The sequence below is a fragment of the Apaloderma vittatum genome, unplaced genomic scaffold (genome assembly GCF_000703405.1).
Source record: "Apaloderma vittatum isolate BGI_N311 unplaced genomic scaffold, ASM70340v1 scaffold3948, whole genome shotgun sequence".
NCBI classification, from domain to species: Eukaryota; Metazoa; Chordata; class Aves; order Trogoniformes; family Trogonidae; genus Apaloderma; species Apaloderma vittatum.
The window spans coordinates 1-68,104 of NW_009732261.1; the positions used below are offsets into that span (position 1 = coordinate 1).

The following is a 68,104-nucleotide window of genomic DNA, read 5'->3' on the forward strand; positions in this document are numbered from 1 at the left end:
TTGCTGCAGGAGAAGGGGGGGCAGGTGAGGAAAAGGGGAATTAGGCAATGTCCTACAGAAAAAACAAACCAAACCAAACAAAAAATTGGAAGACCTCCCCAAACCCTACAAAGGTCGTGCTGCTGTGGCTAAATCCTGATGGGCGGAGTGAAGTGCTTGAAGAACTGCGCACCTGACGGCGAGAGGGTGGGTGCTGAGGGCACGGCAAGACAGGTGGCAGGCGCTCAGGAGACACCTCGTGAAAATCAGATCACTGCCTTCCCGGGAGGTCCCTACGTTTTGCCTGGCGAATTCCCTTTTTTTTTCGGGCTCTAGTTTTGTTGTCTATTTGGATGTAATGATAATTACTCATTTATGCGTTCCCTCTTTTCAGGGGATTCTGGAAGCGCCTCTGTGATGTGCGGGGCTCTGCCGCTGTGGCGCGGTCACTGCACTGGCCAAAAGCACCGAGCGATGCTCCTGATGAGCAGTGTGGATAGGGAATGGTCACATCAGCCTCCTATAGCATACGTTGTTTATTCCCTTGCCGTCAGAGTCTCACTACTCAGACTTATCCAGATTGCCACAAAAACATGGGGAGTGTCGCTGACGGAGTGTCACCTTTCAGGCAGAGCCGAGCTCTCTGCCTTGAACATACAACTCATGGTCGAGGACCTCAGAGACAGAGAAACAGCTGCTAAGAATTCAAGGACCACTACTGACACTGTCCTCTTTTGTTCCATCTGCTGGTGGGTCTCTGTGACCTGTCCTTTCTTAAAGGTCCTTTCTTAGAGCAGTATGCACCAGGCTGCATATTCAAAGCACAACAAAAATGCAAACTATACCCTTTCCATGTCAAAACCCTTCACTGAACACATACTTTTGCCTTGAGGAAGAGGACAAGAGAATGAATCACATGTGACAGATGTCAGTCACATCACTTAATGCCTCACTGGAAGGCACTGGGATACTACTGTGATGTGGGCAATGTAAGAGGCAGAACAGAATAAACCTGGAAGAGGAATTGAGACAGAAAGATCAAACCTAGCCAAGCTGGAATGTCAGCGGGTCACTGGAGTGCAGAGCCTCTGCATTAGAAAACGGTCCTGGGTATACACAGTAACTGTGGACAGTTCTGTGTTAGCTGACAGAAGTCAGGGAATGAGTGAAGGTTTTCATTTAAATTAAATGCACTTTGGGGCAGTATTTTAGGAAAAATTCAAAAGGGCCAGAAGACAAAAGACCTCCGCTACCCCAGCTCTGCCAACATGTCCCTACCACGCTGACAACATGTTCCTTCTTTCCTTTCTGTTTCTGCCTCCCCAAACACCTTTCTAAGGCTGCTGGTGATTTTGTGCTGCCAGAGTCACTGGAAGAAACCCTTTAGTGCAACTCAGGGAATTACCTGTTGGAAATTTTCTCAGAGCCCACATAGAGGACGCTCCTCATGAGTCCAGCGCGAGTGCCCAGAAATGCCATCTCAACATCTGCCTCAGTCTCCCTGTGGAACAGAAACACACAAGAAGAAGCAAATAGTTCTCAGAAGAACAGCTATCTCCTTGCCCCAGAGTAAGAACCTTTCAAACTAGTAGCCATACCTGGAGACATGTTCCTAAGTCCCTTTGCAATATAACTCTCTTTTTACCAAGAGTGACACCAGTTCCCACCTCCTAAAAGCAAGAGGTTGTTTCTAGCTAACAGTTGGCAGGCTTAGACCTCTGCCTAGATTCACACCTTTAAAGTTTGCTCATTTAATTTTCTTCTAAGTAAACCATAAGCTCCTCTTCTCCTGCTGATATTAGATACTACAAGCTAAAGGTGCCTCTCTGGAAACAGTAAAATAGTTGTTTACTGAAGCTAGCCTGCCTACTCCCTTCCTGAGGCTTAATCTGAAGGCATCACCAACAGAGACAAAGTCAAATTCCCTATTCTTTGCTGCCCGTGAGGGAGCAAATTCTGTGCCACCTAGGATGGAATGTCTGCCACCGTCATATAAGAAGTCAAGACAACCCATGCTGCTGCCATTCAAAAGGATAACTGATGCATGCAGAAATAACTCATAATATCTTTAAACTGAAATGTTCTCAGGTGCCCCAAGACACCAAAATCTATCCACTATAGAGGCAAATACAGTGCATCTGAGTTAGGTGCTACAAAGAACTGATGCTGAACACCCCTTGCAATGACTCATCTAGATCACTGCTGTCCTCCAGTGGACTTTAGACAAACTCACCAAACTAAAGGCTCCCCTGGGGAGGCTCAACCTGCAGGAGTCCAATCCTGAGAGACACTTTTGGAGTTACTTTTAAAGCTATTGATCTGTTTCCATCAGCTTTTTGAGCTATTTCTAAAGTTCCTGATACGCTGTGCAAGGATCTGTGACTGTCTGAGGCACTGCATAAGCCCATAGCATTAAGATGCATCTTCAATGGCATTTTACTCATATTTATTTCTCATAGACTTACGTGGACATATTGAGGGCCAGTGTTGTCCAGTAGGCCTCCATAGGTGCAGTGACCACTGCATCAAACAGCACTTCCTGGACCAACTCCTCATCACCTAAGAAGAGAGAACAAGAATTAGGAGAGGTTTTAGAGAGTTCCTTATTACTGATCATCTGCCTGACCCAGGGCAGCGAAGGCACATGTCGCAAAAAGAGGCCTCCCCTTACAGGGCTATGAACAGATCCTAGCACCCCACCACAGAGAGCACAAGAGCAGACATTATATCTAAGACTGTCAGATTGGTTCCCCTGCAAACTCAATGGAAGGGTTTACATTTGAAATTGTGGGCAAGAAAGAGGCTTTCAAATAAAGTTATTCGTCAGGCCTTCCCTCTGACCTTCTTGATTGAACAAGCTGTCCATAACCATTCCTTCAAATCTCTGCTTTGAAGATTTCTTCCAGGTGCTCTGTAAAAGGACACCAATCCCACTCAAGAAGCTCCTTCAAAGCGTCTGGTGACTTCTTCACGGCTTCTACTCTGTCCTTGTGTTCATTGGCTTCTCTTTTTCCTCTCTGCCCTTCGTGTAAATCTCACAAAACACTGTCCTGTCGTAGTTCCCAACAGGTGCTCGAGGCAGCCTAGTCCAGCCTGGATTGGGACTGAGAGCTGTTTAGGGAGATTCAAATATGCTGTGTGCTAAACGGCATACTCTAAGATCTCATTTATCTGACCTGCTTCATTTCTGTGTTGCCCTGCCTGCTTTCATTTCAGGCTGTGAGAATGTGGTGACTACAGTATTGCAGATACTCCCTTTCTGTTCTAGATGGAGCCACCACCCCCGTTCAAGCCTTTCACTTTTCGGTATTTCTGTGCTGAGACCTTCAATAAAGCCGAGTTATGTGACAGCTTTGAAATGGAAAAAAGCCCTTTGGTGGAGACAAGAAAGTGGATCCTCAGCTCACTTCCTCATGTGAATTAAACTGGGCTTGAGTTCAGTCCTGCCTGTGTGAGCAGGTGCCACAGGAGCTCAGTCTGACACAGTCAGTTTGTCACAGTCCCCTCTACCCCATGAAGGGTACAGGAAAACCCCAGTAGAACCTTTTTGGTGCCTGGGACTCACATTCCAGGTCAGCTTCCTCTCCGGTGAGGAAACGGATCACAGCCTCCAGCTGGCTGAGCTTCCGGTGGTCTGGATCGATGTCGGTGATGCAGTAAATCCTGGTGGGGAGGGAAGAAGAAGCCCACAAGGTCAGAGAGAAACCACCATCAAGCAAGTGCTGCTGGCAAATAGTAACTGCAAACAAAAATTCAGTGGGAAAGCTTGGGCTGCAGAGATTTTGCCGCTACTGCATGCTGTGCCCACTCAAAATCTAGTGGCATGACTGTAAGTCAAACCCTACCAATAAAGCAGATGCCAATTAATCTGACTGCTGTGCTTAGTAGGACTGCTGTTAAATTCTCCAGCACATGTAGCAGTCCCAAGTCCTTCCAGCAGTTATCTCTGTTACATGTTTAAAATGTGTACCTGTGTCTATATAAACAATGTGATGGAGAGACCTGGAAAGCAGAGGGTCACACACTGTGTGAGTAAACCTGGATTGGAAGCAGATAAACCGAGAGGCAGAGAAACAAGATGTGAGACAAATAATGAGCTTGCAGTGTGATTCGGTGGCCAAAAAAGCTGTCTGAAAGGGACATAGCTGTAGGAACCTCGGAACACAGTTCGGGGAAAAGTGAGAGAATGTGTTCCAAATGTATCATAAAAGAAACCAGTCTTCTAACCCTGCTTCCAGTTTGGACCATTTCATTCTCAGGACAATGGAGAGGAAGGGGTTATAAGAGAGAATTACAACTTGCAAAGGGGCTGAAAGGAGTGATTTATGAGAGAAGTCTAAGAGAAATGAATATGTAAAGTGTGGTAAGTTGACACCCCAAGTTAGGAGTAGAAGAAGGAGAAGTCACTGCTTGTGTCTTAAATGCGCTGCCTGTGAAACTTGACAGTGTAATGAGAGGTGTGAAGGGCTGCAGGGCTTCTTGAATATAGTTATTTTGGCTTTGATACAGGCTGGGTTCATGTGCCTGGGTGTAACTGAATGTTGGGTTCATGAAAATCCCAAACCTCACAGCAATAAATGGAAAGTGCCATGCCTCACCCTGTTTCATATCCAAACAAAGCAAACCCATAAATTATGCTTGCTGTTGAAAAAGGAGTCATAAATCACTTCCATGTTCACTAGAAATTAGGTCTAGGATCAGTTCAGAAGAATGCCAACCAAAAATAAGCTAGGATTTAAAAAAGCATTTCAATCTCTCACTAAGCTTGCAACAAAATTTCTTGACGGGTGTGACATGCTGTAGGTTTTGTAGCTCAATTCTAAGCAACCGGAGGAGGAACAAAGTAAGTCTGAGCACAGAAGACTGAGGATAAATTTTAGGAGATGTTTCTTAACAGAAGGATGTGCCAAGCCTTCATGGGATCTCCCAAAAGAAGAGGAGAAATTGAATCATAGAATCATAGAATGTTCAGGGTTGGAAGGGACCTCTAGAGATCATCTAGTCCAACCCCCCTGCCAGAGCAGGATCCCCTAGGACAGCCACAAAGGAACACATCCAGGTGGGTTTTGAAAGTCTCCAGAGAAGGAGACTCCACAACCTCTCTGGGCAGCCTGTGCCAGTGCTCTGTCACCTTCACAGTAAAAAAGTTTCTCCTTATGTTGAGGTGGCACTTCCTATGTTCTAGTTTGTACCTGTTATTTCTTGTCCTATTACTGGGCACCACTGAAAAGAGACTGGCCCCTTCCTCTTGATACCTACCCCTCAGATATTTATACACACTAATAAGATCCCCTCTCAGCCTCTCTTCTCAAGACTAAATAGCCCCAGTTCTCTCAGTCTGGTGACAACCAAGTCTTTGCAGGTACAGCCCTTGAACAACGCTGCTTGTTCAGCAGCCACAGAGGGAGGTGAACTCAAGTCGAATCACTGGGATTTTTGCCAAAATCTTGTGACAAAGTCCCCTGTCATTGACAGGATTTCCTCCACTTACCATTCATTCGCTAAAGACAAGTCTGGCTGAAGCAGGTCATGCAAACCTGAAACCAGATAATGCGCAGAGTATTCAGTTAGGTAACAGGCAGATACAGGCTGCGAAGGAGAAGCAAAAACAGTGAAGCTCAGAGCAGCTACCTTATCGCTTAGGATAGGCTGGCTGTTTCAGATAAACCTACCTTCTTCCACTGAAGTGTTCCCCAGCAGAATGTACTCCCCATGTCCCCTGGACAGCACAACACCCAGGCTGCAGGCATAAAGGAAAACAGAGGCTTTGTCAGCAAGAAGAGGTGTAATCCCTAAACATGACACTGCGTTCTCTGTGGCTACAACCCTTAAAGACATTAACTCCCTCCACAGCTATTAAAGAGAAGAACATCATCAAAAGAGGATTAAGTGAGATCTGATTTCAGCATGAGAGGCCAAGGAACCTGTCTGTAGAGCTATGAGGTGTTTCTGGTGACTTTTTTGGCCAGCGTTGTAGGTTCTGGTCAACAATAACATTTCTTAGAGTCATGCAACAGAACATAAAACATATTCAGTGGAAATGAAAAGTGAAGATGTCTCATTTCTCTGAAATTAAACAACATGCTTTACCTAAGGTATAGCTTTTGGACTCTGAACTTCAGATAAATCATAATGTTCTTTTAAGTTGACCCCAAACAATGTTTTAATGGCTGCAGGAACAAAGAAGTGAGTTATTTGTTCTGCTTTACTCATGAGTCATAGCCAGTTTTATGAAGAGGTGAACTTTTTCTCCCTGATGGCAGACTTCTGATAAACGATATTGGTGTCATGTGAGTCCTTGCTCACCTGAAGGGTGTGCCGCTGATATCCGTGAAGAAATAGTCATTGGTGAGAAAGAGAACGCGCCTCTGGAATAAGAGCATGAATAAGAAAGTGAGAGACCATTTGACAGACTAAGAGCACAGTGACAAGGGAGACTTGGGATATATGTCCCTAAGGACAAGCAAAAGCAGTTACTATTACCAACACTTCACACCCTGCTAGGACTGGCTGGAGGCAGGGATGAATGTGCAGTATTCAGCATATTCAGCAACTTCTAACTTTCAGGATCCAGGCAGCCACTTTATCTTTCCATCTAGGGCTTCAGTTAAACCTTTCTTTTCTCCAGGGCTCCTGCACAGGCTGCAGGAAGGGGTGGGGGGATGCTGCCCTCCCTCTTGCCCCCTCCGAGCCAGTACGCTGGGGCCCTGCTGCTCTTTTTACTGTACAGAGCAGCCTTGATGGCTTTGCACATCATCATCTCAAGCGGGGTGTGTGTGTGTGTGTGGGGAACAGGTAGAAGGGAGAGGTGGGGTTGGAGGAGAGGCAGGATGGCAAACCTACCCACTGTGTGAGTGTGCAGCCAGGGCCAAGTCTCCCCAGTCCTATGGGAAATGCTGAGATTCCTGACATTTGCTTTCATGCCAAACTGGGACAAAACATTAACATATTCCTATTTTGCTAAAAAAACCTATATAATAATTTACATTTTCAAATTGAAAAAAGTGCTGATTCAAATCCAAGCCATTTTGATTCACATGAAAATATTTTTTTCATCCTGACATTTCAACTGAAGACTTTTCAGATTATTGAAAGCTGCTTCAGAACTTCAGCTGTTTGCCAGACTGGCCTTTTCCTGTAGGAAAGTGTTGATTTCAGTGGAGCTCTTTTCCAAAGGAGAAAAGTTTTTGGAAAGTTTCTATCCAACTCTTATGCCAGCATATGAACCCTAATATGTTTAAAATCCCAGCCCCAGTCTGAAAACGAGGTGAGAGGATGTGTGTGGGAGACAGCGAGTGAACACAGAAAACTCAGTGTTCCGCAGGGAATGTCGCTCCTGCTCTAACCTGCTTAAGATGCGAAGCAGTGGAAGCGGAGTGAGGAGCAAAGGACAAGCCAGCACCAGCACCACAGTGTGCCCCAAGTTTGGGCTGAAGGGGACGGGGGTTATCGTTAAGTGAGGAGGTGTCAGGTGGCTCAACTCCACCACTCCCCTTTCTCTTCATGCACAGCAATTGTGTACTGCTGAGCAACAGGGTCTGAGTCTCTTGCTGAGCTGAGATGTTCCAGTAGTGCTGTGATACGCCCAAGGAACATGGCATGGTGGTGTTTTGGTGGCTACAGGGAAGGTACAAGAGGTAATAAGCCTCCACTTCCTTGCCAGTCTGCTCTGATGGCAGAGGCAGGGAGGCATGCGGAAGAAGGGGACCTAGGGGTGTAGGCTTGTCCCTGTGGGAAAGGATGGAGCTGAAAATGGCCTGGGGGTGCCACTATTCTGAGACACTTGTTCTGCTCATCTTTTGTTCCTCTGACCTGTCCCTCTTACAGACATGCAGCCTCTTAGCACTTGCACCTTGCGGAGGGGACAGCAAACCTGTCTTTGGGCAGGGGAAGGGGATGGCTGGCCAGCCCTCTCCATGACAGCTGGAGGTGTCACCTCTTATCCATGGGAAGGAAGAGGGGCAGAGGCACCCTTGAGACAAGTGGAGCTGAGGATGATCCAGCAGGACTTTGCCACATAGTGCGGAGCAAGGGAGAAGACAAGAGTGTGGGTGTGTTCGCACAGTAATAGGATGTCTGACTATCAGCACCTGGGGTCTGGGAACACGTGTATTTCCAGTCTTGGTATTGCCATGGTACTAGGCAGCCAGTCCTGGCTAATGCCATTATCAGTGTCTTGCCAGAGCTCCTACCCATGTCCTCACTCTTTTACTTTCACAGTTATAACCCTTTCGTGCCCTAGCTGCCAGCACATCTCTCTCACAGCTGCCCTTTGTCTTTGGTCCTTACTTTTCTCTCTCACTCTGCTCTCAATACCTTCCTGAGATCACCCCAGGGAATCAAGTTTACGTGGCCAACAGAGTAGTTTCTGTCCCCTTCATCCAACCCTTCTCTCCACCCTCTGTCTGCCTCATTCTCTTCGTTGGAAGGCTGTCAGCACTTTCTTTGTTACAATCACTGCTCTGCTTCTTCAGCTAGCAGAGTACAAGTGGGAATTGCCAAGTTTCACTTCTGCTTCCCTCTCCATGTGTATTCTGATAATAGTGAACCTGTCGCATACTCCACATCAGCCTCCTACTATGCTTCATAAGGCTTGCAAAGCTGCAGAATAAAACAGGTAAAATCCCTTACCAAGGCTACTTTTTGTTATCTTTTTAAATTCTTTTTCCCTGGGTGGAGGAGCAGAAAGATATCCCTAAAATATTGAACTAAAAGGTGTATTTGGATGACTCAGAACAAACATTATTGAGGGTGCATAGAGACAGAGAAAGAGGTTAAACCAGAGAAATAAGCAATCCAGACTTAAAAAGAATAATCTTGCTGGAAAACTCTGATTGCTTTTCTAACAGAACAACAAAGATAATGAATGAAGGGAATGAAGGACATGCAATATATCTGGGCTTATATAAAGTACTTGCAACAGCTTCTCATGAAATTTTATTCTAAAGAATCAATTAAAGTGGGCTTAAATAAAATGTGGAATGAGAAACAGCTGCAGTACTGTAAACAAAAAGAAATGGTAAACAACAGGGCATCAAGGGAAAAAGATCTAATGAGAGGAACAGACAGACTATTTTAGGAGCCCTTTATGTGCAGTGATCTGTAAGACAAAATAAAACAGCATTTCTCTGCATACAGAGAAAAAGTCCCAACAGCCCTAAAAATGAGAAAGCCTAGACAAAAAGAAGGATTGAGATTCACATGGATAAAATGGCAACTGGAAAAAACAGCTGAGAAACAGGGAAAACAAGGCAGCCATTCCAGAGGAGCTGTGGAAGGAAGAAAGAATTGAAGGGACAGCAAAAAGGAGGTTTGGAGCTATTTGTTTAGAAATATCGTATTGCAGAGGATAGATGCTCTCTAACAGAGCAACAGGGAAACAGTACTCAAATAATTCAGTGAAGCCCTAGTACTCGCATACAAGATATGATACAAGAGATGAAGGGAACAAAAATAGTTGCCAAACAGCTTGGACTGAGAAGTAAGTACTTCAAGTGCAGATGTTGGCAACGCCCAGGAGAGGAAGGGCAAAGCCATTTACAGGCACCTGATAGCTGCAAATACCAAGAATAAAGAGAATTTAGTTAAAAGATCTAGCAGTACAACTGTTCAGAGGAAATGGAGAGGTGTCTTCATTCGGAAATGGCACCATTTCAGCAGTGATTCTGACAGTTGGTTTATTGGAAATGGTGCTGTGTCTTAGCATGGGAGCAGTTCAGCCAGCCTGATTGCTGAAAAAAGTGCTCTCTATAAAAGATGGAAAATTTTCCTGAAATATGGAAGATTTCTGGGCAGTGTAACTTGCAGGACTCTGGAATACTTCCTAACAGGAAATAAAGAAGGCCAAACTCTTTAGGAGAATTAAATAAACCTGAATGAAAAAGTAGCAGTGAATGTAAAAGCACAAGACAATTTTGCACTGACTCCAAGTGAAGATGTATAACCCTACATTGAAGCTGGTAGGGAATGTTCAAAAGTCTCCATTTCACCAGGACTTTTCATAAAATGTGTGTAAATATTTGCATAGAAATTTAATCCTGCTCCTGGATAAACGAAATCTTATTCTGACAGAGTGAGAGACAAAGCTTTAACAAGCGGTTTTGGGTAGTGAAAGAGAGTTGCAAAATTGTCTCTAAACCTCTTTCTGTCTAGGTCAGCTCAGCATAGCCATCCCCATTCTAAACTCTGAGGATCTCTGATTCATTTCACAATCTATAAACAATGGACAACATGGCTTTTGGCTTTGACTGGACAACGTAGTGGAGCATTTTCAATACCTTTGTAAGAGCAGAATGTCACTAGGTGTAAAGAGCACTTCTAATGATGCTCTATTTTATGTCTCTAGCACGTGTGTTATATATGCGGTGAAACAATAAAATCCTCGCACTCAGAAATGCTGAGCATTAAAACCACATCCTTCGTGGTTCTTCAGCATCCATTTCGCATCCCCTCTCTCATGTGACCTGAACAAAAGGATAGTTTCTTACCCCTTTATCCACAGGGACCTTCACATCCATAGAGAGGTAGCCTGTTTCCCCATTGATCATGGCAGTTCTCAGCTGCAGAGGTGAACAAGATTAGCATTAGTATCTCCAGGCAGGGCAGGAATTAATAGAGCCACTTGTCATTAACGTGCAGGGGCTGGCAGAAAAGAGTAACTTTTGGTTCCCACAGTTCTTTCTTGTGTCTTTTAAACTGAAAACCCGTTCTCAGGGGACAGGATCCTTGTTCAATCAGGCTGATAAGTGACAGAGAATAATAATGGCTTATGCTGAAAGCTTGTTGATATGTCTTTTTAGCAAAAGGAAAGGATCTGGAAGCTATGAAGTTGCCAGTCCAAGTTTCAAACTTCACCATTTGGCAGCCAGAAAGTCATTAGCACAGTGCTCTGAGAGCCTGAAGGAGGAGACACCTGACAAACCCTCTAACTCCCCCAGACTGATTCCAAAGCTCCTGGACAGTTTTAGAATTGATTTATAAATTGTAGGCTGTATTAAGCACCACTTCTGAGGTGCAGCAAAGCAGCTGTTTAACACAGCAAAGCGTGACTGTATGATAGCTGAGTAGGCAACAAGAAGACCACTTTATTGAGTCCAGGTTCCAAAGGCAAAATGTAATTTTCACAGTGACTCCCAGCCTCTTACAAGAAAGAATCAGGGAGTTTTTCCACAAGTGCAGAGGCTTTGACTTTATGTCCAGCCTGCCAGAACATATCAACTTCTTGCTTCAGCCTGGATAGAAAAAAAGGTGGGAAGTAACTTATTCATTCACAGAAATTGCTTCCTTACTTCCAGAGACAGGCCTCGATTCAGGTGCTGGCCAGTCCCAACTGCCTTTGCTTTACAGGACCACAGTTTTATTTATTATGGCTGTTTGATGTGGGTTATTTACAGACCTAGAATATAAAGCTTGTGTTTCTCAAGGCCCACATCTTGGAAATGAAAACACTGACTGCTACTATTACTCCTTTTTGGCTGAGAGCGTTTGACCTCCTGCCAGAGCCACAGCATACACTCTGTTCTGGTCTGACAACCTGCAGCATTTTCTATGGGTTCTGGGTTTAGCTCAGATATCATTACTTCACCCATATCTTCTTGACTGTGAGGCATCTCTCATTACCCCAGAAGGCAGTGAAGAAGCGGATCAGTGGATATCTGAGATCTCCTTCAATCTCCTCAGCTCCAGCTAGCTTCCATGCAGGCTACTTGTCCTGTGCCCAGCACCCAGGTGAACAATGACTGTAGGTTGATGCCCCAGTCCTGGCTTGCTGTTTCTTCCTCAGTAGCTTTTCCTGCGTTGAGAAGTCAATTACAGTCGTAGTGTCTGCAAGCCCCCCTAACACTCTGTCCCTTTTAGGCAGGACACTTTTGGCAACAGCTGGCCTCAACTTTGAAAAAATATTTAGGCAGAGTTTGGGGGCAGGTGTGGTCTGGTGAATGCTCATTCTTTGCGCTCCAAGCAGCCAGGTCTCCCATTCCAGGGCAACAAGACTGTGCTGTCCCCCGTCACTGGCAACAAGCACTCGTATTGACTCGTTTTCCCTGTCTGCTTGTGCAGTTTCAAACCAGCACAGACACACAGTTTACCTGAGGCGTCTCACAACATGTCGATGTTTTGCCACTTGGTTTCAACATCTTTGCAGCCCTTTTTCTTCGGTGGTTCAGTCGAGGCCGAAGAAAATCGGTTTGGGTGACAGCAACCAGACTGCTGGGGAGAATCTCTCAACGCTTCCATTTCCCTTCAGGCTGAGAATATCCCTGTGTTGCTTTACAAGCAAGCCCAAACTTCCTTTCTGCCTGGCTGTAGCTAGTACTGCTGTGCATCAATTGGTATTCTCCAGATAGTGCCATCTTCCCTCCCCTAGATTTCTTTTTAGCAGCTGGCTGTATTACACATCATTAGCACTTGGGCATATTTTTCCAGTCTGAATTTGCTGCTTATCAGTGTTGCTGAGATTATGCTGCAACTGATGTTGAGTCTGTCATTGATCTAATACCATAGCTGCAAATCTGAGTGCTGAAATGTTGGCAGCTTCCTGCTGCAGTGGGTGTATCTTGAGAGTCTCTAGACTTGCTGAAGTCACACTGCAGATACCGTTCACGTCACTGAATATCTCTGTACCCTCAGTGACTGCAACCTTTCTTTCTTGTGGAAGGTGCAGTCCAGGAATGCAAAGTGGCCTTGTTTTTCATGCCTCTTTTGCCTTTTTTTTTGTTTTTCACTGGATAGTTTTATTCTAAATGGACAGAAGCCTTACACTTTGCATCACATTTGCATTCAGATATCAATGTTGTCTGGTCAGACAGCAACCTGCTAGCCAAATAAGTATGACAGTAAAGTTCTGTCATTTCCTGGATTTATTTTTTGATTTTTATTGTAGAATAGCAAACTGGATAAAGAAGAGCAGCTCTAAAAGTGGTTCCAGAGAGAGAGAAAAGCACAATGGGAGCAGAGCTCCTACAAGACATCAGAGAACCCACACAAAGCCACTGGCAACCTTCATCTTGGTGGTTCCAAGCCTTTTATTTTTGTCTTGATTTCTGTGGTTCACAGCCAGTTCCACTGTGTTTCCTTTCATAATTTGCTGCTCTTCCACAAAGGTTCTCAAGAGCCTTAGGTGCATCCCCTCGTACTTGGCCTGCACTAGCAGCAGTAGCTACTTTGATCCTCTTGCTGGGCGGTTCATTTATCCTACTTATTTAAGTGGATATCTATAGCATCAGATCCATTTATCTCAGCAGTCTCCTCTGTAATCCAGAAGCACGTGTCCCATAGCTAATTCTATCTTACTCCAGATTCAGTTCTTATCTTAGTAACTTAAGTATCTATTCTCTCCTCTGAGTAAAAGAAAACCAGCCACAGAGAAACCTCTTACCTTCTCATTATATCCAAGTCCTAGTTGTGCAGTGCAGCAGTGTGCAGCTGTTAAAGTGCATGCTGTTTCTTGTTTAGCACTTTTTAATAATTTTGCTAAAAGACAGTAGAAAAGGTATTTTCTAATCTTTTCACTCTGATCCGCCATTTTTCGTAGTGCCTCCACACCTGTGCAGTAAGGTGGTTTCTGGAAATTCTTTTTTCTCAAGTGTCTGAGTACCTTATCTTCTTTGTCTATTATTAATAGTGACTGTAAGCTTTAGTTTCTTTTTGAATGTACTTCTTTGTTGCAGATCTCATTAACTGAGTGTCCTCAGCTATAGCTCGCATACTACATATATGGGTAACATCACTGGACACTGCCGTTCTCTTAAGTGTTCTTGGCTTTGTATTAAGTCAGCATTTGGGCCTCGTACATACAGATTGGTTTCCTGGAGCACCCTCTAAAATGCTTCCTTCCTCCTGCCAGCACTTTCCCTCCCTTTTCCACGAGAAGGAAAACTCATGCTGGGAAGGAAGACAAGAACTTTGTCATCATACTTGTCCTCTTCTAGACCACCAGCCTCTCTTAGTCAGGGCCAGTCAGGAATAAAAAAACACAGGAGTGCCTGCTGCCTGCTGTTCCCCACCTCTTCCATATAGATACACAAATTAGTAGAAATAAAGAGATATGAAAAAGGCTAAATTCACTTTCTGATACTCACTATTTCATCCTGGTCTTCCCATTCCACTTCTGAGAGATCTACACTGTTGTAGTTCGGCTTAGGCTTCAGTTTCTTTCCTTCTTTATACTGGCATTTATATTAAAAAAAAAAGAAAAAAAGATAAAAGGAAAAATAAGAAATATACCCAAATAAGTGGCTAGATAACTTCCCAAAATAAGCCTTTAAGAATTGATATTTAATCTGAAAAATATCAGTGTCTCATTTATGCTCTGACTGGGAAGGTAGCATTTGGGTGCAAGCGCCTTCTTGGTCTTGTGCCACATTCCCGCTTGGTCCCCATGTGTTGCCAGGTCTAGTCGGGAGGTGGCATCCCTGCCCAAAACAGGGAGGCTGGACTAGATGATCTCTAAGGTCACTTCCAGCCTAGGCCATTCTATGATTCTATGATTCATTCTATGTTTCTGGATGGGGACAGTATGGGGCTAGGAGTGTTCAAGTGGCAGTGGCTGATCCAGGAGCAAAGGACAGGCAGGACCACAAGAAGAATTGCAGGTAATGGCTATGACCTATTTTATAGAAAGTATTCTTCTAAATAGATCAGTACTGTACCCTTGCCTCCAGGAAATAAATTTTTCCCACAGCCAAGAGTGTAATCCCACTAACACCATAATGCCACCAGGAGATATTTTGTGATGGGAATTAGGTTTTGACTCTACTTTTTTTGACAGAAAGGTAGCCTTTTCACTTAGGGTGAACTGATGCAAAGAGAGCCATTTTCTTGTAATCTTCCTAATGAAGGAAAAGGTGTGAAGCAAACTGAGAGAAGCCAAAGGAGACGGAGGATGAAGCAATGCCCTTGCCTGGCTTTGCCTTGGCCCATCCTGGAAACACGATGTGTTCCTTCTCTTCACATAATGAAGCAACAATCTGCGCCGTGGTCTCCCTGTGCAAAGCTGCCTTTTTGAAGAGAGCTGCTGTGAGGCCCTGCGGTGACACTTTCTCTTGCCAGTAACCACACTAAACACTTAATTTGTGCCAATAGGCACGTGTGTGAAATGTAAAATCATTGTGTGCCTGAGTATCTGAGTAATAAGTTCAGCTGTGTGTTTACAGAGAGATGTGCATCCTGGAGCTCCAGGTGGCACCATGAGAGAGAAGTGTTGTCCTTGTGTCCACTTCCTTGAGTCCCAGAAGGTCTTTGCAACCTACTGGTCTCTAAATTGTCTCTGACTCACCATGTTAGTAGGATTTGTGGTACTGAACCCTGCTAGCCTCATGTTCCCAAAATGTCCAACACCACAGCTGCTGGGTAGCTCTAACTGGGGTGCTATTCACATTGAATCTTCTTGTAGGAGATAAGGCCTAATGAGCGGAATTGTTTCTTCAGCCTGGCAGAGAAACTTTGCATGGATGCAGATACACATGCACCCACAGTAGAGCAAGTTAGCACAAACACAGCCCTCACCTGTACTCTTCTGGAGAACAGACAAGCAGGGTGCCTTACTACTTCATACACGTGTGTGCAGACATGCATCTATGCATATGGAAATAATTTCTCTGGCTCTCTTGCTCCTGGGTGCCTATATATCAGAGCCTGGCAGCTTTCACAGCTCAATAAAGTTGAACATCAGGAGCACCCCAGAAAGCCAATGTTTCTAAGTAAGTAAAGGTTCTCAAATTTGCAGCCATACATACCAAAGGACGGAGGTCTGGGTGTGAAAGGATGTAGCCGTTGTTGGTGTTCAGAAAGGCGTATCCATGGACACCCAGCTGGAGGAAGAGGCATTCATTTAATTACTGCTTTAGCTAGAAACACTGCTGTGTAACGGGTGTCACATACTCTGGCACCACTAATATTTTTCCTTTTAAAGGTATTGAGCAGCATAAAACAGGATGCATCCCAAACTGTTTATCTCCAGATCTTTGGCTGCTCTGCCCGAGCAGGCTGGCTATGCTCAGATGCACAAAGCAATGGGCAGGTCGTTGATTTGTGTACACATTCAGAAAAAGATGCCCTCCTGGAATCTAACTGTCCTCACAGACATTTACCACCCAGAGGCAGAATAAGCTCTCCATAGCAGGCACAGCAGCGCTGCATATAAAAAGGACAACGATGGGGAATGTTGTGAACAGTACAGAAACTGCGCTGACGGGTCTGTACGCCCATCGCCACGCGTGCACAGCAGTGATTGAACAAGCAAGTATGAATGTCATAGATGGCTCCCCTGGAAACCCAGTCGGTTTGCAGGGGAGCTCTGCACTACATTTCAGTGTTGGCAAGACCAGACCTAGCCTAGGCCAACTGTACAAGACTTCAAATGCTTTTTAAGGAATAGCATAACCTAACAAGACCAGACTTTGGTTGGCCTGATCTGATCTGCAAGACATATTTGAGAGAGCAATTGCTCAGACCAAGCCCATATATAAAACAAATTCCAGTTAAACCCCAAGTTGTAAAAACCTGCTTATGGCCTGAGCTTTCCAAAACAAGAGGTATCTCAAGGAAAACAAGAATGGCTATTGTTTCTATCTTCCAAAAAATGTTGCAACTTTATATTCCTACAGAGACAATCCTGGATGGATAACAGTAGGGAAGTGTGGAGGTAAGTAATTTACAATCTGTCTGTGCATTTTTGGAGGGAATGAATCCTGTATTTTACACATCCTAGATCAAAACTTTGGCCTCTTTCGATGTGAAACATTTTTCTTGCAAAGCACACAGAGCTCAGCTCAGCATGGCAAGAATTAAACCAAGACATTAGATCAGGACTACAGAAAACTTCCTTGGTGTCCTATTAGAGCTGCAATTTCCCAGCCCAGTAAGCACAATCATAAATGTACGAGCTCTCGGGGGCTGTAACTGTGGAACTGATTCTTTGTAACCCATGTGCCAGGGAATTCAAGTTGAGGATCCTAGGTTCCCAAACTGGTCTGGAACTGGAAGAGCTTCTGGGAAGTTGTGTCCCACCTCTAACATACTTGAAGCCTTCAAATAATTTTCCTTCCTTCCCTGGTACTGCTTGGAGGAAAGGACAATGTACCTTCTTCATTCAGAAGAAAGATTATTGTGACACGTGGCCTTTGAGTGACATGGAAGGAGGAAGATGAAAAGGTATTAAACTCATAGAGAAAATAAACGTGTATAAATATTGTAGCTCCTTGACAATGTTCCCCCACATCTAAACCAGGTAGGTTTTGCATGCCAAGTGCATGCACTCCGACACTCATAGCTCCTGGTTTGCCTGAAGGACCATTTCCTACAGCTGCATGTGAATGGTCTGCCCTGCTTTGTGGCTGGAAACGCCACACAAATTCACAGCTTCTGACAGCACTTTCAGTCCTGTGAGTCTTCAGCAAGTGGATTTTGAATAACTGCCTAACTGGTAGTAGTTGTCTGTTAGTTAAGGTAAACTGAAAACTTGAAATGATGGCTCAGATCGCCTGATTTCCTGGTGATCCTCAGATGTGCTTGCTATCTTGTGTGCAGACTGAACAAAAGGTCACTGTGCAGAATTTACAGCAGAAATCAAACTAAACATTGCATCTCTGCAGGGGGTTTCCTATGTATGAAAGTATTTTTTTAGATATATTGAACATAGAGCTGTTGGACTAACAATTCTGAGAGCAAATAGTCTATCTAGGTGCAGCATAAGTAAGAGCCAACTTCCTGTTCATTGTCCTGCCAAGAAATCTTCACGCTCATCTGGAGAAACAAACCTCTAGACACGGCAGGAAAATTGGCTCTTGTAGTCCGTTCAGTCCTCACATTTTCTGCTAACAAACTCGATTATTTTTTTGCCAGCTGGCACAACAGCTTCCATCCACTGGAAACTGGATGTAAAACTTTTAATTCTTCTGAGATAGGCTGTTAGATCCATACTAATCTCTGAGGGATCTAGGCTTGTGACCATCAAGATGCAAAGGCTTCGTGACCTGTTTCCAGTCTACTGGATCATCCAGTCCTTGAGTTTCTGAAGCAGCTTAAGAGCCTCTAGTAGTGAATGACTTCCCATGTGCTATATAGAAACCACATATCACCACATTCAACATCTCTTGTTTTCTATTCATGGTTCTTCCTACAGACAGAGGAATGATTTTGCAGTTATGATTATTGACTTTGCTGTGCAAAATAACAAATCACATCATCTCAGTCTTACCTTATAACGCGGAGCAAGTTTTAACAACTCCCTTAGAGGTACGTCAGAGCCCACTACACCCAGGAGAATGCCATGAGATCTCTTAAAAACACACAAAAAATCTATTTTCAGAAGCAAAACCTGGGTAGTTTTCCATCTGGATACACATTATTGCCTCCCTACTAGTCTCTCATGTATCTTCTCTAGACTTGTGTGCATATGTTCATTCAGAACCACCTAACTTACCTCAAAAAGGCTAAAGAGGTTGCTCCAGTGTTTATGGAGAGGAGTATTTCTACGTAATATTAGTTAACATTTTTTACTATGAATCAGAAGTAACACAGGGTACTTGTTTTCAGTGACTGAGGGCAAGCCACTGCATTCATTATGGGTAAATAACAGTAAGGGCAAGGCAGTCATGCAGAACAGCATGAATTGATTGATATCTTGAGTCAATTAAACCAAACACCAAATATAAAATTATTAACCTAGGGAAAAGGAATGCAGGAAATCCCCACAAAATAGGGAACTGGTTGTTTAAAAAGCATCTGGGGAGCATGATGTAAAAATGACACACAGGCTCCCACTGCAGTGCTGTGCTAATACAGGTTAAGGCCAGTCTCAGGTGGAGAAGGTGGACATCTGTTTGGAGGAACTAGATGAAGCAATGGTAGGGTACCATCCACCATTTTAAAGTGATGCTGAGAAATCCAAAATAGTATGGAAAAGAGTGTCTGAAGGGTTTCAAAACCCAGAGGAAATGTCCTTATCAAAGACAGGTAATTTTTTCAACATTTTTATCTTATCAAAAGACAGACAAGTTTGACTTTATCGCTGTGTAGATCCTTCCCAAGAGAAGACACCAAAGGGTACAGGCTTTTTAATCTAGCAGAGAAAGCCATTAAGACAGGAAGGCAAGGCCAGGCAAATTGGAAGTAGAGTTTAGACACCAGTTTTTAATGGAGAGAGAGAAATTTCAACAGAGAGCTCGAGGCTAGATGCCTTTTTTCAACGACACTTCTACCAAACAGAGGTTATTGAGCTCATGAAGGACCATCTCTATGAAATGTAAAGGTCTGCAATAAAATGCACAGACTAGACAAGGTAATGATCTCTTCCAGCCTGAAGTTTTATGGGTATGTGAATTAGGCTCAGTTTGAAAATGGAAGGGATAAAACAGGGAGAAGTGTCATATTTAAGGGGTATTTTGAAGAAATAACATTCAGAGGAATTGATAGACTGTCATTTTGCCAGATAAATTACCAGCCGCCCATCCTGTCAGAGCTTTACTGCAGTACCTAATAGCTGGCAGTTCTTTCTGAGACCCATTGGCTTTAAAATCCTGCAAAGGACTGCCGCATAGTTTCACCTCTGCTGACTGGGAGGAGAGCGAAGCCCGCGTTGCACTCACCGTCTCATTCTTTTTGCTGAAGACCGGCATAGCCACTGTTGTCATGAGCAACAGACTTTGAGCCTGCGATGCAAAGAGCTGCCACAGAACAACGAGCCGTGTGTTAGCAAACGCAATACTGCAGGTGATAACCCGAACAAAAGGCACTGGAATTCCCAAGGACCCCCACATGTTGCTTACAATTGGCCACCTCCTTGCCTCCCATGCCCCTCTAAAAAGAGATGGCAGCAATTTTCAATACTCTGTATCCAAGAGGATCATGGGATGGATGCTTGCTCGTGTCGGGTGATGAAGATGGGATGAAAGCCAGTGAAATGTGTTAAAGCAGGAGAAATTAAAGAGCTGTTTTAATGAAGAAACAGGAACCTGTAGAAGTGGCACAATTTATTCCCACCACGTGTTGGGAGTGTAGACATGAGCACTTATGCAACAAGTGTAAAAGCCACCAACACAAGGAGCACAGAATAGAAAAAAGCAACACAAATATGAGCTAACTCACAGTCAAGATATCATCTATATTGTGGACACGTGAATACAATGAATGAGAAACATCACAGGCAAATATTTAAAAGGCACAAATACACACAGCACCTACTTATATATACTTGCTGCTTAAGCATCTAAGCTTAGAGAAAACAGAAACAAATCATGAGCCAAACAGATATAACATAGTGAACTTTCTCTACAGGGGATGGAAGCCAAGCATGTGTAGTGGGGTGACAGATACTCCCAGTGCTGCAGAGGACAGATGCTCTAAAACACACACGCAAAAGGGGGCAAAACGGGTAGGACGTACAAAAGAGTCTTCCAAACATGACTATCTATCAAAAGGACCTAATCTCTCGATGCCAATAGCAGCCTCTTTTCATCTCTCATTTGGTCAAATAAGTAGTAAGGCAAGAAATGACCTCCTGTCTCCACTACTGTACATGCTAGGAGCCATAAAGGAGTCAGCCAGTAATCTATGTAGTTGCTTGATGGAGATTTGAGCCTGGTATCTTAAGTTACTGGTCTGAATGACTCTGTGTAGAAATTTTCCATTCACAGCAACACTCACACCAGCACATGACAGGCAAACTTCCCCAGCACCTGCTGGACACATGGAAGAAGAGATCTGGTGAACTAAGCTACAACACAATACAGACACCCCTACCTACTCTGAACCAACAGCACAGCACAGCTCTCCAGTACATCCAGCATTTTCCCTTCTCTTGCTGGTGTAAGAGTGCTCCTTAAATGCTGGAGCCCCTCTCCCCAACCCCCCTCCAGATGTACAGGCCAGCTGTGGCTGTGAGTGCTGGCACTGACACACTGACCGACATGAGGGAAATACCACGCTCACAAAACAGAGGGTGCAGTTACCTCCTCAGACTGTGGCAGCTAGTGAGAGACATGGATGAACAGATGAATGAATACATGAATGGAGGAATGAATCAGAGATGGGAGAGGCTAGGGTGCAGGAATACAGTAGCAAGCCAAGAGGCAAGAAAAGAGATACAGAAAAAAAAAAGTGCAGCAGACAAATCCCAGTGACTGCCCTGGGAAGTGTGACACCATACACCAGTGCCAGGGGTGGCATGCCTTCTAATAGAATAAACTTGCAGGGTAGTTAGTAGTCCTTCTAGAGGTTTTGCATAGCACACTCAAGTAATATGTCTCCAGCTCTTGGCACAGCTGCTGCAACAGAAGAAATCCCCATGTTGCCCTCACGGAGCTAGTGTGCCATGGCTGCAGCCTCAATGGTCAGCCACAGCACAGAGGTGGGAGACAGTCCATTCCCACAAGTCTTCTGAGTAAAACATCTATGCACCATGATGGTGCAAGCCTGGCTGCCTTGGAGGTATTTCTTGAGTTTCTGTGTGGTTTGACTCAGCACAGCATTGAGCAGCTCCATGTGTGACTTAGATTTTCACATTTCCTGCTACAAAGCTGAGATCAGTGCCCTTAGATTTACTCCAACTAAGACTGTTCAGATTTCTCACTGTAGATCTTAAACCCCAAAACTGTAGGTTCTTCCTAGGGCTGTGGCAGACATCCTAAAGCTACTGCTGCCCAAACTGGAGCCCATAACTTCAGTCTCATGGTGGAATTCTGTACAGGAACATCCTCAATATTTCTAGAACATTTTTCCCCTCAGATATCATAATATCATAAACAGTCCTTAGACTTCATGTTTGTTTCTGGAAGAGAGAAATCTGACTTCTGGTCAGCTCTAGCTGTCACAGTTATACAGACATGTCTCTGGGGTGAAGAGTCTAGTGTAGAAAAAAGTCTTTATCTCCCTAAAAGCAGAGAGAGCCCCAGAAGAAAAACTGTAACTTTCTCTTTCAACTATCTGAAAAGGGATGGAGACAGAGATGAGACAGATGATAGAGGCTTCTGTCTCAGGGAGTGCAGGGGAAGGTTCCTTGAGTGGTTGTCTACTCCCACCTGCCTGTGGTCCAAATGCCTTCTCACAGGGCAGGTCCGAGCCAAACCAAGGGGTGTTGGGAGTGCTGACTGTCTGGTCCTTTACCCAGAGGGCTGAGCACAGGGCCACTGCAGTGATGTTAGGTCTTGCCACCTCAAGGAACGAAAGAATGAGCCTGCTTCCCAAACTGAGATCTGTATCTTTGAGTGGCAAGCAGTATGCAGTTAGCTACTGGATTGGAGGCAATAAACCTCTATGACCTATATCCTGAGCTGTAAATAATCTTTCCTGTGAATAATCCTTCAGAAGGTAACCTGCTTTCACAGAAGCACTACTTAAGTCATGCTGTGCCTGAGTGATTAGCCCTGGGCTCCTGGGTCACTGCAGATTCAGACCTGAGTCTGCATACGCACCTCAGCTCTGGGTGTGAGCGGAAAAGAAATATTCCACCAGTAATTTCTATCAATCATCCAACTCCTGGTTTTACATAAATTTCAGGACTTTATTTAGATTCTGGTAAATATAAGATATTTAAATGGGAAGCTGGGACAAGTTACATGCCTAAAATACTAACATACCATTGCCAGTTTGGCCCATAGGCCCTACTGTTTGCTGGCTAAAGACTTGTGCTGTAGGTACTTACCGCACTGTCCATGTAGGCTTCAGTCCAAATAATGTCGTGGTCGTGGTTAATCACCATGGGACGGCTGAGAACATGCAGGTACTCCATCACGTTCTCCTGGACATCCGCCAGCGTGGATATCTGAGTGTAGTAGCCTTCATGGACAAACACAGGTGTGAGTCACTCTGCTAATGTGTCTTTCATATTTTTAAATGAGTGTCCATGGAAAGCTAGAAAATGAGATGTCAAAGACTGTATCCAGATGATTCATCTGCTCTTTAAAAAAAGTGCCTTGACATGCCTTGTATCCACAAACTTCCGTGGACACATGTTTACGTGGAAATCCAGAGTTTCAAAGCACTGACTCTGTTCTTTTCAAAATACTGGACCAATCCTTAAGACCAGAGTCTTTATATAACCATACTCATGCCAAGCAGATGTAAAATGTTGCTTTGGGTCTTAAGCAAAACTATATGCTAATCAGGTTGCCTTTGGTCCCAATGGCCAAACGTATCCAAAGTACTCCACCAAGCTACACACTTGCCCTTCCCAGTTTAATATTAAGCCCAAACTCCCAAATTCCAGATTTTTTACAGCACTCTACTCTTCAATCTGGCTAGCTTTACATCCAAAGATGATGACTACTTCCACTTATCCACCAGAAGCAGAACGTAAAAGTGCAAGTTACCTATTTCCAGAGCTTTGTGCCTGCAGGTGGACTTATAAGTCTAACACTACAACAAGGAGTACAGGGGAAAAGGGTTTTCAAGCTACCAAAAAGTCCTCAAAACTAGCTGCTTAACTTGCTAGAAATTCTAACACAGTGTAATGTCATGAGAACTCTTGTCCTGCTTCTGTCCACATGGGACAGATTGGTTGTACTTGGTATAGGATGGAGTATGTCAGAGAGATGAAAAATTTGTTATCACTAGGAAAACACTGCCATGTGAAAGGGCTTATGATCTGATAAGCTTTGTGACGTGGGAACAAATTTAGCGTGCTTGAAAACAAGGACTACAGGACCTATACAATGCGTTGAAACAGAAGGACCAAAATTAGTGAGCCTTATGCAGATCTCTAGTATGGTAGGTGAGAATTCAAGTGCAAAGAGTGTATTTTTGTTCTCCAGTTATTCAGGAGAATCCATTCTCATGTTTTATGGTGAACCAACAACACTGTGAATTCTGTCACTAATCTTATGTCTGAATATGCAATCTGAAATCCAGGTTTTTGTTTCATCTAATAAAATCTAAAAATGTTGAATGTGATTCATAGTGCCAATAGCTGAATGTTCAAGTCTTGAACGTCTCCAGCTCACAGACATTCTGCAAGCTAGAAACTTGTCTGTCAATTATTTTTGGTAGCAAATGCACCCATGCATTTTATAGTCTGCTGGAGCCACTGCTCAGACAAGGAAAGAGTTGATATACCTAGCTAGTCAGTCTCCAGCTTCAATCTTCCCTTTCTTTCCCTGTTTAACAGGATACTGATGTAGGAAGCTTTGCTGACGGAGGCCAAGTCATGCCTAAACACGGAGGACTTTTTTTTTCTTCCTCTCTTCCTTTACCCTTACAGGCCCTGACATGGCTAACTGGACTTATTAACTGGCCCCAAATTCATAGAGATGACTCACCTGTTCCAAATTGATTTTCCCATTCATGCCGTTTCATGTCAGCTAGAAGGAATATTGGGTTTTGGGGTGGGATTAACAAACTATTCTGGTACTGCAGTGAAACCACTGGCACACAAAGAATTTGACCAGGATATAGGGGTTTACCTGCAGACTTTGTGAAAAATGCTATAAAATCTTTAAAGAGGAAATGCTCATTTTACATCTCAGCCAAAAGATGTCAGGCTTTCTGACAGGCTTTTAGACAGATTGTCAAAAGCCAGCAACTGGGACACAATAAGCACAGGGACTTAGGTGGACTACAGCCAGTACGAATCTCGGTCACAGTGTCCCTTGGCACTGTGACAGGAAAATGTGGTGGCTCAGCACGGAGGACTTATGTTAGTTGGACACAGGCACACTTCCCGTGGACTAGCACTAGGGTCTGCTTTTTCCTTAGGCTGTTTTCCAATCAAAGTCTCTCATGGACCCCAGTTGTAGTAAGTAAGACTTAGAGGGGTTGAGGGCCCCATGGTTTGATATGAGTGACGGGGGTTGGGGGACCGTTCCCATACAGCACCTTTGTTGTTGCAGGCGATCCATTTCACATTAGGGGCAAAAGTGACCTCCCGTCCAATGAGGTAAGTGAAAACTCGGACCTGGAAAAAAGAATGCAAAGATGGAAGAATTAGGCTGCAATACACTACCAAATCCAAACGGCAGAGGTTTAACATCCTGTGACACACTGGTGTGAATGCCTCTTTGTGGTGCATAGCAATAGTTTTGCCTTCACACAGAGATAGGAGTCTCTTGCTCCATTTGTTTTGCATTTTGTGGGCTGGAACTTAATTTCCAATTACAATCAGGCCAGAAAGCCAAGTAGCACCCGGGATCATCTGGATAACAAGGCAGAAGTGCAAATTCTGTTTGATTTTATGATAGCAGCTCTGCCAGGCACTCAGCAACCACATACAGAGAGGTTTATAGCTCACAGGAATCCTTCACCCGGGGGAACAGCTGCCCGCATGAATCATTTAGAGAAAGCTTCATCATTTCTCCTGTGTTTGGCCAACAACAAAAGACCTAATCCTGAAATAAACTTTAACAGTCCCATGCTCTGGTCTCTCAGTAGGCTGCTTCTCTCCCTTTGTGCATTGCTGCTAGCTGGGATGAGGTAAACAAATAAATCATGAGGGTTTAGGATGAGCTGTGGTCTACTCCACTTTCACAGTCTGCTCTGCTAGCACAAGCCTGTAATCACAGACCTCAAATTAAATAGGGCTGGAAGTTAGAGAGGTTTTTTTTGCACCATTTCCCTGCCCACCGTAAGAACTGGTAATAGCCAAACCTTTCCCAAACAGGACCAATAATAAACAGCCCTAGATGGGATTAAAATTCTTTGCCAAAGTTGTGTTTTTTCTCTTTTTTGAAAAATTATTATTATTTGAAAGCACTCAGCCCAGTCTTTATCATCTTATCAGAAGAATGTTTTTATTTCCCATGAGTTTAGGAAATGAAGTATATGAGAAAAATAATCTTCACTGACCTACAGATACCTACCTGTGATCCTACCACCTCTAAAATCATTTCAGTAGGCTCCTACCTGACTGCTTTGTTTTGTGTTTACAGCTGCATGCACATGGGTATGGAAGGATGCAAATACCCAGCTCTGCCCGACATCCTGGCTCACACTCTATTCCCTCCACAGCAGGAGAGCACCTTTCCTCTCTTTTTCTATTTATCACTTCACAGACAAACCTTCCGATCTGGCCAGTTGTATTTTTCAAACACAGCTTCATAATCTTCCACCGCTCCGTCTGTGATCAGCATGATAGCTTGGTTACACAAGCCTCCTTGACCAGCATCTCTGAACTACAAACAGAGAGGAAGAACATTGGTTATCTCATCACAGGCTGTTTCTGTGTAATTGCAGCATATATATTTGTGGTGGCCCAGATCCTGATTTCTTGCAAACCTCACACTGTGCTCAGAAAGAGCCTCGCTTAAATAAGGACTATGTTTGTATGCTGCATGTAATTTTTTTATTTATACAGCCCTGCCTAGCACATGTAGACATGGGTGGCTTTACAGAAGTAAAATAATAAGGAGAAAATAAGCGCTGCGGAGGAAGGCTGTGATTCCCTGCTGCCTCACATCTTGCACAGTCACATTCGTTTATGCAAAACAGCTATAGAATGACCATAAACACTGCAATTCTGATTTAACAGCAGTAACTGTCACTTTTTTCCTGGCAGAAAATGTGAGAGGAGGGGGAAATCAGACTCATTATTTTGGGATAAATCCATCAATCTGCCAAGAAAGAGCAGAGAAAAGCAGGAGTACATGAAAATAGAAGGCTATTGCCATCAGAGCTGAAATAAGTTATGAGTGTGCCAGATAGAAAAGCCATACACTGTAATAACAGATGATCTGTTATCTGTGCATAAGTGATATTTAAAGGCAGAGTGGAAGCCTCCTGGGACTCTGGTACAAACGTCAATGTGCTCCCAAGGACACTCGGAGAGGTGGTGAGCAGACGCGCTCTTACGGGCAAGGCAGATCCTGCCTGTTCAGCCTTCTAATGCTGCTTATCTAGGGCTCCTGCCTGCAGAGCCATTTGCCTCTCGTGTCCTCAGGTACACTGGCTCTAGATAATCAAACGCCTTCTGTGGCACCAACGCGGGTGTTGAATTAGGAGCCACCAGAGGAGGTGGTGGCAGAGGACATCAAGGCACGAAGATGAGCAGTTCCTTTGCTGTGGCTCCCAGCTCAGCATCAATGCACACTGCTCCTCGCACAGCTTCTGCATTCTGAGCAAAGAAAAGGCTAACAAAGTCAACAAATGAGGATGCAGAAACTGATGTAGACTAAAAAAAAACAACCTCACATGAAAAGGTGTGACAACTCTGCGCAAGAGATTAATGAGGCGCAGTGGCATGAGATATGGAGAGTGTACAGGAGATTAATTGAAGAGTGACTAAGGTTTTATCAAACACAGCAGCAATCTTAAACTGGAGAGGGTGGTTGTATCTTATAAATGAGGAAAAAGGCATCCAAGTGCATAAAATAAAAGCAAGCACTGGATAGGACAAGAGCACAGGGTGTGAACTGTGACTTTTTAGGTGTTTTAGGGTTCAGTTCACAAGTCCTTTCTGGTTTAATAACACTATGTGAGGACAGAAGGCAAATATCTTCGCTGACACAGATGGTACTCTGGTTTCACTGCAGATTAACATCATGGTCATTGATACCTGGAAGCCACCTCCAAGTCTAAAATTCCCCAGTCATTTCACAGCTCCTACAATTATCTCTGTATATGTCCTTTATTATGAAATTACCAGCATCAACACTAACATCATAATAATGTCTCCTTCCACCACCGTTTAGTTATCAGTCCTACCTCCTTCAACATTACTCTTAGTATCACTGAAGTATGTGTTATTCTACTGCCGTAAGAATGGATTCAATAGCATCTGAACAACCTCACACATGAACCCACCTATTCCTGTTTCATGATAATCCCATTACTTGTATCACTCTCCAGAATCAGTACAGATGATCATGTGAGAGAAGGGTGGTGTAATAGCGTCATTTCTTACTAGCTACTCTGACACAAAACTTCCATGTGATTTACTGAATGAGGATGAAGTGGTTGGGTGTGCTCCTCCTCTTTCCTATCACCAGAGAAGGACACACAGAGAGGAGACAGGCTGTACCTCTGCTGGTGTGGCCATGCCCAACCCAACAGTCAAGATCTTCCCTGTCTTTCTCTACAGAATGCCCAAGGTCTGATATTTCCAGCAGTCCAAAAAACTTCTACAACTTGTGCTATGGGAAAAAAAAAATCAGTGCCAGCCACAGGGTAACTGGAGGTCAAGGAGGAGTCAGCGCACACGTGTCCCTGCTCAGCAAGGAGACTCAGGCTGAGGGTGCACAACAGGAACAGGCACAGGATGCTCTTGAGCACAAATAAAAGGTGAAAGGCAGTTAACAGACACATGGGGTTCAGCTGCAGACCATCAGGTGGGAAAAAGACAAGCAGTCTCAAGTGAGCTGTTCCTAGGACAGAGATCCACTGTGAGCAGATTAGCAGAGAGAAGGGCTAGTGTGAGCAGCGGGGTTGTGATGGTGCAGGACATGCTTTGAGAATGAGGTTCAGATCATAGATATGCGAACCTCGTAGTTATGAAAGCAGCTTATTCCAGGCTCTTGTGATCTACAACATGTTTTGTTTAGATGATTATTAAATTGACTTTTAATTAAGGTCACACACCATTTCATCAAACTACTTAAGGTATCTCTTTATGCAGCTTACTTCAGACCTCATACTACTGAGATGTGAGAAATTAGATGCTGTATCAGAACTAGCAATTGCCTAATTACAGGAGTAGATGACATTTTCAACAGGGGAAAATGAAATCATCAGTGTCATAGAAATAGAGATTAAAAAGACAGATTTAGGAAACAAAGGAACAGGAGGTAATCCCTGTTTTTTTAGGTCCTTTTGTGCTGGCTGCAGCTGTAGCAAATGATCTGACAACATTCACATCAACCTTCGAGTGAAATTCTCTGCTCTGACTGAAGTCTCAGGAGGGTGAAAGAAGGGGAGGTGAGGAACAAGATGTTGATAAAACAGATGTCTGAAGAGATGAGGGCTAGAGCCACGGTCAGTGAATGAGGCACAGAGCTGCATATTCTCCTGTATAACTTTGCTCATGTTGCCAGGAGCAACAGGCATGATCTAATTAAATTAGGGTCGTAGTCTCTTGTATTCCCTTGTTTGCTCATTGCCATTTACTCTGCAGCTATAGCCTGGCACAGAGTTACTGGTGAAGAAATAGTAATATTGGCATAGCTCAGTGATGTGCAGACACGCATACTGATTATATACACATCTGGCCAGATGACTGAGCAGCCCCTCTCCATCTCACCATGCCCCATTCTTACACAGACCTGCCTCCAGAATTACTGAAAATTCAGACTTAGTGGAAGAGGTCTCATGGGTAGAAAAGAGAGAAGGAATCAGAAAAGCCAGTGAAGAAGAAATGAGAGATGACATTAAAAAAAAGTGTCATAAACTGGTAAACAGGAAATCCCGAGCTTTGAACATCCTGAAAAATAAGCTGCAGAATCCAGATCCATAAAAATGTGAGTGGAGATTTATAAACATACAGAGAATAAGCAAGAAAAGGAGAACAAATATGTTGCCAGATGATAAAAAACAGAGGGAAATGCTCAGACCTCCATATTCATCATCAGAAGGACAATATTGCAGTGGATGGGTACAAGCTGAAGTGATAAACAAAAAAAGTGAATGAATTACAGGCAGGGTCACAAAGTGGTAGGGTTAAAGAAAAAGTTAATTGAAAACTTTTGAATAATCTGTACTCAGCAATTGCAGAAAATGTTGCGGAGCTACTTCTCTCTTGGGCTGAGACCTGACTGGGACTGCATGAGATCCCAAAAGATGGAGACAGCATAAACCAAAAACATGTGTTGCAAGAAGGGAGGAAATGAGATGGGTAAGTTGTCCTTAAACGTCTAACACATTGCTAGAAAAATTAGTAACACAGTCCTCTTGTGAGTGTGCTAATGAAATGCTTCCCCACGCCGGCTGGGCATAGGAAGCCACCAACTCCCTTGGTTACTCACATCAGCAGACAGGTTCATTCTTTTTATAACACTGTTTTCCTCAAATTACACAAAATTTTATGTCTCACTGAAATCCAGTGTGTCACCATTTTTTTCACCTGTAGCCATTTTGGAGTGACCTACTTATTAACCTCAAAATTTATGTAATTTTTGAGTTCAACAGCAAGTCAAGGCATTATTAAACCAGCTTGGTGTTAAGAGAAGACATCGTTCCAAGGTGGCTTCAGAAAACAAAACTTGGGGTATCTTTTCCTCCACAGGGTCAGAAAGACATCAGCTTTCAAAATATCCCCTTACTCAGAGCAGATCCTGAGAAAGGAGGACCCCTAGGAGTCACAGATTTTGTACTACCTAATCCTAAAAGTTTCATATACAAGGAATACATGATTATAGGTATATATGACTATCAGGACTAGGGGTGTGTTTGCATATGTATATATGTACATACATATATTTGGCATGTCTATAGAAATATATAAATACCTTTACAATTGATATATATTGGAAAGGATAATCAGAGGTTCAAATACCAAACAGGAAGCTGAAAACTGGCTGGAGTGGAATAGCATAGAGGCAGATCAACTGGGCAGAAATTAACAGTGTGACAGTGTCTGGGGAAACGTAGCTGTTGTCTTACGTCGTGTTAAGAGGACTACGGTGTGTAAAACAAGGAAGGTAATTATTCTGCTCTGCTTAGCACTTGATAGCTCTCAGCTGCAGCACTTAGATGCTGTTGGGAGAATGGTGTTGCAGGGAAGGCAGGCAGCCTGGAAGCAGCCGTGAGCAGAGCAGTGGCCAGAACAAAGGGGTATAAATCCTTCAGGCAAAGGGCGAGAGTACAAGACATGCCAAGCTTTTCAAAACAAAGAACATAGCAGTGAGATAGACTAAAACTTGATAAACAAGAAAGGAGCTCACAAGACAGCACTTGACACTTCAGAATTTTGAAGCACTTTATAAATATATGCTTAAGACCATGGATTCCCTGGGATGCATATTTTATTGAAACCACTTGGTGTGGGGCTAAATCGAAATAGAATTTAAGTGGTTTATTGAGCATGGCAGAGCATGGCAAGGGAGGGCCTGGCTAACTGTTCTCCTGAAGCTGTTCTGCAAATTGTGTCACAGATTGAAACATTCCCTCCCTGTCTACTCCAGAACATAATGGAGGAAAATAAAGACAGTGAGAGATCATGCTCTTCTTTAGCCACTCTCTGCTGCTCATACCTCATTGAGTAGGTCTCTCCTGGGCTATTAATTCTACAAGTAATTGGGCTGAGGAAAATTACCAGGGAAATTTTGCAGTCACTTTCATTACAGATATTATTACTGGTTGTCTACTGTAATCAACAAAGCCTATTTCATCAGTGTGATGTAGCAATTCTCATCTTCATTCTCTTGCATGTGCTCCTGTGAACAATAACAGGACGGTCTGTGAGGAACAGCTACAATCACAAGCTGAGAATTTCATTTATGTCTGACGGAAAGTGAGTGGCTGATTCCAGCAAAGTTCCCCTTTCTCTCACCTGCATGACTGCAGCAGCGCAGATTTATTTCAGGGCACAGCAATGGAAAACCTTTTCTTCCCCTATTGATCTAGAGCTAAGAAGCCCTAAGAGAAGATTTCAGGGAGTCCTTAAAACATAGGAGCACTTGGCAGGTGGTATCCTTTTGCCTTCAGGCATGGTATTTGAAGAACCTAGGGTCCTCCAGGCACTCTCTAGAAGAGCTCTTACCAGGGAAGATACAATTTGGGAAAGACTGCTGCAGGAAGACAGGCATGTTTCTACACTTGCATGCCTAAGTGTGTGCAGCGTCTGGTGCTGCTGCGTGTGCACTGAGACACAATCTCTGTCTCTTCTGAATGTCATCAAGCAGACAGAAATCCTGGGCTGCAGCTTGCAAGAGGTCCTCCAGGCCTCCTGCGGCACAAGGCAGCTGTCCCACAGCTGGTCATGAACAAGGCTCCCAGCTGATGGGTTCAGTGACCTTGGACTGAGGTCCCATTTTGCTAAAGAGGAGGAAATCATGGTCCATACTACAGTGCATGGCATGCTGTGAGAAAGCTGTGACCATTGTTACTGGGAAGAGATATTTAGTCCTGTTTCACACCTTCAACAAAGTTAGTCAGTTGCCCTCTCACCAGATCTGGAGTGATAACATAGGACGTGGAAAGCAACACCTCACCTTGTGAGGTAGCTGAGTTACCACCATCCCTGGGTTCAACTCTGATCCTGCTTGCACTGGCATAAATTAGGAACAGCACTACCATAGCCAACAAACTTAAACTTCCAGTTTGCAAAATAGGTAAGAGTGGAGAATCCTTCCCAGGGTGCACACTACTTTTAACATCAATGCTATCATTATGGCCACTAGCATGATACCATGTATATATTTTTGTCAACACCAAAAGCATTGGCATCTTTAGGCCAACTCCACTATAGACAGTGCTACGAGGAGGTTGGGGTGTTCAGCTGGTTCTTGGTCCTTTTTCTCTTAATATTCCTTAAGAAACAGCTAAGTCATGTGCCTACCTCCAGGCTACTAAGTCCCAATTTTTCCCCTAAGGCAGTGAATCACTTATGATTCTTATCACATGACATGATCAGACTGACTTATTAGTTCTCCCATACCTGAGATTTCTTCCCTAAGCACTGATACTCAGTAAAATGACATCGAAATAAATCTGAACGCTGAGAATAATATTTCATGTCTTCATCATCATCTACTTACCAAGGCTCACTAATAAGATTACTTATGGCCAGAATTGTTGCCCTCAGCTGATCGGTTATATTTTATTGCCATCATCTATATAGTGCCAGGGTGATGTCCAGTTGTGGGGCTTATTGAGCAAACACTCATGAGGCCACAGCCTTGCTGGCTCCTGATCCCTCCTGGGCAGGGATCTGCAGCCCTGGGGCATCACATGCAAACTGACACCTCCCCAAAGCCAGGTCACTCCTGCACACTGCTTGTCACAAATTTTGGGGCCTGTGAGATCAGCTCATACCACCCCCTTCTGCAGCACAGTGAGGGATATACTGTCCTTAGATGTAGCAGGGAAAGTAGGGGTGGGCAGGGACACTTGTGCCCGGCAAAAGCATTGGTACCGACTCTCTTACCTCCCTCAGGATTTTGAAGGACTCTGTCAAAGCCTTGTTCACAGTCCCCACTCCTTTTGCCTGCAGTTCATCCACCAGCTGCTTGAAGTGCTGGCCAGAAGAGAGGGAAAAAGGCAGCAATGAGTTTCAGGCAGGGTGGTTCCTTCGACGCAGGGAGGAAAGGGTAACCTGGAAAAGTCTGTGCCATTGTGCTCCTGATTCTTCACCAAAGCCATCAGGGCAGGGCAGCACCATGATGGATGGAGGAGGGAAAGTCAGGTGGCCACTCCATTGGCAGTGCCATCATACAATCATAGAACAGCTTCAGCTGGAAGACACCTTCAAGATCATTGAGTCCAGCCTTTGTCCTAGCCCTATCAACATCACTAAGTCACGTCCCTCAGCACAACATCTTGCCTCTTAAACACCTCCAGGGATGGTGACTCAACCACCTCCTGTTGCACCTTTGCCCACATAGCCATGGAAGGACTGCATTTCTTAGCCTGTGGGCTGTGCACCCACTGGCAGTCCACAAAACACCATGCGAGGGACAAAGCTATTAGAAATCGGTCTTTCCCTTATCCATCCCTTCAGAAAAAAAAATACCCCAACAATAAAACCCCCAAGAAACCTTCCTGTGCATGCAAAGCATCAGGTTTGAGAAAAAGAAAAAAATCAATGCTTCTCTACTACTTAAGAGGCATTGATCTGGTTGTAAATGAAAACCTGAGGGAGTGCTCTCTGCAAGATGGTGTCAAAAAACCTTGGGGGTCCTTTGGGAAACATTGCAGGAGACATCGACCTCTGGAGTCGTACTCTGTGTGACTCAGGGCTAAGCTGGGAAAGAATCTTGGGGAGAAATAACATTGCTGAAGGTATGGAGGGATGTGCTAATATAGAGAGAAAAAGAAAAAAATTCAGTAAGAGCAGCTGAAAACACAAGTCAGCCTAGAGGGTGATGGAATAGCTGAATGCAGACCAACCACCTTGAGGCTGCTGAGCCCTCCTGGATAGCATGGTACCAAGCATATATTTTTGTCAGCGCCAAAGGCATTGGCATCTTTAGGCCAACCCCACTATAGACAGTGCTACGAGGAGGTGGGAATGCTCAGCTGGTTCTTGGTTCTTTTTTTAGGTAACATTCCTTAAGAAACAGAGTTAAGCCATGATAAGGAAAATCCCTCTTCAGAGAAAGCCTGCTGGCAGTCCACCGTGGTGAAGGATCAGGCCAGGCTGAGAACACATTCAATTTCTCCTTTCTGAAGGGCTCAGTATTTGGGGTTTCAGAGATGGAGAACCTTTTTGCTCTGCACACTATTTTTCTATAGCAGTCTGGGCTAGGTCTACGCATGCTCTGGCAGTGGTGGTGCCAAATCTGCTATCACACAGAGAAGCTGGTTGCTGCTGTTTAACTAGCCCGCTGACCTCATGTTACAGCATCTTCATGTAAGGAAGGATGAACCATGGAGCCAGCACACACCATTGAATTAGTCCTTGTTTCTGAAATACAAACCCACACACTTCTGGGAGACAGTTACTTCTTGTCCCTGGAATTTTATGTCACAGCATCTTAACCCCATGTACTTCATACATGGAAAGTCATCTGAACATCATTGATAGGATCATGGTACTCACCTCTCTGTTATCTCTGTCTGCTTGGACCAGGATACCCTTAAAACAGGGTTCAATAAAATGAACATAATCATTGTACTGCAAAGAGAAAATAGAAAAGGGTTGTAATGGGAGAAAATTCACAAAATGTTTTCACATGCCAGATGAATATCAGAAAACAGTATAGCACATTATGCCAATTTCCCTTAGGAAGTATTTGTAGTGATCATGGTAATAATTTTTTGATCATGGTAATAATTTTGAGAAATCTTGTATTTGTATAAATAATGCATTAATTATGGTATTTTGACGAGTTATATCCAGGCATATGTACACCTACAAAATTACTTTTTTCCCCACTCACACTCTAGAGGTTTTCTCCACACTCTATTAACTTGTACCTCTGGACTTGCTTCTAGCACTATTTGCACGTTTGTGACTTCTGGAGACTTTGCAAGTCCCCAGTTGCCAGCTGAGCCTTGCAAGTGGTTTTGTAGCCTAATGCCTGATGCCTCTGTCGCACAACTGAACAATAACATATCAAGTTACCACACATCCACCAAACTGTGATAGTCAGTGGGGTGTATGCATCTAGCCTGATAGATATATGAGGTAAAATATGGCAGTGTAAACCTTTCCCTGAAAGATTCATAACAGCATAATTCATAAAAGCATGGCTAAGAGGCTACTGATGCTCAGCTGATCAACAGAAGCTTAGTTCAGGCTATAATGTGTCTGAGCCAGTAGGTTCTTTGTGTGAGCACAGTGAAGGAACATATATTATATGTTCTTTCTGGGATTGTTTTTGGAGAATAGGTCATATTTCAAACTCCTTGAATGACTTCCCTCCATTTTTCTGCCAACACTGTTCACTCTTCCGTCTATCCAGTTATATAAAGACAGAGCTGTCACCACTGGAGTTTCTAACTGTCTTACACAATAAGAAACTATCAACAAAAAGTAGACTTGCCAAAAAGTGACCATGCCCTGGCAAACTTCTATGGAAAGGAGCCTAGGCAAAGAGATGCTGCTTGAATTAGCCTTAAAAATTATTAGACGAGCAGCCATTTGCCTTGAATCTGGCACCAGAATCCCCTACTCTTGGCATGGATCAGGTGGTCAGTGGTGCTGGTTCTCTGTGGGCATTCTCATCCTGGCCAGGGCTTAAAAAGGGAGTAACACGAAGTAACTTGATGAAACTCCAAGTAAGCCTGTGCTCATTGACTCTGAACTGGATTGCAGGCTTGCAGGTGCACAAATAAAGAATGTGGTGGTCATTTTTTAGCCTTGAAACATTACCCCGAGGATTGTGCTGCTTCTGGCCCCAGACACGGTGATATACTATGCTCTGCTGGGTAAATTTATTAGCTCAGGTCTTTGGTAGCTCAGGTGTCTCTCTACAGCACTTTGTTACTGTTGCAGTCACATCTCTAAGTAAGCAAAAAGATGCAGCTGGCATCTTTGATAGACAGGATTGGGGTGACTTAGCAGCCACTCTGCTAACCACAAGAAGCTGACTTCCCAAGGCCAAGCGCTTTTGATTACCCATCCAATATAAGTATTAAGTGTTGCAGTTACACCACTGTAATGCCTATGGTTTGCTAAGGGGAATGAAGGGTTGGTATGAGGCACAAGGAGGACAACTCAGCACGGGAAATGGGACACAACTTACTGCAATGATGTTGACAAAGTCATTTTCCCCCAAAGTGTCTAAAATGGTGACGATGGTATGTTTGGCAATGGTCATCCGCAGGCCCTTCATGCTCCCACTGACATCCACAATGATGACAATGTCCTTGGGAGAGGTGGCCGCTTGTATATACCTTTATAAAAAGAAGAGTACCAGGAAGCTGAGTGAGCATATGGGGAGGAGAAATGCTGGGCACGCTGCTGTCGCATGATGCCAGCTGCAGCATCCCTCACATCACAAGCACAGCTATCCAGGAGGCTCAGGCTGGGCACCCAATGGGTCCCTTCCTACCAACCTGCCTCTCCCACCAGCCCCAGCATCTCACTTTCCTCACAGGCGGGTGCTGGGCCTGCTGCAGACGTATGTCCAGATTCATCTGAGAGTCATAATTGCTAAAGCTATGCTGAGTAGATTGAGTAAATACCATGTCTGGCTTCTGAACATCCCCATCCTTCTGGTGGCTGATTTATAAGGAGGATGGGCCAGAGGACGGATACATCAGCGGCGATTTCCGTTCGGCATGTGTTAGATGCCGTATGGAGGACTGGCACTGGCACTTGGTAGGGTTTCCTAACGTGCTATTTCCTTCATTTGTGTACCCTCATCTCTCGCAGGAGCAGCATGGGGTAGTAACTGCTGATCAGCAACTCACCAAGGTGTCACCTTGAAAAAGAGGGAGGAAAGAAGTCTGTAAGGTGCTTTGTCCAAGTCTCTCCAAAACTTACCAGCCACGATTCCTGCAGTCAAAAGAGATGACTCCATTCTCATCTGGTAACCACTTTATTCCTGGAGAGAGCAGCAAAAGGACGAATCAACACACAGACAGGCCAGCATCTGGTCCCTGCTCCCCACCCGCACTTCTGCCATTGGGTGCTGAGATCTGGCCACCCTCTGGGGGCATGCAAATCTGACCAATGATAGCAGCAGCCATTCTGCAGAAATACAAGCAGAACTGCATGGCGTTTGACAGTTCTCAAGAAACCATTTGTTAAATTTCTATTAAAAATGCAACCAGGCACAGTCTGAATTTGGGGACAAATTGCACTTTGAACTTTTTGCCCCGATGAAGTTTCTCAACATCTTTTTCTCCCCAAGGGTGGCTAAGAACATAAAAAAGCAGCAGCGGTGACAGGGACGTGTCCCAGATTCCCTGCTAAAGGCTCTGGTCAAAGCCATCTCTGCTGTCCCCTTCCACAACACGTGACGGGTCACAGAGCAAGCGCATGCAGCCATCTGACAGACGGGCCACCAGGCCAAGCTACAGCTGCGGAGGATCTCGTGGGCTCCTCTGAGCACGGGGCCTTCCTCTTGCGCCATGACCTTAAGTGCCGCTCACAGCTGGCAAGTGGATAACAAGTCAGGCTGACCAGCTGCATCTGCCATGTGTGGCCTCAGAGGAGGAGGGATGCTGTGTCTCCCACTAAAACCACAGGGGATAATGAGGCAGGGAACCCTCCTGCAGCCTCCACACCCCACCTGCAAGATCCACAGGCTTTCTGGAGTGTAGCCTGCCCAAGGCACACCTCTGCAAGCAGATGTTTCTGGGGTTGCAAGGGCAACAGACCTGGGGGTCTGCTCCGCATTGGTAAAAGGGGTTTATGACCGCTGTGGACACTATTCCTTCAGTCTAAGTGGCAGCAGCCCATGAACTGAGTATTTTACTCACTGCACCCTGACCTTCATGGGGCCCCACTGCCTCTAACTTTCCCAGATTGGCCTTTTCCATGGCACAGACCCTATCCTACAAGACTACTATGTTACGTTGAAAGGAAGAAGCCAATCTCTGCTCTTTTACCTGGGTAGAGCCTAAAGAATCCAGTGGAGCTGCCAAAGTACTGCCAGGTCAGTGTGGGATCCCTTTCAAAGTTGTCCACAAAAATAGGATTCAAGGCTTCTGACATGTAAACGCCATTCAGGATGTCAGGGTCTGGGTAGGTGGAAAGAACAGAAAATGAGGAAAAAGTGCTAGCAAAAGAGGCAAAGTCACCCACCACTCCCAGTGTCAGAGTATGGGAACAAAGGCAACACAAGGAGGAATGCAGCCTTGCCTAAAGCTTTGACATTGGGCAAGGAACTGGATGCATCATTCAAGTAAATCCTGCAGGGCAGGTCACCACTGGCCACTACAGCTGGTCTCAGCTTGATCATATGCTATTGTCCCCATTTATCTTTCCATCCTTGTCTGCCCTTGGGTGTTACATCTGTTTGGAAGAGGTCTAAGAGACCCAGGAAAACCATCACTGCACTGAGCACAACTGGGACACCACACAGGCTCTCTAGGAGGGGACAAGCCACTGTTGGAAGGTAACTGTCTGATGCACCACTAAGTGGAACAGCCTTTCTACAAAGAGTATTTAAATTTATACTAGATGTTATTACCTAATGCAGGGGAGCTCTAGGATTTACACGCTGTTTCTCCCTCTCCTCTTTCCCCCTTTGCCTGTTCTTTCTTTCACAAAGCTTAACCTGTCCTCCCTTGCCTCTGATCTCATCAGAATCAATAGGATGTTGTAGACTTGCAAGAACTTGTAAAAAGCAGCATATATTTGGTGTCAGTGTTGTCTCTTTGCCTCAGGAGACCAAACAGAGCAGCAGCAATAGAAACAGGGAATTATAAGAAACTGGTTGTTGTAGGATTAACGGTATTAATGTAGAAAAGGATTGAGCTTTGACCTACCACTTCCTGTTTAGTCACTTCACTTCAGGTGGTTCTGATCAAAATAGGGGAAAAATTAAACTGTGACCAAACAGCCAAAGTAACGCATGCAGGAAGGGAGCCAGAAGAGCTGCGGAGAGCCAGGCTTGCTGCTGTTTGCAAGAAAGGGAGTAAGTACTGCCAGGTGCTGCTCCCAGGAGGAGACCCAGGCATGGAAGCAGCTCTCCTCCTCCATGTCCTGCTCATCTTCTAGCCATAGCCAGAGCAGCTGGATGGTTTGTGTGAAGCTCTACAGGCTAGAAATTAGCTCACTTGGCAGTGCCTCTCTGCTGTTTCTGACCACCTCTTTCTGCACGCTGCTGTAGGCACACTCTACTTTGTGTAGCTCTGCTGTAGCAACCCACAGCCAGCTCTGCGGGTGGCTCTTTTGTGAGAAAGTTTTTAGTGTCTGGGGCTGTAAGGCCAGATGGAATGAGTTTAAAATCATGGGAGATATAGAACTCCCTCTATTGTCCCTTTAAATGACATAGCAGTTGCGATCACAGTCACCAGAGCCTGACCTGTCTGGTCCTGAAGGCTGTAAATGAGCTCCGTCTATAAGAGAAATAACGGTCCTTCTTGTTCCTTGCCAAAATGCTTGAAAGGGGAAGAGCTGATAAGGAAGGCAGGGAAGGAGCCAGTTCAGGCAGCTTCAAGTGTTGGCCAAAAAGAGCAGTAAACTTAGGATGATTGTAACTGGTGTCTCAGACTACAGATTTGGCAGGGTGCTGACTAGCCTGGAGACGGACCGGTTTCTGATGAGTAGCTAGAGCAGTGTGAACGTGCAAGGGAAGAGAACGCAGTCAAGGCACAGATGAAGCCATGTGAGCCTTAGTGCCTGCCTGGGCTCTTGCAGCTGCCAGAGTGTCAAAGGCTTGCTGAGAATGGAAAATAGGCCAGAACAACGGCATCTCAGTAGCCACTGTGAATTACCCCCAGTCCCCTACAGATACGCTCACTGGGAGTTATGAGTGCCCCCATGTGTTAGGGCCTCGGATTTGGAGTCTAAGTTCTCAGATGAAATAAATGAGGTCTGACACTTTGTACAGAGTAACAGTTGCCAATAAATTTACATCACAGTTTGTTTCACAGCATCTTTGGTTGGGTAGATGAGCCCTATTGGACTACATTGCCTACCTAAGACAGTCAACTGTCCAGCATTAGAGATTTTCCAAGAGCAGATTATACCTAAGCCCTGTCACAGTGACAGACTACAGCACAGACGTGACTTGGGACAGTACCTTTTTGGCACAGTGTTTTTTCCATCAGTTGTTTTTTTCCCATTCCCATCCTTTATTTAATTGTTATTACTGGTAGTTTCCACAGCAACCTACTAATAATGAGAAAATAGATGCCAGCAGAGACCATTACCTTTGTTATAGACGTTGGTGGGGAGCTGGATATCACTGTATGTTGTGTTAACCAGCAGGTTATTGAAATGCTCGTTTGGCTCCAAAATGAATTCGTCTCCAAGCTCCACATAATTGTCGTTTTCATCCTTCTCATTAATCAGGACAGAGTTATAGTAATCAAACTGTTGATGCAGATGATGGAAAAGAGAAAGGCAACAAGAGAGAATAAGACAATATCCTGGTTTGAGCTAAACAGAACCAGTTCTGTTCTCTTCTCAGTTCAGTCTCTTCTAACAGGCTGCACTTTCCCAAGTTAGCAGCATGGTTTTGCAGACAGTGCCTGCTACTGGCAGTGATAACACCTGATGTTCACAGTTACTGCCTGGGACTGGGATGCCGAAAGGCTCTTGCTGATACTTATTCCTACAGTGACCAAGGCCACTGCTGGCTCTTGTGTGCCACGCTGGGGGTGCCGGGTAGTAAGAGGGGTCACAAGGAAGTAACAGGTTGCACCTCTGAGGAGTAACAGACAGGACAAGTGACCAAGAAGAGTATTCCATTCCATATACATCATATTTAGTATAAAACTGATGGATCATGAGGGTTTAGTTCTTTTTCTTCTCTTCTGCAATGACCAGCATCCAGGGAGGACTCTGTCCAATCTTCTGCCTTTGATCCCAGTCCTGAGTTCCCAGATCAAGCTCCTGTATCCAGCTCCCCTCTGCTGCTGAGCCTGGGGCTTCCCCCAATGCTCTGCAGCATCAGTGGGGATTGTTGCGGGGAGAGGAGTAGGGTTTGATATCTGTTTCATATATATGTATATAGTTCACTATTTTTATTATTTCCTTATTCATTAAAGCAGTTTTATTTTTTCCAATCTCTAAGTTTCTTTGCCTTGTTCCCTTTTCCTTCCCCTTTGGGAAGGGAGAGGTGGTTAGAGAGCTTCTGTCCAGGTTTACTGGCTGGCCCAGCTCTAACCCGCAACAGAAAACTACCAGTATTGCCTGAAAAAAATCCAAACAAACCAACACTCCTTAAAACATAAAAAAGGGACAAAGGGACATCTGGAGGATTCAGGCTTCAAACAGGATCAAGATGAGCAGCAAACAAGAGCCGTTACCAGCTGAAAAGTTTCATGATGCCCAAGTGATGGTTTCTGCCCAGTTTCTTACAGGCAAGTGCCCACATGACTGAAAGCATGATGATAACAGGCAGCAGAAGACCCACCTGAGAACAAAGGGACACAGTGGCAGAAACCCATGGTCCCTCAAAGGTATTGAAGTGACTAATCAGAAAGGCAAAATCTCTCACAGTATCTGGCTCTCAGGTTTGCTACTGGGCATGCTGATCCTGACCTTATTTGCCCTCTCTCTACATCTGTCATTTACTAGAGTTAACTCCTGATGTACATCCAGCCAGGATTATCCTCTCACTCTGTCACTCCATACAGCAGGCACTTGCCAAGAGCAAAAGATAGAGCAGAAGGTGCTCGAAGACAATGCAGTTTTGCCCCTGCGAAGGCTGCTGGGGTTTAGCATCTACAGTCACTTTAGTATCTTCAGGACACTCTTCACCTTTGGATAACAGAAGTTTTTAAGGTATTTTTGTTGACTTTATCTGAGGGCAGAGGTTATTTAAGAGTTTGTGTTCAAGCACTAACAGTACTCGCGAGAATTATGTGTGGAAATACAGCATCGTGTACCTCAACTCACCTGTGACCCTTACTGTGAACGCAGCTGAACCAAGTAGCGTGACTGTAATGCAATTCTTAAATAAAGAGGTAGGAGAGGTGAAATTGGTAGCTAGCTTGATTTCAAGAAGCATTTTCATTTTCACTCTTTCCCAGCATGAAGCAATGTGCTTGCAGAAGTAGCCTGTACTTCTGCAAAGTACTCTGCGCTTGTAATGGGGACAGTGGATTTCCTTCATTGGAGTTTTCTCTCCAGTTCCCCTCACCAGCAATAATCCCATAGCTTGTCTACAACAAACAGTTATTAACAGAAAGCCAATTACCCAAATTGCTCGGACAGCACCAAACTTTCACCTAACGGCAAGTCCTGACAAGTGGGTGTCTACAGGGTAGAGAAAAGATGATGAGAGCTGTTGAGAAAGATGATGAGAAACCTAGCTCATTGGAGTTAGCAGTTTGCTATGAGTGTTTTTAACAGCATTCTCCTCGTTGCTCGTATGCACTCAATTTTTAGCTCGTTTTCCAGTCAAGTAACCCACAAAGTACCAGCTAATTTGCACTGATATATCACACAATGACAATGCTGGCATGCGGTAAACGTTAACGTCAGTAACATCACACAATCCAACGTCTTCACAAATCCTTCCCCTCCCAGAGCCGAAAGGACTCATCTCCTTGGTGAGTACCACCAAAAGGCTTCCATCTGCCAAGGGAGTCTCTTATACTAGTTTCTAGACAAGCTGAGGGTCTTGAAGACAAGGAAACTTCTAACCTGTCCTGCAACTTGTGGTGGCTGCGTGCTGGCTAGTCTCTCTGAGGACACGTGTCATATTTTGTCACTGACCAGGATAAACTTACCTCCAGCGAAGAGTTGTACTCATGGTTCAGATCTGCATCTTCTGCTGCTTCCACCAGCCTCTAATGCAAGAGAGAAAAAGTGAGGAGGTGCTTTGGAAAGCCCTCCAGAAGCTCTTCCAGCTGTATCAGCTATTCACATGGTTAGTGAAAAGACACAGGACTGCTGCTTTCACCACAATGCAGAGTCAAGGGGATATAAACTTCCTTCTTCCCCTCCTTTTCTGCTGATCTGGTATTCTGTGCTGCAACTTTACAGCTTGGAAGATATATTCACAGTTATTTATTGCCAAGTATATTCACACCTACTTACTCCAGAGTCCCTACTAAACCCCTGAGCAATCTTGGATATCGCAGGACATATACAAACAGAAACATGTCCATTTAGAGAAACAACAGCCAGAGATTTAGTTTCATTTTCCACAAACCCTTCCAAAAAGCCATGGGAAAGGCATTTCAGATCCATCCTGATGTCAGTATCTCATCAAAGGAAAAGGCCTTGTGGGACTCTCAGTCTGGTATTGTTACAAAGACAAAGACCATGGCTTGTTTTCATAAAGGGCTCATTTATAAGCTCTTACCATTTATGGAAGGCAATATAATCAACTAGTATTCTCCAAGATGATGCTTCAGGGCACTGATTCTCAGTTGGTACAGACCGGGAAGGAATCCAGCTAAACGTGCATGTTTTCAGGGTTGCACAATCAGCAACAGTCTCAGCAAAAGTACTTTTTGCTCCTGCACAAAGGATAAGGCAGTCCAAACACTGGAAGAATCTGGCTATGAATTTAATGTTATGGGCCAAAGCTCTGGGTCTAACTATGCCCACATTTCACTTTGAGCTTCAAATGATGTGTTTCTGGATGACTTTTCCACATTAGACACCTTAAACAGTCAAGGCTCTGTAACTGCAGAAATAGGCTTTTCATAGTGGGTAAACATAAGGGAATATGATTGATCCTTAGGTACAAAAAGTAAGAGGGCCCATAACAATTACCTGCTCTGATCTCCAACACAGAAACAGCTAAAGACCTCTTGCCACCTCCTCCTTGTTTCCCTGTGTACACAGCTGGAAATCAAAGCACCTTCTTTGCAGCTCATGTTCAGGGACTGCAGGAATTTCCCTTGAACCACATACACAGCTGAAACAAGCTACTAGTCTTCAATGGCCAGAGTGGATTATGCAAGGATGAACTTTATTTTCACTTATGAGAGGTTTTTTTGTCTTTAAACAACTTTTTTTCTCCTAAAAGATTTCTCATTCCCTCATATTTATTCCTAGACTTTGTTTTTATCTTATTTCCTACTTCAGGCTGAGGGAGAAGCCAGCATTCTCTTGTCTGAATGCCCACATCCTCCCACCAGCGTCTACTTAAAGCTCAGAGTGAGCAGCCAGCTGCACCAGCAGGCATTTGGTTGGGTAAGGAAGTCCTCATGCAACCTCTGTGCCCACACACTCGCAGTAGAGGCAGAAGGCCTGTGTCTACTGCTCTGGGGCTGATAGCAGAGGACTTCCTTCCCACAGTTCCCGTGGTCATACCTCAACAGCTTCAACCTTCCTGCGGAGCATGCTTTCCATCTGCTCGGAGAACTTCTTCACCAGCTCCAAGCCATCCACCTCTTTGATCTTCAGAGTTGGCTCCACATCTTTGTACTTCTACCCAAGGGAAAGCAGAAAATCCTACTGAGCAGGAGGCTCACAAAGAGGGGGGTGAATCTATTGTTGCTAGCTGAGTATTGTCTTTGGTGAAGAAAGATATGTTGAAAGAACTGGTCTGATTTATCACCTTCTCCCATCTTTGCCTTTCCTCCCTTTTCACCCCACAGTTTGGGTGCATGCAGACCACTGGCCATAACACAAAGCATTTTGACTAAGAAAAAGCAATTGAACCAATTTTGAGCTTGCAGCTGTTGAAAACAACAATGTACCTGAAGCTCTTATCGCCTGCAAATAAGAGAAAGAAGCAGAAGACTGACTTCTGAAAACCTAAAATACACGATGTGCTTATATCTATAATGACATTATATGCATCATAGACTTGAAATTTACTTAAGGCAGAGGGAAGGACAAAGGAAGGAAGTTGTATACTGTCATTATATTGCCTCCTATGTCGTATGTGCTCTGGGGCACTGGTGGGAGAGATGTCATGTTATGCATGCCCTGTCCTCCCACAGTGCCATCATCTATAGGGTAGCTTGTCAAGCCAGCAGTAAGAAGGGTCTGCTCAGTGCTCAGGTGGGAGACTGCCAAGGAAAGGTCAGCAAAACTGTTACGATGCTACTTATTTGTCACACATGAGCATCCCTTTGGCCAAGAGCAGCACAGAGGCGATTCCCAGAAACTAGGAATTACAAGCACAGCTACTTAGTGCTGCCTTCACTGGGAGAGATACTGTAAGGAGAAGGATCTGGATCTGACAGCTTTAGACATAACCAGGTTCTTCTGCCCATGTTCCATATAATCTAGGCATTAAAAACCTGAGACTACTCCCAAACTGCCTAACTAATCCATCTCTCTAATTCTGCACTTTCGAGACTGAATACAATGGCCTTTATTTCTCCTTTTCAAAAAATGCCAAAGCTATAGATATACAGAAAGAAATAACAAAGAAAACCTGCAAAAGGACGCAGTATGATTAACCTATTTCAGAACAGAGCCTTATCTCCCCAGCGTTGTGGAAGCATGAAGGCAACAGACTGAATTTCCCTAGTCCCACATCATCAATTCTCTCTGCAATGTACACACACCCCCTCCACCTTCACGCTGCATTGGCACCGTGGCAGCAGTCTCAGCCATGGCTGGACTTCCTCCACTTGTACAAAACAGAGTGGTGGGCAAGGGGATGTCAGGGGCTTTAGTGGCACTTTTGAATTAGAAGAAAGGAGCGGGGAGAACTTCTTGTGTCTGTAGGGTGAGCAGTGGAGCTCCTTTTTTTCAAGAAACTCATTGGCCATCCAGGAGGGTGGCTGAGCACAGGCGGAGTAAGAAATGCCTTGAGGATGGGGTGGACTGAGGAGGTCAGGCAGAAATAGCAGCAGCAGCCAGCCCACAGCAGGCATGGTGGGGAGGCTGCTTGCTCTGTCTGGCGTGATTAACAGCAAAGGTTTTACTGGATTAAAAATGCCAGGCCTCGCATGCCCTCTGCTGTGGCTGGGTAGCTGGGACGGGCAGGGGAGGAGGAGTAGGTCGAAGGGTAGCATAACTGTGCTGCCAAAAGAGGGATGTGCAGCAACAGCCCCCCAACTGAGGTTCCTGGCTGCTGCTGAGACCACAGCCCACATCCCAGCTGGTGCCTGGCCCATTTAATTCCATGTCATGTTTTCGTCAGGAGGGAAGTGATCTCTGCCAGGCTGGGCTTTAATCAGGCCCTCCTCGGGGGGAGGAGGGTAATCTCTCCTGGGAAAGCTAGGGAAGGGGGGGAACCACACTAGCACGGGCAAGCACGCGCTTCACAAAGTGACCTGCCATCGGTTACCTTGGGTCATATCTTGAATTAAAAAGATCAGGGCTCTTTATCTCTTGATTATTTTTTCCCATGCTTTTAACACATTGACAGCTAGATGGTAACAGGGTAAAAAGAACCGTGAGCAGTCTGCTAAGACCTTACACACGTCTCAGCCCCAGGAACTAGCCAGAGCTGGAAAGGCAAAAAACTAAACAAATCAGAATAATAGAAAAAGAAACCAACAAAACCCCCCAAAACTTCCTGCAAATATTCAGTTGGTTGCAAGGAATGCATCAGATTTGAGCTCTGAACCTTTTTGAGCTTTTTTCCTACAAAAAATCTAGGAAACTGTTTTGTATCTGCATTCCTGGCATTAAAGTCTCCTGCTATTAATGAATATTCACAGCAAGAGTACGGATCAGTACCTGTGATTTCACTACTGTTACCAGACCATGGCTGAAAGTACACAGCAAATGTCAACACAGATGCTTGTACCTGACCAAGATTAACCTGAGTTTAGGGTTCAGGTTATCAGATCATTATAATTCACAGGACAGGAGTCAGTTACAGGCTTGAGAGAACTGGCTGAAAGGATCTGATTTTGAGAAGGGGCCAAAAAGTTAAATCTGATCTAACAGAAAATCTTCATGTTCATCTAGTACTTAGCAGTCCCTTAAAACAGCAGGAGCAATTCATTAAGATTCTTCTTCCACAGTGATGGGGGTGGTGATTTAAAAGTGGAATATCCAGGATTCAGCATCCCAAGTTTTATCTGTGAACAGAGGTATGTCACCAAATATATTTTCTTGTTCCCACTTCCACAAAATTTAGCCCATTGAAGTACACAGTGTTGCATTTCTCACTGCTAGTGAAACTATATTAAGAGTGTGAAAGACATTCCTTTCATCTTCACCAAGGAAAATGTCTTGACTGAACTTCTTGAATTTGTCTGTTCTTTGTCATGTAGTTTTTGTTGTGCTTTCTAGAAATTACACAGCGGGAGCCAAGCCCTGTTGTCCTTTCTCAGCCCTATCCACCAGGGAAGGCAAATGGCACCTCAGCTACAGGAGGAAGCAGGAGGTAATTCTCAGAAACACTTATAATGCATCGTTAACACAGTAGAAGAAAAAATAAGGTTAGGGTCTGCTGAAGGTGATGGCGTTTCTCTCACTCAGTTTCAAACCCTGAGAAGCCCAGAACCATCGTGGCCTCCCTGTGGCGTGGCTGCCATTGGTGGCCCCAGGTCCCTGCCTCGCTAACTGCAGCAGTGTGGTGGTGGCAAACAGACCTCTTAAGCCATAGGTTCAAAATTCTAGTTCCTTAGCTCTGGGAGATGCTGCTGCCCTCCCCTTACTCAGTGTTTCACATTGCCTCTTTCCTCCAGCTGTATTGCCCTTAGTTGTCCTAGACGCCAGCCAGCATTTTAACATCTCCATCATCTCTGAGCCAGGTTTAAATGCGTAACCCGATCTTAACTTCTGCTTCCTAATGGCTGAGAGAATGCAATCAATGCTTCAGCCATCAAACCAAAGCCACTCTTCAGGTTTTGCTACCTCTGTGAGGTTTAATTTAATGATATTCTGACCGCTTGGGACAGAGACACCTGAGGCTTTTCTCAAAGCTCTCTGATCCAGGGTGAGAATCTGCCGTTGTGGATTCAAGATAGATCTGCTGGTTCACCAGGTCTCTGGAAAAAATAAAGCCTCATCACAAATCGACAGTTTTGGTTTGCAATATGATATTGGGGTTATTCTGGGGGAAAAAACCAAAAACCCCAAAGAAAACCAAACAAACTCAATGCCACTAGAAGAAAGTTTATGCTAAATACTAAAGAGAAGGTTTACATGCAAAACATTCAATAACTGAAAAATTAAGGCTCTCAAAGCAACGCTAAGCTAGTTAATACAAGCCTATTAGGTGCAAGGGAGACATGAGGTAAAATGTGAAACATGCCGTTATCTCTGTGTTTGTATTTTCTGAAAGACAAAATGCCCATCGACTTAAGCATTGAAGAAACGATCATCTGGACCTCGACACAGTACTCCCCACCCTTTTGCTGGTCTGGACATACTCACACACAGAAAGAAGTATTTCCTGTGAAAAAGCGGCAATGGCCCCAAAAGAGAAAGGTGCCTGGAGAGCACAAGTTTGGATTTCCAGACTTGAGTGCATTTGGCTTCCCAGGCCAGACTTGCCTGCAGTCTGCACCAGTGTGGTGATCTGCATAAAGCTCTTTGGGGTCTGCCAAGGCACATCTCGTGGGACGTGAAAATTTTGCCTGTTAGCAAAAGATCTATCTGTGCCCTCCTGAAGCTGCCCTTCTGCAGCACTGTGAGTATCAGGGATGGAGAGCAAGCCCTCTGGGCTGGTCCCTGCTTTGAGTTGCTTATTTGTGAGAAGGTATCTGACCCAGTGCTTGCTAAAAAGATGGAGGCTGGGAAAAAGGCTGGATGGTCTTTCCCCATTTCCCTGCTCCCAGGGAAATAAGGCAATATCCCTGTGACTATTTCCCTAGTCCCAGGGAAATAAGGGGAAATGAAAGAGCTCAAGAAGCGGGACTCGAGAGTTGAAAGGTAAACCTGAGCTGCTTAAACTGCTTAAGTAAAATTAGGGCAGGATATGCGTTTAAGAGATGACTCTTTGCCGGAGTGTTAACATAGCAAGGCTGGATCAAGCTCATCTGGACCTGCTGCTGGAAGTGGTGACGGTGACTCACTGAAGGACTTTTTCTCACCTCTGAGTCTCTGGTGACGCTGTGTCCCATTCAGGGGTGCCCAGAGACTGTGCAAAACTCAGACAGTCTGTGCTGCATGCAGGCCCCAACATATGCAAAAGCAAACCAGACACCTTCCCCTCTCCAATTAAAAAAAAAAAAAGTGCATGTGGACTAGGGCAGGCAAGTGCAATTATTTTATAAGGCTGTCAGACCACCTGGGAAATATAGGTCTGCCTTGACTCCCCTTGGTATGAATGTTAGACCAGATTTAGTTGTATCTAGGCTTCTTTCTCACCAGAAATTGTTTTTCTTTGCTTCCAGTGAATTACTCCAAAAGCTGATAGACTTGTGAATTTTTGTTCAAGGTCTGTTTGCCACGACTATCAATTCTAGTGGTACTGTATTAACATCTACAGGTCTCATATAATCCCTGCCTCAAAGAGATCAAGATTCTAAGGGACAAAACACATAGCAGGGGCAGAAAGAGGTGAAATGATGTGGTGCAGCATCTCTGTAGGGCCACCAAAGTACAGCTGACTTGGCAATCACCTCAGTGCCATCTCTGCCATCCTTGACCTCCATTACTAACTTTCACAACACTGGTATTTTCAAGCTAACCCCTCTTCTCCTTAGTCCCACCGACTTTTGGGCCTTGAGGAACATGAACTCAATCTGTTAAGAGAAACAACCACAGAAGCAGTGCAGGTTGGCTCCGTCAAAGCACACCTATACAACATCAGACACAAGACACCTAACGATGAGATAACACTATTTTGTATCTCCTGCCCACTGGAGCTCTAGCACCCACCAGAGATGCCTTACTGTATCACTTTGGCAATTTTTACTTGGGGACCCCATGGAAGAACAGGCAATACAGAAGCATCATATAAGCTTCTAAAACACAAATTTTGCTCTACATTTATATCTCCCCACAGCTGCTACATGATTAATACATGAAATACCCATATCAGTGCTGTCATTTTTTTATTGTATGGTGGCACATTCCTCCTAAGAAGAGCTGATGGTCAGTATAGACCTTTGTGATGGATGCTGAAGGCCTTTCTTGGCCAAACCTAACAAAGGTGATGCTGCAGGAGGTGCTCCCTTATTTCAGGCAGAAAACAGCACTGTGGGGACAGGCAGAGAGAGGGCTCAGCCGAAAGGCAAGGCAAATGATATCCTGATCTTCTTTTGCACTGGGATATGGGTGTTGTTACTAATCCGAGGACAGAAATCAGACACCTAGAAAGCCTAAGAGGCAATACATGGTTTGCAGTGAAGAAAAGAATCAAAGAGTGAAGAAAAGGGACTGAGTGGCCACACACGGTGTGGAGGGGACTGCATCCGGCTGAGCCCGGCGGGGTGGGGGCCGGCGGGCGCCGCTCCCCTCCCGCGCTCCCGCCTGCCTCTTTGAGAGGCGTCCCTGCCCATGACAGGGAGGTTGGATTAACTGATCTCTAAGGTCCCTTCCAGCCTAGGCCATTCTATGATTCTATGTGCTTGGCAGCCACCAGCCCCTCTGAGCAGCACTTGGGGATCCACAGAGCCCTTCTGCGGTGGTGCAGAGTTCGCTAAGCCTGATAAAGGACCAGCCATTCAGCCCTGACTTCCGGAATCGACGTAACAGAGCATCTTCTCTCCAGGTACAAATGGGACCATTTATTCAAAGCCCTACATCCCTTAATGCTAGTAGAAGGGTTTAGTACAACAACGCCTGCTGTTTGGTGACCAAGTCAAGAAGAGCTCTGCACCTCTGGAAGATCACAGCTTCCAGAGCAACTGCTGCAGTGACCTTGTCCAAAGCACAATTTTAAAGGCACGATTCAAAGAATTGATGACTGACTGGAGGAAGAAAGAAACAGAAGTGACAGCTGGAGAGCTGCAGGAGGGGACCATGAGTAGATGAGTGATGAGCAGAAGAAGGACCGCTGTGAACATAGGAAGGAGTAAGTGAAGGGTCAGTATAGAAGGGCATGAAATGATCACCCAAAGAGAAGCATGAGGAGGGCTGTTAAAAAGTATTTTTTTAAAAATGGGACAATTCCAGCTCACGGAGAATGGCCACTCTCTGCTTATGGATGTGAACCTCCACAGTTTTGAAAGTTAGCTGGAGCCCCGGGCATTTTGCTTTCTCCCACCCCCACAGGGAAACCCTGGAGAGCTACTTAGGGAGATGATGCAAAGCCAAGGGAACCCTCAGAGATTTCACCTACCTTCTGCAGCAGAAGAGAGCCTGAATACTTAGTTACAATGGAATACAGCTCCCCACCGAAGGCATCTGCCCAAGACTTCACCCTAAAAAAAGGGGGAAAAGTGTTGATAATTCAAAGAAAGCGTAACTGCTTATTTCTTCAGACCGCAAAACATCCATCTTCCTATGAACACCTACCGCCTGCACACCCCAGTTTCCTAAGTCACTATAGTGTCAACACAGATTGCTAGCCAGACAGGCAGTAAGGCAGGAGGCAAATGCCACTTTCAGATATTCTGCCCGGGGCACTGTCCAACAAGGAGAAATACTAAGTTCTGCTGGTCTCAGTCACTATGTTTTGACTTGAAGCAGAGTTTGTCTCACCTAACTTTAGAGGTACAGATGTTGTATGTTTTGTCTTGGGTATCATCTGGTTTCCTCTGTTGTTAGCAAAATAAAATAAAATGCTCTCTGTGGACACCTGTTTTTCTTCACTGATGGCAGACAGAGCCTGGGGTGAGAGGCTAGACACCTAGTGCCAAGACTGCTGAAGAGAAATAAGTGTCAGACCTGGAAGAAGTTGTCAAGATTCACCCCTTGGATTCAGTTCCCAGAGCTGTGTGGGGGAGACACTAATGAGCAAGATGAATTGGCTGCTCTCGGTGGAGATACTACAGCTTATTAATGCCAGAGTAGATCATGCACCTCATCATTGTAAAACGCTACTCGTGTTTGTGCCATCCTGTAAATAATTGATGATAGCAATACCACATGGAGAACATAAGGATGTCGAAGAGCAGCCTGAACACGGAGCCACTGAAATCAAAATAGATGGCTCTCATAATTGACAGAGCACTTCATCAGAAATCTGTTACATGATTCACATTAGGCAGTTCCACCTACACACAGTTCCTTCAAGAAGGACTCACTTAGGAGAGATTTATTTAATGGAACAAATGGCCTTCTCCACTTTCCAGAATACACTACTTATTTATAGCGTGCAGAGTCTTACCTATGGCTTCCAGTAGATTTCTTTCATTCCTAAGCAGACTTTAACCTCAGGGCCTGATTTCCCAGAACACTGCACCACTTTGGTGGCAGAATAATATACCAACATAGAGATGAGCTCTGGAGCAAAGCCAGGACAGCAATGGTGGAATAATCACAACAGCTAACTTTAGCCTAGGAAAGCCTGTTTAGACTCCCCTCTTGCAAACAGAGACAGATAGGCAGCTATAGAAGATGATTTGGAGCATACATAAGGCTTCTGCTCTGAATTGCACCTCTCTCCAGTGCCCATAAAAAGAGTATAATAAGGGAGGTGGTACCTCTTTTAACCACTCCTTAACTGGCAATGAGGTGTTAATTTCTAACCACTGAGTGTGATCTAGCACCAGCTGAAGTCAATAAGAACAAGGCTTCTTTTCTCCCCCCATCTTTCTTTTTTTTTTTTTTTTATTGTTGACGTTGTGCTCTGACAGACAGAGCTTTTATCTTTTCATTCAATTCTTAGAGAAAAAAATAATAAGGGCAACTGCTCAGAGAGTAGGATTTATTGCCCCATATCAGAGTTATTCTGGAAGGCCTAGAATAAAAAAGGAAACCAGAAACAGGACCCACAGGTGTTGCTTTCCTCTTTGTTGTACTGACTCACACATTCCCTCTGAATGTGTTTTACCCAGGATCTCTGAATCAACATGTATCTTGATGCCCACTTGCTGCTGCTGGTTTTATAACTTTTATGCATGAGATGTTCTGTGCTGATATTAATTAACGTTTTCCAATCTCTTCGCCTTTTATTGTAGAAAGAGAGAACCTAAACATGAAGTTTGGGATAATAATTTTAGCAGGGAGGTTTATTTTTACCACATTTTTCTCCCACCAAAACCGAGGTGCACACAATCCTGGACTTTCAGCTTTGTGTCGTGTCTGTTGCCATGCGTATGCCCCTGTTCCTTCCAGGCCTCATCATTTTCCAACCCAGCAGTGTGGTGGGAGAGTGTCTGATACTAATTTCTGACTAGTGATTGTGGTTGAGCAGCTTCAGCAGAAAGATGCAGTTATTGAGGTAAAAGGCCCACAATACAAGCTTAGCAATGACCACTCAGTGGGGAAGCCAGCCACAGGCACATTTTCATAGAAGACCCAGCCCTGCTTCTCATGAATCTGCTCATTTTTGAAGTCCTTAACTCCACTGTGACTTGGGATTCTCCACTTTCATAAAACAAAAAGGAAAGTGGGGTTGGTTTTTAGCCTTTGAGTCTGTGGCAATAGAAGTCAGTACATACAAACCTTAAAACTTCCAGTAGCAGGAGAACTCAAGGGAAAAAAAAAGATTGGAGTTTGTAGTTTCATGATTTCTATGCAAGTGCCCTACATGTTGGACACTCAGCCTGGGTGGCATTTCATGGAAGTTGAAAAGGAAGCAAGTGAAGAGGCAAAAATATACTGGCATTTACATACTTAAAAGACAACTACTTGCCAGGGAAGGGAGTGACTTTAGACTAGTGGAAAATTAAGGGCAGCCTGCTGAATTCAAACAGGTTTCCTTACATTTTTCATAAACAAGAGAAAAGGTCAATCTAAAATTCATCAGTTGAAGAGAAATCTAAGGCTGCTGACTCCACGAACTCAGGAGCAGATGAATAGAGGCAGTAGGGACATCCTAAAGAGGTTGATCTTCAACTCTCCCTCCAGTATTTCTCAATGTTTCTGGTAACCCAATAAGCAAAGGCTGAACAGCCAACCCCAAATTCTCACCGTCCTCACAGCTGCAAGGACTCCTGCCCATGCTATGGCCAGCTGATGAGCAGAGTCGTGGCCAGGAGGAAAAAGGAGGGGGTTTCCATGCTGAACTTGCACCCTAGAAGTGTTGTTAGCAACTGACTGAGCAGATTTTTTGGGCTGCTGGAGGTAAAGCTGAGTGAGTTTTGCAAAGATGTGAATAAGTTGTCGACAAACTGAACACGGTGCAGCAAAGCCAGGCACGACTTGGGGAGCAGCACAGGCTGACTTAGCCTTGTGTCACTTAACTGTGATTGAACCCAGCTGGTGTTCAAAAGACTCTGGTTTTGTGTTCCGAGAACATCCCTGTGTAATCTATGGAGCTGGGCCATTTTCTGCTCACTGTATTCTTCTACTGGAATTTCATCTGAAAAGGGCAACTTTTGTGTGTTAGTTAAATTCATGAGTGGATTTGAAACAACAGGAATTAATTCAGCTGTTGGTCTGGGTTTAGTACCAGGGGAGAAAAGCTCGTTTTCTATTGTTTCTTCTTCATTCTTGTACATGAATAAGTTCCAAATTGTGCAAAGTGACGTAATTCCTTTCTCAGTAGTAAAGGGCTATCACATTATAACCAAACACATCAGAAAAGGATTTGGTCAGAGATTGTCTGCCTGTAATCCTGGCACTTGTATTCAGTGGTGAAAACAGCAGAAAGGACAGGCTGGCTTCTTAATGCCACAGATTTCAAGGCCAAAAGGTATTTCCATGCAGTATTTATCCTGGGCATGGAAAGTTGATTTTTATTTTGCACAGTTTGAAATTATCAGAAGTTGGATTTTATTCAGTGTAACCTCTGTGTCCTTTTTGTGAAACCCAAATCAGAAGCACTTTGCTGAGGAAGGCCTTGATTCGAGCGCAGCCATTAATAATATTGGCTGCAAAGTCTCCTCAGACGCCTCTGGTTGAAGCAAGCACAGCTATTTCTAATCACATGGGCTGTATTTTCCAGCACATCTGTAAGGGAATTTTTGAATATAAAGTATTTTCTCAGTCTTAGGAAAAGGCTTGAGCTGACTTTGGTCAGTTTATCGGTCGTATCTCCTCCTGAAACTGGATGGCACTGTTGTCTCCTCTCCAGACCAACCTGCTGTCCTGCACAGACAAACTTATCCCACCTCCGAAGGAGCTGCCCCACAACAACTTCTACCCATAGCAATGCTGACGTTTTTAATCCTTAAAGGATTAAAGTTGCCTAAATCAGCTTAACAAGGTGAATTTTTTATAAACTGGGTGTACTGAGAGCTGTTAGGGTCCTGGTGGGCTCCCAGGGTGGGTAGCACTGCCGGCAGGGAACTTTCCAGCAGCAACCGTGCCAGAGGAGCTGCTCATGCACACCAACACGTACGCAGGAGTGGATGTCCTGCAACTCACATCCGGACAGGTGCTTCATGATTCCCTGCATGGGCACTGGTAGCTGGATCCAGATGCAGCATGTGCACATAAACATGTTTATGCTTCATAATGTTCATAAACATGTCCACGCCTTGTATTGCAGCTCAGCTTTTTGTTCTCCTGTTCCAGTGCACTGGGAAGGGCTATTGCACCCTTTGTAGTGAGGCGGAACAGGAATAAGCTAGAAAATGTGCTGCAGCTTCTTTCCCGTATTTAGCCTCCCCCCACTTAACGTCTCCTGACATCTGCACACACAAACACGTGTGTGTGCATTACCCAGGCTGCGTATGTACACATCAAGGCTTTTTTTCGGTCATTGGTGTACCAGAGCAGTGCAAGGGATCAGAGCTTTGGAGCTGTAAACCTTGCCCTGCAAAGCTCTGGGTCTCGTGTGTGTCCAAGAGATGCGTCTTCACTCCAACGCCCCACACGTATGACTTTCATGGCCAGATCCTGACCAGTGCTATGCACCCCTGGGCTGTCTCCAGCAGGAAACAAACCAGCAGTGTCTGCTGGGATCGCTCTGCTAAACTGGAGAACTGCTAAACTTGCATCACTTACATCTACCTCCATGGCTGAATCTCCACAATTTGCACCAGCGGTGGGCTTTTGCGAACATGTCTTTAAACTGGTTTTGCTTTCCGCTGGCCACTGCATTAAGCAGATGCATTAATAGATGTTGAAGTACTTAACTAAAGCAGATGAGTATCATTGCTTTGCTTGACAAATGGGAAAAATACGGCATTACATCCACGCTAGGCCTAGGAATTGAGTGTGTGGCTCCCCTGCCCGTGTCCTCTTCCAGGAACCATCACCGCCACCATAAGGAAACGCCACATCCTCTGCAGCACCTTGCCTCTCCAGAGGAACCTGCACCTGTGGTGCCTGCCACCGCCAAGCAAGCATTCCCACCCACTTGCCCATGCCCACGGCATTGCTCACTCTGCACCAGAAACACCCCAAGCCAGAGAGAGGGAAACACTTACGTCTCCAGCGGGATCATCGTCTGGGCCCTGGCAGGGGGCAGGAGGCAGAAAAGCCAGAGCATCATCCACGGGACGGCCCAGGGCCCCATCCTCCATACGCAAACAATCAGCAAGGGGACAGGCCGTTGGGATGCATGGGTTCCCCACCCTTCCTGCTGCCCTCAGGGGTGTCCCCCACGGCCACCGCCATGCTGCCGGGCTGGGTGTCCTGATGTTGCGGGGCCGAGCCCTGAGGTGACCCCAGCTGCTTCTGTCCCAGGAACGTCACTCCTGTTGCCAGGTGCCGTCAGGGTCTCCAGTGCAGGGTGGGTGGCCAAAAAAACCCACTGGAGATGCTTGTCAGCAGACACCCATGGGTGCAGTGTGTCTCCACACCCCGAGGAGCAGCTGAGCTAGGAGGGAGCTCTGTGCCGGGAGCTGCAGCAGCTACGTAATCCCCTGCCAGCCCTTTAATCTCCTCACCAAGCAGAAGCAGCCGCAGATTTAGGGAAGTGGAGTGGGATAAAATCACCCGGGATTACTCTGATTCCTGAAGACGGGTCTCAGCTTCTCCAGCCGGAGGTCAGGCCATGCCTGCTTTAAAGAGGTCGCATCCACACCTCTGAAACCATCCCCCAACCTTTGATCTCTGTCCATCAAGGCCTTCCTGTCACACCATAGGATGCTCATGGGTTGCTCCGGCAGGTCACCCCAGCACCGTCTCCTCCCCAAAAGGGACCTGGGGTTGGGATCTTGACCATGGGGTGGGCTCTTGCAGGCACCAGTGAGTTCCTGCTGTGCTGCTGCTTGGTGCTGAGGTTTGCACAGGAGCGACAAGGCTCGGCAGGGCTGGCACTTTGGCAGCATCCAGAACAGGTCTTGCTGAGGCACTCATCCTCCAAACCATGTCTGGGGACATCACACAGGCCAGATGCTGTCTTTACAGCATCCTATAGCTAGTACTTCCATCTCCTATGTACAATCAGGAATCAAAGTTCAAAGCAGTGACAGTCAAAATTATGCAGTGTCAATTTATTTTTGGATGCTCAGATTTATATGTTTAGGACTTTATTTCTTGAAGTACCTAGCACACAATTATACACACATGTATCTTACTTAATATGTCCAAAGCAGAACCCTAGTTGATGTTAGTTGCAGCGGGAAGCAAAAACATCTTGATAAAAAAGGACTCCACCAGTTTTAACCGATCGCCTCTTAATATGAGCAATTATTTATTAAAAGTTGAACCTCTCGTTCAGGTGATATTCAGCTGAGATTGCCATCTCCTCATCTGCGGCTGGAGACCAATAATTCAAAATTGCCCAATGGCTGAACCTGATGAATAGCAGCAAGTAGCAAACTGCACGCTCAGCTGAGGGGCATGCTGTATAAGCTTATTATCATCACGAGAAATATGAATTATAAATAACTACTGATATGGCAGTGGAAAGTTTATAAACGACTAGAGCAACCTGTTGAAGAGTATCTTCCAATCATCTTTTGCACCTCTACAAGTGGCTTATTTAATATAAAACGTAAAGCCACACTAGATCATTAGGTTTCTCATAGGGTTGTGAAGAGGGAAACTGGCTATCAAAGCACTGAAGTAAAAACTAAGGCACATATTACAGATATGTTACTGAGGGTAACATTGGTCCTTGCACTTTAGATGGGTTAATAGAAGTGGCAGAAGAAATACAGAGAAGGGAACAAAACTGCGAAATGTGGAATATAGGTTAAATTGTATGATGAACAGGCTGAAAGCCTGGGGTGAGCAATTAAGTAATTACAGGCATAACTCAGGATAGGATAGTCTCATCATTTATTACAATCTACTCCAGACTGAGTATCTTTTTGAAAGTTATAATGTGCGTCAAGCAGAGGTTGTGGGCCTGAAGGGCAGAAATTTCCAGATGATCTTCTTAATTCTGGGCAAAGGGTGACATGAGAAAGTTGAAATGGTTCTTTCTGACCTGAAAATCTAAAAAAATCAATTTCTACAGACACAAACATTCTAGAGACAGTGCCTTCAGCATACCACATGGCTGTACAGCAAATGACATAGTCAACATATGAAGGCATCAGGCAGAGCAGATCTGGAACTTAGTAACACATTTCTCAAAGGCCCAGAATGTGCTATGGGGGCTCTTGCCCTGAAAAGGAATACAAACAGACCCAGACATATCCAGGGGAATCTGGAGGTGAGGACAGTAGGGAGAAGTGTCTTCCTCCCAGAAACGTTCATTGCAGGCAAGGGGTTCAGTGTGTTGCCCATGGGGGCGGAAGGAGCTGATTGCCCTTCCCCTGACTCCAGCCTCATGCTGCTGAGACTGGGAACCACAGCTTCTGCTGCCTCCTCCTTCTTCTGCAGCCTGAAAAGAGAAGTGTGCTCCTGCAGGATCTAGGAGGACTGACTGCCAAGGTCTCATTTCTCCATGTCTACCAGGATTAAAAAGGAGGGTTAGTGCCCAGGGGGGCAGGCTTCTCTGTCTGGACACTTCAGGGAAGAGATGATAAAAATTCATGTTCTGAAAAAAATCTGAAATGAGATCTGAAGGCAAGATAATCAACATTTTAGGTAGCATTTTCTTTCCACTTTGCAAGGAGCCATAACAAATAGTTATTGCGAGTGATTTTTGCAGCATCTCTTCACTAACCCTTCCAGCCACTGTGCGCTATTTGCAGCTGGGACCCAGTTTAATGCAGATGGGTTCTGGCAAGAGCCCTTGTCTGGGTGTGCTTGGAAAACTCTGAAACACTGATAGAAAAGGCAGTGAGATACAGCAACATGCTGCACTGGGAAATCCAAATCCCTTTATTTGGATTTATCTCATTTGCTGGATATATCTCACTTAACCCCTTAATGATCTAAAGTTGCCAGGGAAGGGAGGTTTGAAAATGAAATGGAAATAGCATGGAAAACTAGAAACCCCCAGGTGACTAGAGGGCCCTTAATGGGATTAGCGTGCATCCAGTTACTTCTGCAGAGCTCAGCCACCACAGCGTGAGAGCGCAGTTGGAGCACAGGGAGGAGATAAACAGCGGCAGGATCTGTCTGGGGAAAAAGAAAATGAATCCTATGAGAGAGAATGAAAGCAAACATATAAGGAGGAGTGAGAATTTAAGGCTGCAAGAAATATGGGGTGAGTGGGTACAACAAATTAGAGCTAAATTTGCAAAACCATGAGGCAATAAAAAAATGCCACTGGGATTTGGTACTATATTCACAGGCAGGGGGAGGATTTGCCAGCTCTATTCATTGCTGGTTTCACTAGAATCTGAATTCAGTTTGGATTATCTTGTTAAGAGAAGATACTGGCAAATGTCAAGACCAGCCAAAGAATAAATATCATCACAAGAGTGATGTATGTAAACAGTGTATGAGGAGATTTTATTACAGACAGTAGAAATCCTCATTTGTTTAATGCATTCATGTTGTGACCTTAGCCTGAAAATGCCTGAGCAGACTAACATGTAGTCTTAGAGCTGGATAAATCTCAGGAGAACAGGGGGCAAGCTGGAGAAGTGGGCCCATGTGAACCTCGTGAGGTTCAATAAGGCCTGAACGTGAGTCGGGGCAATCCTCATTATCAGTACAGGCTGGGGAGTGTTGTGATAGAGAGAAGCACTGAGGAAAAGCACTTGGGGGTACTGGTGGGCGAAAAGCTGGACATGAGCCACCAGTGTGCCAGAAGGCCAATCACATCCTGGGCTGCATAAAAAGCAGAGTGGCCAGCAAATCGAGAGAGGGAATTCTGCCCCTCTATTCTGCTCTGGAGAGACCTCACCTGGAGTTCTGTGTCCAGCTCTGGGGCCCTCAACAGAAGAAGGACATGGACCTGTTGGAATAGGTCCAGAGGAGCATCACAAAAATGATCAGAGGGCTGGAGCTCCTCTCCTATGGGGCAAGCTGAGAAAGTTGAGGTTGTTCAACCTGGAGGAGAGAAGGCTCTAGGAAGACTCTATAGTGGTCTTCCAGTATCTGAAGAGGATGTACAGGAAAGCTGGGGAGGGACTGTTCACACGGGCATGTGGTGGTAGGATTAGGGGCAATAGTTTTAAACTAAAGCAAGATAGCTTTAGATTAGACATTAGGAAGAAGTTCTTTACTATGAGGGTGGTGAGATGCTGGCACAAATTGCCGAGAGAGCTGGTGGAGGTCCCGTCCCTGGAGACATTCATGGTCAGGCTTGATGGGGCTCTGATACATGATACAATTGAAGATGTCCCTACTCACTGCAGTGGAGTTGGACTAGATGACCTTTAAATGTCACTTCCAACACAACACATTCTATGATTCTGTGATCATGCCACAGTTAATTCTTGGCTTTTGCTTTCCAGCACAGTGCCTTGGAAGGTGCCTGTTCACTACGCTGCCGGGATGATGTAAGTTGCCCAGATTTCTTCTCTGTACCTGTGTAAGGGGGTTGGACTAAATGACCTTTTTAAAGGTCCCTTCCATCCTATGAGTCTATGAAAATGGAGAAAGGGGAACTGTACATTGAGCATCTGAGAAAGCTTAGAAAGATGCACCAGACATGACACAACCTCTTGAGACAAGCTGTCTCCATGCAGTACTGGTCAGTAAGGCACATTCTATAGCAGCCAAATGTCTCTGTTAGAAAGTCAGACGGAACAGAGGATATGACAACAACCTTGAACATAGCAAAGAATATGCAGCTTCATGGAGATGAAGAGCCGATAAACACTGTCTCAATCTCCTCAGGCATCCTCTGATTGTGCTACTACTGTTGCCAGGAGGTTTATTGGGCTGAAGCTGGTCACCAGAGCCATAGTACTGATCTCCCAGTTGGTCCATGCGGTGAGGCAGGGGTGCTCCCTCCTTCTCTCTGGGTCCCTTGGAGCAGTGTCTCAGGACCCACATGGAGCGAGCACCTGGGTCTTTTTTTGTACTGCAGATATCTGGACTGGGGAAGAGTTTTAAAAAATCAGCACTGACTTGTTATTCATTCTGGAGACGCTGGGATCTTGCTGTGTGCTTGCCGCCACCGCATACCTCAAAGCAAGCTTTTGCTCTATCATGATCCTGAACTTAAAACATCTGGGACATAATCACTTAATAAGAATAATTTGCTTTGATTTTGAATAATTTAAACCAAGGCATGATGGGAATAAACTATGCAGTCTTGTTCATAGCAGATGCCTTTATCTGAGATCATAATCTTGTGCCTCCCATTATCTCTTGTCAGGACTCCTTAGATGAGTATCTGGGTACAAAAGCTCCTCTCTGTCCTGGTCAAACACTCTGTTTGGGAAACTGTTCTCTCAACAGTGTTTGATCTTGTCTCCTCTTCAGAAGATAATGAGGACAATGTCTCTGGCCTGTCTGAGTAGGTTTAACCGTTCCTCGGTGTGGTTTGGAAAGCAGAAGCGCAGTGTTTTGCCACCACTAGAGAATCCAATCTCCCTGTTCCAGCAGCTGCCAGGAGGAGGAGGCCTTTGCCAGAAGCAGCGATGGAAAAGCACTTTTAGTCATCGTTTTACTGGCTGGTCATGCAAATCTCTTCTGATCAGGTTTCAGTGCTGTGGAGAGTTAGCACTCACAAGCTGAGTTTGTAGAGGTGTGGATTTAATAGCTGAGGAGGGCCAGGGAAGAGGGCTGCAGGCTCATTTCTGTGCAAGCGCTGGTGCTGCGGGCAGGCCTGGGGCTGAGGGCCACGGAGGTGTCCCCACAGCAGAGCGCTGCCCTCCCTCCCCATCTGGTCACATTAGGGCCTGTGCAATCCCAGATGAGCTCTGGGAAGCCACAATGCAACATGAAGATGCTGTTTGGTCTAGAGCTGAGCTGGTTGCGTGACTGGGACCTTGGGAAGTTTGGAGTATAACACAGTGGGGATGTACAAGGGAACATATAGGTGCACCAACTGTGTTTCACTGACTTTCTTCATTTTGGGTTCCCTCAGATGTAGTGAGTAATGGATAAATATCTGGCCTGCAGAGATCACCAGATGTTAGCAGAATGGCTCAGACCAAGTGTCTTCTTCTAGACCCTACATTCCACTAGGGTGCTCTGTAAATATCTGCCTGCAGACACATTCATCTGCAAGCCGCATGCTTTCCCCATTGTTTATAGAAGCAGCCACACAGGTGTCATATTAATTAATGCCTTCAGCTGGTTACTTTGCCTTTTCTCCTTTTTATTTTTTTCCACAGCTCTGCTCTAAATTTAGCCTTGTTTAAATACTCCAAGATGAAACGAGCATTTTTTATTTTTTTTTTAATTTTTTACTAGCAGTATTTTAAACCCTCATCAGACACAGTATTCTGAGCAGCAGGAAATTTAGAGCATGGAGGAAGACACCAAGGGAGAGCAGAATGCACAGAAATAAGGAGCACTGAAGCATCTTCCTACCATCTCTGAAGACATGGCAAGAAAAAGAAGAAAGAATAAAGAAAAAGTAAATGAAAGCAGTTGCTCAGTTCGGGGAAAACTGTGCGTAGAATGCAGCTTTCCTGGGCATTGTCACAAAAGCACCCAGAGTGAAAGTCAACTTTAGCCTTATCTCTCCTCTACCAAAGGGTTAAACGTAATCTTTCCCATTTCAAGTTCACGTGACCTGAAAAAACTTGATTAGGAGGAAGGAAAACCCCACTTTAAAAGAGATTAAAGCTTTTTGTGATAAAGTGGCTGCACTAGAACACCTTTTTCAAGGGAGGGGGCTTTGCTTCATGGCCAGCCACAGGAACTGTGGTGCATCAAGTAACTAAATACCTCAGGTATCTCCACCTCTGCAAGACACACTTGACTAAGCATGCGTCTAGCAACATCATTTAGGTTGCCAAACTCTTGGTATCAAATGCATGAGGGAATGACCCTTTTCAGAGGACACACTACAAATACCTGCAGAAGGATTCAGGATTTTGCAAGGTTATCAGGACAGAGGTATCTGAGCCGAATTAGGGTTGCTCCAGCCTGGCTTGGATAGAAAGGAAGGTCTCTCCTCCCATGTGTTCTCCCGTCAGAGTCAGCAGATATGGAGGGTGCAGAGAGGAGTTACTTGCTTTCGTGGTCTGATGTTACTACCTTAGCTACGTGCCGAAATCCTGAGGGGGATTTACTGAATAATGGCTATAGGGTGTTTTGGAAATGCAGGGTGCTCTCTAATTCTTTGCGCTCTTGCAAAGGGAGACAGCATGGTCTCCAGGGCTGAGGATCATCTTCTCATTTGAGAAGTGATCTACAGGAGCAAAGCAACAAGCCACTCTGCTTCCCTCCCCTCCCTGATTTGGCTCACGCTGTCAGTGCTCCAGGGGTTTGGAGGAGCCCACAGGGTGATTTGATCTGTTCCCTGGCAATCGGGGTGGGTCAGGGAGCACTGGGCTGCAGCACTCTGCAGACCTCTCCGTAGTTATCCAGGCATTAAACGTCTGCCTGTCAGGAAAAATGGCATCAATACAGACAAGCTGACTCCCCAGCGCAGTGTGTGGGCCATGGGCTCTGTGGCTGTCGGTTTGCACAATACATGCAGCAGTTGTGCCTCATCCCTGGGGAAGCTGCTGCACGCTACCATAGCATAAATAAAAGACAATGTCTAGGCAGAAAGACTTCTATTTTATTTACTATTTTTTCAAAAAATCGCTTGAAGTTTTCCTGTTCATTTTATTTGTTTTACTGCTGATACTGAGTGTCCAGGGAAGAGCTATTGTAGAAATGCATATTGGAAATTCTGGAATATTTAGAACCAAATTAAAGATCTGAAAAGTTTGATTATTTTTTTTTCATCTCTTTTGATTTTACAGAAGGGAGCCACTTTGCCAAAATTCTAGGTCACAAATTACAACATTTCATGCTTATGTCCTTTGAAAACAGGACTATTTTTTTCCCCACAGAAATCAGAGGCAATCAGTTTCAGTACGATTAAAGATAAAAGCTGGGCTTTGGATACATTTTACCACACATTGATGTAGGTGTAGATAAAAACAGTCCATTCTGTCATGAATATTAATGAAAACATGTTTTATGATTTTAGGCAACCATCAATTGTTATTTAAAATACCCTGACAGTTTTGAAGAAGAGAAAGGGGTGGGGGAAGGGGTCTGCAAGGCTTTCCACAGCTGATTAACACCCTTTCGCAGTAGCTTGCATTTTGCCCCACAATTCGTCTGTAGCGAATGTGAGAGGTGTTTCCCTGACCTCCTGCTGCTCAAGGGGCTGACAGGGAATGATCCTCAGCCCATACGAGCACAGCAGCACCGACACTGTCTCCTTTTAAACTCTTTTAACCTCTGGTTACAATTCAAGTCACTTCCCATCACCCTAAATTGCCTCGGAGTCCATAATTAGCTCAGTCACCTGCCAACTTTCATAACACACGCTCACTCTTCCTCTCTTCAACATCTGACAGCATCTCGCTCGGCGAGCGGCTTTCAAAGAGATTTCCCCTCCACCCCAGGGGTTTCCGTGCTGTGAGCCTGCCCCGAAAGGAGGAAGATACAAATCATGTTGTGCCTAGAAGGATCATTAAATGCCTTCTTTGATTTCCTTCAAGGAGCACAAATTAGCTGAGGAAACAAACCAATGCATTCCTTGCTAGCAGTTTCTGTTGAGGTTTTTTAGCCCCTGTCAGCAGGGGATGGTAGAGCCAGTAGTCCCCTGTGGTGGGTGAGGTGTCTCCAGGTCACAGCCATCTCCTCCCCACATGGGTGCTGGCCAAGGAGAACGTCAATCCCCCAGTAAAGAGAGGCTCACACAGATTTAGCCTGGTCTAGGCACATATGTTATGAGAGCAAATCATCTCTCTATTACTGCTGGAACGTGTAACAGCGTGCAAAGTATATGTCTGAAAAAATTAGTTTCTAGCAGCCTTGCTTGTTCTGCTTCCTCCTGCTGTTGTCAGCATCTGGCAGCACATGGGACAGTCAGTAGAGAGAGAGGAACAGCTCGGCAAAGCACTTGCTTGGGTCAGGGGCAGAGCAGTCTGCAGCATGCTCGAAATAAAACTAAGAATTCTATTCACTTCCATGACAAAAAGTGGAATTTAAGATTATCAGAGCTATAGATAAATAAATAATGCATGCATATATTATAAAAAAAAAACCTAATTCCAAGTTGGGTCTGTCTAAAATCATCTGCCATTTTCTAAGGAAGTCCTCCAACTGCTTGTCTTCCAGTTACTGCAGCACTGAGGTTGAAGTTAACATCTTTCTGAGCCAGAGGCTCCTCAAGTTTCAGACAGAAGTCAAACAGTTGTACCCTGAGGGATTCCTTCACAGGAAATCTGATGTGCATAAAGCAGGCAGAGCGGCACTGAAATCTCATTAGTGATGGTTGCTTGCTGCAGCTCTGACCTTAGCTTAATTCGTTCAAGTGATGCTGTAGTTAATTGGCATTCTCGGTTTGGAGTGATTCATTTTTCTAGCTGCAGTTTAAACCTAGATCTACTCTGCTTGCCAGACCTATAAAACCCCTAGAAAGAAAACACTTTACCTGGCTCTTCTTGTACTCTAATATACAGCCTCATGCTCTGACAGCCACTAAGCTACTTTACAGCTGTGTATAGGGGCCAAAATGCAGCAGGCAGCAGTGAGATGGGTGTTGAAGCTTGCATGCTGGTAATTCTGGTGGAGCACTTCTGCTTTGGACACTTAAAACACCCATAAATTGACATCTCTTTGTCTGTTCTCAAAGCATGATGTTGCAAGAAATGAAGATCACTTCTGAGACGATGGAGTCAGCAAAGCCGCTCCAGCAATGCTGGCCCAGGAGCGCTGGAAATCCCTGGTGTGAAGGAGCAGGTCCCTGTGGTGGATCTCACAGTGTACCTGAGAGCTGCACCTAACTGGGAGGGAGAGGGACCGCAGTCTCTGCCAGCACAGGGCATTCATCACGCTGTTGGTATTGTGTCTCAGGAGAGCCCTGGGCAGATGTAGGTGGCGTTTCCATTGCAGGCCAGGTCACAGGTGCTGCCAGCTGACCAGGGTTCTGCCTTTTTGGCGTTAGTGGCGTATCAGGCAGGCTGTTTTCCCCTGCACTTTCCAGCTGTATAAAATTACCAGCCTCTGAGTGTCATCTGCTCGTGCAGAGCCCGGTGCTGGAGGAAAACCATGACAAAACACATCAGCTAGGTTTTAGGGCCTATGCTCTTATGCAGCCTTACAGGCATCTTCTGCTCTCTACCTGCAAGTTCGGGGCCAGCCATCTCTGCCAAGACACTCCACCTGCTCTCCTGTTCCAGAAAATTCCCCCTTCTAAACTTGCATCTCCACCTTGCAAGCTCCAGCTGAATTAGGAGATGAATTTCTGATAGTGGCTGTGGCTTTCTGTGTGACCTGGGGCTGTATGCAAGGCCAGAGGCCCAGCACTCCGCATCCTACCCTGGAGTTGTAACCAGTGTCTGGGACTTTGGAAGTCCTTTATTGGGGCAGCTCCAAACCACCCTGTGGCTATTGTCACAGACCCCCAAAGACAGATCAGCTTTGTCTCATCTCTAAAGTGCCATACTTGTCTTCTAGAGGTTTTCCACATCTCTGCTGATATTTTTTTCCTGTCTGCTAATGTCTACACACATTCATATCTACCAACAGCTGCTTTCTCCTTGTCTACCCAGGCAGAAACAGAAACTGGAAAGGTTGTTCACTTCCAAAGATATTTCACCTCCAAGGACAGTCTCCAGCTGCAAAGGGCAGGCTGTTGTTCTTTCTTATCTCACCAACAGGAACATCTGTTGAGGGTTATCAGGAAAGAAAGGAGCTCATTGCTTTCACCGTCCTTCCAAAACATTGCGAGGAGGCCAGCAGGCTTTCAAATACTGTACACTGCCGGTCTAAAAGATAAAAAACCCCAAAACCTAACATATCTAGTACGGCATAAGGTGGAAGAAGAGGAGGTTGATGGAACTAAAACTCCTTAGAATTGATTGCTTAAAAGGGCTGGGAAAGCTGACAGTGTAGAATAGCCATGGAGCCCTTTTCCTTTCCTTTGGCAGAGAGGTCACCGACTGGATGGATTTAGAATGGTGCTACACAGGTTAACCCAGTGGAAAATTGTTATTAGCACTAGCAAATTGCAAGTTGTGCGTATGGCAGTGCAGGGCCAAGAAGGCGTAGAAAAAAACGGAGAAAATGTGCCTGAGAGCACAAAGCGAGCTCAATCTCTGTACAGGGTGGTCTGTGTACACAACGTGAAAAGTTGCTGCGTTCAGGAGGGAGGAAAATGTTTTATCATCCACTGTGGTGTTCGGCATTGCTAAGCAGTGCTGTGCTGGGCTGTGGGCTTTCTCTGGAGCATGAAGACTGGAGTGGCAGCAGACAGTGACACAAAGAGGTTTCCAAAGTCCAATAGTCCAACCTGTTCTGGCAAACTCATATTTGTGGGGAAGTAGCTAGCACATGGGAGGTTTTTCCTTTTACTCTCCCACTGAAAATGGACTTTCTTCTGTTAAATCTTGTCCCTTCTGAAATGTCAGTGGCAATTGCTCACCTCTGGGCAGACCATTGAGAAACCTTGAAGGCTCCCATTGAGCTGCTGAAGTCATCTGGCAGAAGAGAAATATTTCTAAGGAGGAAGTGCAATGGCAGCTTTGTCAGCAGCACACTGCAAATCACATCAGAGACTCCAAGCAAAGAGCTGAGGGAAGAGCAGACGCTAATGGGACAGGAAGGATAATGGGAAACTTGCACCGACTGGCCTTTTCAATGTGACCTCTATTACAGAGCTGGAGAGAGTACATTTTGGAGCAAAAGTTATTTATTTTTTGATCAATACGGGAGTTGCATATGAAAATACTGTCGCTG

At 45.0% G+C, this 68,104-nt stretch overlaps 1 protein-coding gene across 1 annotated transcript; it reads right to left on the reverse strand.

Moving 5' to 3' along the window:
- Positions 1-1,380: 1,380 nt before the first annotated feature.
- On the reverse strand, positions 1,381-55,467 carry CACNA2D4 (calcium channel, voltage-dependent, alpha 2/delta subunit 4). The gene is made up of 25 exons (XM_009875440.1): positions 55,364-55,467; positions 51,228-51,309; positions 44,393-44,509; positions 42,856-42,915; positions 40,327-40,489; positions 38,056-38,187; positions 36,986-37,046; positions 36,243-36,393; positions 34,595-34,669; positions 32,981-33,070; positions 25,965-26,078; positions 24,787-24,865; positions 22,619-22,752; positions 20,928-20,945; positions 19,566-19,643; positions 18,176-18,256; positions 15,714-15,788; positions 14,058-14,144; positions 10,467-10,538; positions 6,286-6,347; positions 5,652-5,719; positions 5,471-5,516; positions 3,545-3,642; positions 2,445-2,538; positions 1,381-1,480 (listed from the first exon to the last, which is right to left on the reverse strand). Exons 1-25 carry the CDS (start codon positions 55,465-55,467, stop codon positions 1,381-1,383), a joined length of 2,241 nt encoding a protein of 746 aa, XP_009873742.1.
- Between the last annotated feature and the right edge of the window lie 12,637 nt (positions 55,468-68,104).

Bases quoted from the DNA above. Each gene is read 5' to 3' on its own strand.
- CACNA2D4 (XM_009875440.1), bottom strand. From the start codon at position 55,467: ATGTTTATGAACATTATGAAGCATAAACATGTTTATGTGCACATGCTG. The intron at 2,539-3,544 runs GTGAGTCCCAGG...CTCTCTTCTTAG, and splicing joins AGAGGAAGCTGACCTGGAAT to GTGATGAGGAGTTGGTCCAG. The intron at 1,481-2,444 runs GTAAGTCTATGA...TCTGTTCCACAG, and splicing joins CTGGCCCTCAATATGTCCAC to GGAGACTGAGGCAGATGTTG.